The sequence below is a fragment of the Schistocerca americana genome, chromosome 5, assembly GCF_021461395.2.
Source record: "Schistocerca americana isolate TAMUIC-IGC-003095 chromosome 5, iqSchAmer2.1, whole genome shotgun sequence".
NCBI classification, from domain to species: Eukaryota; Metazoa; Arthropoda; class Insecta; order Orthoptera; family Acrididae; genus Schistocerca; species Schistocerca americana.
The window spans coordinates 405838055-405910143 of NC_060123.1; positions in this window are offsets into that span (position 1 = coordinate 405838055).

The window sequence follows — 72089 nt, forward strand, 5'->3', positions numbered from 1 at the left end:
ATCACTTTCACTATTCGCATACCCTTGACAGTGTACCGTCCTATAATAACCCAGCAATCAACGTGGCTGCAATTCATCTTATTGCCTAAAACGAAAACCACAGTGCCTCTAGCCTTTTGTGAGAGTAACGTAGTTAATTGAGGATGCCACGATGTGGGCGCTGAGAGCTTCGAGCCCCCCACCAAGCAGGTTCTGTCACCCTGCCAAGCCCGTGTTTCTTTCGAGTACACCGTGCGGCCGCTGTAAACACCGCTCACGTTGGCAGACTGGGTGAGTTGTAGCCACAAGCTTGCTTCTGGTCTGAGTGTTTTCTAAACCCGAACAATTCGAAGGGAGGAGCGGAGGTTAAATGCTTAATTGACGTCGAGGCCGTTATCAACATACGGCTAACAACTCAGTTCGAGAAGAATTTAGCAAGTTCTTGCGTTTAGAAATTATCCACAGCATTACTAATATCTAAGGGAAGTCTGAACCACCTGTTATTCGTAAGGAGATAGAAAGATCTGTAGTGGATAACTTCAACGCATTATCAATCTAAGCAGCAAATTTCATCATCACTTTTGAGTACGATATAACATCTAATTTTCCTGCTCACGATACCAAGTTTATTCTTTGGTGTTCTCCTTTTATATCAGGGAATGAAAGAAAATTGTAGAAATTTTGTCGAAGATATAAATGAGCTTCATCATAAAATTAAATTCTACATACAGCATAATGTAGAAGGATCGCTTCCATTTTTGGAGTTAAAGATCCCATTACAGAACTTAGTACTTGAATCTGATCTATTTAGAAAAAATACAAATTCTGGTCTTGTTATTCATACACTGCAGGCCATTAAAATTTCTACACCACGAAGATGACGTCCTACAGACGTGAAATTTAACCGACAGGAAGAAGATGCTGTGATATGCAAATTATTACCTTTTCAGAGAATTCACACAAGGTTGGCGCCGGTGACGACATCTACAATGTGCTGACATGAGGAAAGTTTCCAACCGATTTCTCATACACTAACGGCAGTTGACCGGCGTTGCCTGGTGAAACGTTGTTGTGATGCGTCGTGTGAGGAGGAGAAATGCGTACTATCACGTTTCCGACTTTGATAAAGGTCGGATTGTAGCCTATCGCGATTGCGGTTTATCGTATCGCGACACTGCTGCTCGCGTTGGTCGACATACAATGACTGTTAGCAGAATATGGAATCGGTGGATTCAGGAGGGTAATACGGAACGCCGTGCTGGATCTCAGCGGCCTAGTATCACTAGCAGTCGAGATGACAGGCATCTTATCCGCATGGCTGTAACGGATCGTGCAGCCACGTCTCGATCCCTGAGTCAACAGATGGGGACGTTTGCAAGAAAACAGCCAACTGCACGAACAGTTCGACGACGTTTGCAGCAGCATGGACTATCAGCTCGGAGACCATGGCTGCGGTTACCCTTGACGCTGCATCACAGACAGGAGCGCCTACGATGGTGTACTCAACGACGAACCTGGATGCACGAATAGCAAAACGTAATTTTTTCGGATGAATCCAGGTTCTGTTTATAGCATCATGATGGTCGCATCCGTGTTTGGGGGGGGGGGGGGGGGGGTTTACGGGCGCTCAACATCGAGGTCATCAGCGCGCATCCGTGTTTGGCGACATCGAGGTGAACGTACATTGGAAGCGTGTATTCGTCATCGCCATAATGGCGTATCACCCGGCGTGATGGTATGGGGTGCCATTGGTTACACGTCTCGGTCACCTCTTGTTCGCATTGACGGTACTTTGAACAGTGGACGCTACATTTCAGATGTGTTACGACACGTGGCTCTACCCTTCATTCGATCCCTGCAAAACCCTACATTTCAGCAGGATAATGCACGACCGCGTGTTGCAGGTCCTGTACGAGCCTTTCTGGATACAGAAAATGTTCGACTGCTACCCTGGCCAGCACATTCTCCAGATTTCTCACCAACTGAAAATGTCTGGTCGATGGTGGCCGAGCAACTGGCTCGTCACAATACGCCAGTCACTACTCTTGATGAACTGTGGTATCGTGTTGGAGCTGCATTTACAGCTGTACCTTTATACGCCATCCAAGCTCTGTTTGACTCAATGCCCAGGCGTATCAAGGCCGTTATTACGGCCAGAAGTGGTTGTTCTGGGTACTGATTTCTCAGGATCTATGAACCTATATTGTCTGAAAATTTAATTACATGTCAGTTCTAGTATAATATATTTGTCCAATGAATACCTGTTTATCATCTCCATTTCTTCTTGGTGTAGCAATTTTAATGGCCAGAAGTGTAGTATTTCCAAACATCCTATGACACATAAAATGGTAGAATTCCGAACATCACTTTACAAAATCTACACGAGCTGGGGCAAATAAAAGTGGCCGTGACGAGTGGATACGGCTGGACGTGAACGTGAGGAGGAAAAGACCCACAGTTACTGCCAACAGGATGGAGCAACTGCCTATGCTGCCGGCCAAACCTTGGAGCACATTTACAAAATCTTCATTACTACCAGAGTTGTTAGCGATAGTCAGTCTGGTCGCCGCCCTAGATGGCCATCCAGGTCACCCGCTCCGCCAGTGTGCGATTACTTGTGTGGGGAGGCGTCAAGTCTAAAGGGTATTGCAGCAACCCTCACAGTCTTCAAGAAATGCAGCAGGACATTTCTAATGAGATTGCGACAATTCCAGAAGTCCAGCATCGATGCGCATTCAACAACTTGCTGACCAGGGCCCAAACGTGCCAAGAGATGAACTGTGGTCGCTTTCAACATTTGCTGTAGCCGGGTTAGCACTGTATCTCTTTTCCATTCTTGTACTCTGGAACTCTGATCTCCAGGCCACTTTTGTTTGCCCCACACTGTATAAAGAAGCTTTCGAAAAAGAGTATCGTACTATTCAGTATATTACTTACAGCAATGGATATGATTCTGGTTTCGTTAACAACGTCAACAAAAATTAGGGACGCCCTTCCACAGTAAGCGTTCTATCATAACGATAAGGATGAAGATAATGATGATGCCAGTTATTGTAGGTTTCTGTCCTCGGCAAGATTTCAGATAGGAGCGGTTCTACTTTAAAAATAAAATGTATAACCCCTGCCTTATTATTCTCAATAAGGTAGGAGACCTCTGTACACATAGGGAGACCGCCATAATTTCCAAATTTTCTACTGCTGGCGTGTGCCGAATTCACTGTGACAACTGCCCGATGCAGTAAATAGGACACACCGGCAGGAGTTTCGAGATTACATTCCGAGAACACCTAAATTTGACGAATTCCACATCGGCGTTAAGTAACCATTTACAAGAATAAAACCACATCACCACTAATTCGTCAAATAAGTTAAAAATTTTAGATAACGGAGGCCATCGTCATACTTTAAATATATTGGGAAGACTAAGATTCTCTGAAACAGGATTTGCCATACAGTATGTATACTACCTATCCAAAATTAGTTGAAGCACTGTAATATACTCGCCAATTTTCATTGTCTAGAATATAACGAATAGATACTTGTCAACAAAATTCTTCTGGGGTGTTGACCATATAGTCAATACATAAAACAGTCCGACGTTCCGGCCACTATTTGCTAGTAGCCTTCCTCAGACTTTTGTGCTGAGCCGAGAAGGCCATTTGCAATAGTGGCCGAAACGTCGGACAATTTTATGTATTGAAAATGCGGTCAACAGCCCAGAAGAATTTTATTGACACTGACAACGACCGCGGAAGCCTATGATTACATTTAATAAATCCTTGTTGTATTTTAATAGTCATTACTGTAATTTTTAAAAACATATCTCTATTGCAAGGACGCCTTCCAAAGTTCTTATTCAGATTATTTACAGTTTCACGCGCCGTCCGTCTCTTTCGGGTAAGCAGCACCTGCTATTCACTTTGCAGTTACGCACGAGCTCGGTATTTATACTGTCAGCCGCCCGTGTTGGGTCTTGTCGACGTGTATCAGATATGTTCCAGTGAGATCTGTGTTATTTGTAGTCCATCTATTCACCCTTCTTCTGTTCATTCTAATTATATTCTATGGCCCCTTTTTGTGCTTTTAACTACGTTTTGTCTTTTCATTGCGATTACTATTTAACATGGCTGTTCACTTTTAAGTCCCTTTTCCTGGTTTTACTACCTTATTTTTTGTTTTCAGAGCTGCCTTGCTTTTTCAGCCGCTTTATTTATTTCGTCTGCTTTGACTGTCGTCACTATTTCGACTTTTTTATAACCTGACTGGGAATCATGAGACGTCGAACACACTCAACGTTTTCATGTAAAAGTTCTGAAAATAAGTAAATTGACTAGTATACTTAAATTTGCTTTTGTCCGTTACGCATCGTATATCATGTTATATTTTCTTCTTCCTAGATATTCTCATATCTAACAATTTGATTATAATTTCTGAATGCCTCATTTCCTAGTCTTGTTTCTCTACACGTACCTGAAGATGCAACTCTAACGTTGTGAAACCAGTAGTACTATTAAAGGATCATACAACAGCTGTTTGCTGTTTATTTTTTTCTATAAAAATTATCTGAAGCCAGATATGAAAGCACTGCTCAATGTATTTTGCAACAGTTTCTTTGAAAAGCAGTCGGAAGCAACCGGGTATCACAGTCCATGACAGGCGTTTCATTCCACTAAGAGACGATGTTTTACTTATAATTAATTAATTACAACACTCATAAAAACTCATCAATAACTTGCAAACAGCTTTGCTGTAGAAAATTTTGATCCCATATTCATAATGTTTCATAGTGTATGAATCAGATCAAATCATTTTATATATGTCAGCAAAAGTATTTTTCACTTTTAATTTGACCCTTTTGTAGTGCTTTCGGTTTTGTACGTTTTTAGCCTTTCTATTCACGTATCAATTCAATTAAAGACAAAAGTCTTGCGATAGCGATATGTGCATTTACATATGACGGTAGTATCGCGTACACAAGGTATAAAAGGGCAGCGCACTGACGGATCTGTCATTTACAAATGATTCATGTGAAAAGGTTTCCAACGTGATTTTTAGCGCATTAACGGACATTGAACGTGGAATGGTAGTTGGAGCTAGACCTATGGCACACCCCGTTTCGGAAATCATTAGGGAGGTTAATACCCTGAGAACCACAGTGTCAAGACTTTGCCTAGAATACTAAATTTCGGGCATTACCTCTCACAACGGACAACGCAGTGACGGACAGCCTTCACTTAAAGGGACATTGTACGTGAAATTCGTTGAAATTTGACGTTTTCTGTTTTCTACTCCGTAATGTACTTTGGGCTTTCCTGAATATTTTGGTATATAACACATTAAAATCAGGTAATTGTGAGACCTTCAAACAATATATTGAATGTTGATGTGTGATGGTCAAATTTCGCGGCTACGCATATACTGCCACAATTCAGCAGTCATATCTTGGGAACTACACAATTTAGAAGGCTGTGAATTGCTTTGTTTTTTGCCTACTGCTACGTCTCAGAAGTTGGCATTACGAATAAACAACTCAGTCGTTTTTTCTGATACTAGTTTTCACTGAAAGTAGTGTGATTATCGGCTATTTTTGTAGTAAGCTATCTTCTGTAGCTTTTCATACGTAAATAAAATGACTAAGCGTAAAAGTAACTTCAACAAATTCAAATTTGCTGGTAACAGATATGTGAGACCTGCATTTTCTTCTGAAGTACTTGAAAACACGTGTGCTAGCTGTGAAGGCTCAAATGGCTCTAAGCTCTATGAGACTTAACATCTGAGGCTATCAGTCCCCTAGACTTAGAATTCTTAAACCTAAGTAACCTAAGGACTTCACAAACATCCACGCCCGAGGCAGGATTCGAACCTGCGACCGCAGCAGCAGCGTGGTTCCAGATTGAAGCGCCTAGAACCGCTCGGCCACCACGCCCGGCAGCAGTGAAGGAACCCGCGATAATGTTTCTGAAGTGACAACACCCCGTAGGGCATCGAAAAGGAAAGTAACTATAGAAACGGGTGACAGTGGTAAAAGTAATGATATTATGAAAAACGTCATTAGCGATCTGCAAATCCTTGCACAAGTTCTTTCTGAAACTGTCTCTTGCTGTCTTTGTGGTAGTGAAGTTAAACTTTATGAGGATATTGGAGGTAGAATAGGTGTTGTGTCTAAATTAATTATTAAATGTCGGAAGTGCAAAAATGAAAAAGCATTTCATACTTCATCAAAGTGTTCAGGTAATGAATCGTCTGAAACTAATGTGAGACTATTCTATGGCCTTAGATGCATTGGTAAAGGTGCAAGGGCTGGTAATGTTCTTTGTACTGTGTTGAATTTGACAAAACCACCTTCTAGGTATACGAAATATGTAACAGCAGTTGGGACTCTGTAAATGCTGTGGCTGAAGATTCAATGGTTGCTGCTACACCAGAAGCTGTTGAACAAAATGAGGGTGACACAGACATCAACATTGCTGTGGATGGGTCCTGGAAAAAGCGTGGGTTTATTTCGAAAAATGGTTTTACATCTGCAATAAGTATTGACACTGGAAAAGTTTTAGATTTTTAAGTTCTCTGTAACTACTGTTAAAGTTGTACAGTGAACGAGAAGAACAGAGTACTTTACAAGCAGCAGTTTATAAAACAATTATGATGGCACAAGTGGAGGAATGGAGGTAAAAGGAGCAGTCAACATTTTCCAGAATTCGCAAGGAGAGAGGTGTCAAGTATGTGAATTACTTAGGTGATGGAGACAGCAAGGCTTTCATTGCATCACAAAACAGTAAGCCATATGATGTTCCTATACAAAAACTTGAGTACATAGGACACGTCAAGAAAAGAATGGGAACACGTCTGCGTAACCTAAAAACCAAGCTGGGTCTGATGGCAAGACAATAAAATGTGCTGGAAAACTAACGGACAAAGCAATCGATGAATTACAGGAATATTACCGGAAGTTCATTAGGGATAACTGTGAGAATTCATAGAAGATGAAAAAAGCTGTGTGGAGCACTATCTTTCATCGAATACCAACCAATGAAAAGCCATGTCATGCTTTGTGTCCACCTCCACCAAACACTTGGTGTAGATGTAGGCAAGCTGAATTTTCTGGCGCCGTGCATTAATGTACATACACACATTCTCTTCCTTTGGCAGTAATGGAGGCAGTCAAACCGTTTTACAGAGATTTGGCAAATCCTGAGCTCCTAAAGAAGTGTTTACATGGGAAGATCCAGAATGTGAATGAGTCCTTCAATAATGTTGTGCGGTGCCGTGTTCCTAAAAATGTATTTGTTGGCCTTATGACTCTAAAGTTAGCAGTGTCTGATGCTGTAATAACTTTTAATGGTGGGAACTATGAAAGACTTAAGGTTCTGGAGAAGTTAAGGGTAGGATTTGGACAGAACACAGCTAAAGGACTGCGGGAACTGGATGAGCTTCGTGTACGTGAAGCAGTTAGCTGCTCAGAAAATGACAAATGGAGAACATTCTGGACATTTCGTGCAAATAGTATGGCCACTCAGGTCGCTCGACATTAATCCCATCTAAAACTTATGGAACATAATCGGGAGGTTACTTGCTGTACAAAATCCTGCACCTGCAACACTTTCGAAATTATGGACTGCTATAGGTTCAACATGGCTCACTATTTCAGCAGGGGACTTCCAACGACTTGTTGTGTACATTCCACGTCGAATTTCTGCACTACGCTGGGCAAAAGGAGATCCAGCAATGGTACCCCATCAGTTTATCAACAACACTGAGAACCGGCAAATTGTGAAGCTCTCCGAATTTCATTTTGATCCACTGAATTTTAATGAAACTTGACTTCCAGTTTCATTTCTGTATTGTACTAATGCTAATTTGATTCGTAAGACATTTCGTAGTCCTGAAGAAAGTCTTGATGACATAGTCTGCCATGATAAAAGAAGCGTCGTCTGTTGTAACTGGGCAGTTGTGGATATTTCTGGAGAGCGTTCTGTGAGTTACACCTTTTACAAGTAGAAGGATGGTAGCAACGTTTCACATGAGTCAATTATAATCCATGGTTTGGCGGCAACATAGACGACCTCATATTGAAGTGGAACAATATTTTTATTTTGTGGCGAATAATAAACAAACAAATGTGTGTTTGTTATTTAAAATCTTAATATCTCAAAAATTTGTATTTTACGACAAAGTTTTAAGCGAAATTTTTATCTGTCATGTAGCTAATGTACTTAAACCAACTGTGTAGAAATCAGTTTAAATCAATTTTATTTAGAATTATGTACAGATGGTAGACCGAACTTCGTTTGCTCGTCCATTCCGACTTGCGTTGCAACGAAAATGTAAGAATACGGCCTACAATCTAACCAAATATACTTCGAATAGCGCATCGAGAAAGTTTATCACTCCGTGACATTTGCAAATTTACATCTCGTCCGCAGGTCGTTGAGAAGTACCTACTAGTTTTACAGTCAGGAATAGGGGCACTCGTTTCAGCGTCTAACTTAAATGAACATTCCACCAACGGAATATATATCTGAACGCAGCCAGTGATGTTCAGCGAAGTGGCGCAGTAGTTAGCGCACTGGACTCGCCGACGGTTCAGACCCGCGTCCGGCCATCCTCATTTACGTTTTCCGTGATTTCTCTAAAACACTTCAACCAAATTCCGGGATGGTTCCTTTGAAAGGGCACAGCCAACTCCCCACCCCATCATTTTCTAATGCGATGGGACCGATAACCTTGTTGCTTGGTCCCCTCTCCCAAATCAACCAACAAACCAACAGCTTGGTGCACTCGCTTCTAAAACTTAGGAAATTTGTAGTTTCCTAGATAAAATTTATATAAATTATTTCAGTTGATTTAAACAAATTTGGTTTAAATACGTATGCTATGGCATAGTTGTCCGTTGACCGGAATGCCATCTTCCCTGCAGACCACGAGCTTCTGGTTGACAGTTTGTATGATATCGTGAATCAGACACAGGACGGGGAAATAGCGGTTTGTTGCTTTAATTTTGGACACCAGTGTAATTTGCAGGGTCCTGTAACTGATTTTCCCTCTGAACCCTTTAACCCACCCTGACTGTAGCTTTTAAGTTTACGTGCAGATGCCATTCCCAGAAAAGCGAATGTGACATCAATAAACTGTTCAACGTTACACGAGTGTATGTAAACAGCTGGATGGCTGCCACGCATTTGGCTTATTAAATACGGGCTCCATTCTGAACTTATGCGCGTCTTACATTACGGCTTTCATTTAGGGCAGGGCCGAAGATAATGTGTCCCGAAAGTACGGACGGTCTTTCCTTACAAGACACCCCGTGGGCTTAAACACAGCCCAATCGTCTGCCGTACGTCAGCTCAAACTCTGCACGACAGCAGAAAGCCCTGGCGACATAATCTTTCAAGTTCCCAGTTCCTAAAATAACCTCGTCGTTGACACTGGAATAGCGCTTAATTTAAAACACTAGCCTTCGTTCCAGAACTGGAAACTTGCAACTATTAAAGCTTTGAAATATTCATGCGGCGCGCGTGTAACAGTGTCCCGCTAATTTGCATATTCGGGCGCCGTCGCCACAACTTGGAATTATAATTGCCACGATGTTCGCGATTAATGAACTTCGTTCGAGAGGTGGGTACCTCAATGTTTTTAGTGTCGGATAAGATCGGAAGACCTTGGTATTTCGAGTGACCAATTTATGGAGACAAGACCTCAAGTAGCATGTTACACGCAGAAAATTCCCTTGTAAACTGAGACTCGGAGAAATTAGTCTTCTCACATTCGCTGTTACCTTGTTAATGTTGTTGCTGGTCTTAGCTATGTTATGTCCGCCTAAGATGTAGGCGGGTGTACCGCAACGACTGTTAGTGTCATTTCGCACTACGATTGTAAACTTAAGGAAGATTAATATTCATTGAGATAGAGCACCGCACACACACACACACACACACACACACACACAAACAAACAAAAAAACACACACACACACACACAACGTGCACGAGCGCCATAATAACAAATTTATATTCATAAATTATACACTGCAGTTTACATCGTTACAGTTCGAAAGTTGAGGTTACACATAATTTATTAAGGCATTCATTTCTGAGGGAAGCAGAACGTTATTGTTGCCATAGTTATCCCACAAGACAAAAAATTATTCACCCCTAGCGAAATAATTACAAGCATAATTTTAACATACTGTTATTTCCTTCTTTGACTTGATAATTGCCTGAATTTAGTTAGGAAGTGAGTCCACGAAGCAGTGCTGATTCGTCGGATCCCTTTTACGTAAGCCGCTGAGAATTTGATTGCGCAGTTCCACCAAATTGCGGGAAAATAGATGTTAGCGTTTTACCTACCCGCTATCGGTTTCAAGTCATGTGATTTTGCAGGACAGTCGAGATGTTCCAGGGTTGGGTAGTATTTATAAAACTAGTCACATATTCTTTCAGCCCGGTTAACTTTGCTCTTCTCGACTTTAAAAATTGTGCTATACCGGCTTGATAATGTTGACTAAAAGGCAGCACGTGATAATTCAGAATGATTAAATAAACATGTTAGCGGTCACCTCAGTGAGCGGGCTGAATTTACGGCAAGAAAAATATCGCGAAACATCAAAGATCCACCTCCAGCTTGCTCCTAACTTCGTACACATTCAGGATGAAATGTTTCATTTGACCTTTAGTGTATTCGATGACGTGCATCATTAGGATCTCGGCAGAAACGTGATCAGACAGAGCACATTACGTTCCGCTAGTCAGCTCCTGTACATCTTCGATGATTAGCGCTGCTTGCAGTTTCCGTCTCTACATTCTCTCCCTAAGAAGTTACGATGGAACTTCATACAAAGTTTGCAGCAATTTCTGTGGAATTTGGAAGCGTTTTTGATTCACAAGCCGTGAAACGCGTCTCCGGTCCCTCTCAGTCAGCGTCTCATTCCTCCCACAACTGTGACGTCGTGTTTCGTGGCCACGTGTGTTACACTTCTGTTTGTAGCCACGTTGAACAGTCCTCCGCGAAAGAACAACAAATCTAGCAACTTCACGCACTGTATGGCCATGGGCATGGACAAAAACGATTGCCCCTTTTTGCCACTCTGTCACGTCCTTACATTTACCCATCTTTACTTGGAAGGTCCGCTTGAAACATACACCTCCCTAAGATCGTGCAGAAGTGCCGCTACACGTTGTGGCAGGAGTCGACTAATGTCTGAAGTAGTTCTGGAGAGATTTGATATCATGAATGTTGCAGGGCTGCCCATAAATCCGTAAGGTTTCTTCTGAACAGACGTTGCAAGGCGATCCTGATATGCTCAATAATGTTCATGTCTGGAGAGTTCGGTGGCCAGCAGAAGTGTTCGTACTCATAAGAGTGTTCCTAGAGCCACTCTGTAGCAATTCTGCACGAGCCCGCATCTCGTGGTCGTGCGGTAGCGTTCTCGCTTCCCACGCCCGGGTTCCCGGGTTCGATTCCCGGCGGGGTCAGGGATTTTCTCTGCCTCGTGATGGCTGGGTGTTGTGTGATGTCCTTAGGTTAGTTAGGTTTAAGTAGTTTTAAGTTCTAGGGGACTGATGACCATAGATGTTAAGTCCCATAGTGCTCAGAGCCATTTGAACTATTTTTTGAATTCTGCACGCGTGAGGTGCCGCGTTGTCTTGCTGGAATTGCCCAAGTCCCTCGGAAAACACCATGGGCAGGTGATCAGAGAGGATGCTTAAGAACGAGTCACTTGTCAGAGTGGTATCAGTCCAACTGCACACTCCCCACACTATTACAGTCTCTAACAGCTTCAACAGTCCCCTTCTGACATGCAGGGTCCGTGGATTCTTGAGGTTGTCTCACACCCGTACACATCCATACGCTCGATGCAATGTGAAACGACACTTGTCCGACCAGGCAACATGTTTCCAGTCATCAACAGTCGAATGTCGGTGCTGATGGGCCCAGGTGAGGATTGTTTGGTTGGTTGGTTGGTTTGGGGAAGGAGACCAGACAGCGTGGTCATCAGTCTCATCGGAATAGGGAAGGATGGGGAAGGAAGTCGGCCGTGCCCTTTCAGAGGAACCATCCCGGCATTTGCCTGGAGTGATTTAGGGAATCACCCAGGTGAGGAGAAAAGCTTTGTATCGTGCAGTCATCGTGGACCTTCGGCTCCGAAAGCCCATATCGATGATGTTTCGTTGAATGGTTCGTAGGCTGACACTTGTTGATGGCCCAGCATTAAAATATGCAGCGGTTTGCGGAAGGTTTTCACTTTTGTCACGTTGAACGATTCTCTTCAGTCGTCGTTGGTCCCTTTCCTGCAGGATCTTTTTCCGGCCGCAGCGATGTCGGAGATTTGATGTTTTACCCGATTCCTGATATTCACGGTACACTCGTGAAATAGTCGTACGAGAAAATCCACATTTCATCGCTAAGTAGGAGATTCTGTGGTTCAAATAGTTCAAATGGCTCTGAGCACTATGGGACTCAACTGCTGAGGTCATTAGTCCCCTAGAACTTAGAACTAGTTAAACCTAACTAACCTAAGGACATCACAAACATCCATGCCCGAGGCAGGATTCGAACCTGCGACCGTAGCGGTCTTGCGGTTCCAGACTGCAGCGCCTTTAACCGCACGGCCACTTCGGCCGGCCGAGATTCTGTGTCCCATCGCTTGTGCGCCGACTGTAACTCCACGTTCAAACTCACTTAAGTCTTGATAACCCACCACTGTAGCAGCAGTAACCGACCTGACAACTGCGCCAGACACTTGCGTCTTATATAGACCTTGCTGACCGCAGTGCCGTATTCTGCCTGTTTACAAATCTATGTATTTGAATACGCGTGCCTATACCAGTTTCTTCGGTGCCTTAGCGTAAATGTCTTCCGAGCTGTTCTAGGCGTTTCAGTCTGGAACCGCGCTGCTGCTATGATCGCAGGTTCGAATCCTGCGTCGGGTATGGATGTGAGTGATGTCCTTAGATTAGTTAGGTTTAAGTAGTTCTAAGTTTCGGGGACTGATGATCTCATATGTTAAGTCCCATAGTGCTTGGAGCCATTGTTTTTGTAAATGTCTCACTGACCGCTACTAGGTTACGTTCACTTAGTGCTCGTGCGGTTGAGCATGTGAGGCGATGGCTGCGCCATCTGTAAAGGCTTACGCTCATCTGTGCGTGCGCACTGGGTGACTAATTTTTTTGTCCATTAAACTTACTGACGTGTGACCTGGTATGTGCACAAGGAACCAAGATTTAAAAAATGCTTTCCATATCCCTTGCCATGTAGTTCTAGCCGTTCAGTTATATAACACTAAATACTGTCCTGGGAAACCCAAACGCAGTATGCTGGAAATGTTCTAAAACTACTGGTGTCCTACTCGAAACATGGTTATCAGAAGTTTGAGAGTAAGAATCTGTGTGACAGCCAGTGTGTGTCTTGTGACGTCACTCACCCAGTAGAGTTTTATAAGCATTTATCTTTTGTTAATATAAATTAGTAACACAAATGATACTAACGCATAAAACGAATAAGGCTTTTACAAGTGTCCTCCTTACTGTGTGAACTTAAGTTCCTAAGGATTCATCCGATAAATCTTAGCTTAGCATCTGCCTTCTCGCAGCTAGCTTCATGTAGCAGACTTACCTGAAATGGTTCCGGAATAATACTTAACTACACGATGATTCTTATTAACATTTAAAAACTTCGGAAGCGACATAGATGACGCTCGGACAAATAATTTAATATATATATATAAAAAAACATGAGGCCGCAGACGCCGAGAAATTCCCCAAAATTGGATGAGAAATGTTGAACATGTGGCGTCAGCAGATGACGTACAACGGGAACGCTGGCCTTAGCTGAACTCGTTTATACTGTTCACGAGGTTGAAGCCACGGCTATTCCGGGCGCAATGGAACAACAGAGGGATACGCTGCTTACTGCCCCCGACTTTCCACCGTTACCCTTGCTACCCGGCATTGAAATATGTGTTGCCAAGCCGTCAGTGTAGAGCAGTACAACATAAGAGACGTCATACGCAGCACTGTGAGAAGTCGGATATGTCTACTACTCACCTACCCCTTTCCTTAAGTAAGTTTGTCCGTTGATGTATCTTGTAGTGCTGAGTCCTTCATTCGAGATCGGGTCGACAGAACGAAAACAGCTACAACGGTCTCTAGTGTTTCTCCTAATATTCTTCCCGCGGTAGGGGTAACTACGCGGGAACCACTCAAGTGTGGGGAAGTCGTTGAACCTTCTGATGCTCCAATGATTCAATAACAACCAGTTGAGAACCTCCTAAAATTAATGGTTTCCTTGATGTCACCCATTCAGGTGACATCGGAACGATCGACTGTTGTTACTGCTGTAGAGACGATTGGGTTCAAAATGGCTCTGAGCACTATGGGGCTTAACATCTGAGGTCATCAGTCCCCTAGAACTTGTTGTTGCTGTTGTGGTCTTCAGTCCTGAGACTGGTTTGATGCAGCTCTCCATGCTACTCTATCCTGTGCAAGCTTCTTCACATCCCAGTACGTACTGCACCCTACATCCTTCTGAATCTGCTTAGTGTATTCATCTCTTGGTCTCCCTCTACGGTTTATACCCTCCACGCTGCCCTCCAATACTAAATTGGTGATCCCTTGATGCCTCAGAACATGTCCTACCAACCGATCCCTTATTCTAGTCAAGTTGTGCCACAAACTCCTCTTCTCCCCAACCCTGTTCAATACTTCCTCATTAATTATGTGATCTACCCATCTAATCTTCAGCATTCTTCTGTAGCACCACATTTCGAAAGCTTCGATACTCTTCTTGTCTAAACTATTTATCGTCCATGTTTCACTTCCATACATGGCTACACTCCATACAAATACTTTCAGAAACGACTTCAGGAGACTTAAATGTATACTCGATGTTAACAAATTTCTCTTCCCTAGAACTTAGAACTACTTAAACCTAACCAACCTAAGGACATCACACACATCCATCCCCGAGGCAGGATTCGAACCTGTGACCGTAGCAGCAGCGCGGTTCCGGCCTGAAGCACCTAGAACCGCTGGGCCACAGAGGCTGACTAAGACGATTGGGAGCCACGAAATTCTACCTATCGATCTAGATGTTGTAATGCTTGATCCCTCTCTTGTGTGTCGATCTGAATAGCAAGGATCGCATTCTACGGAGTGGGCGTCTCTGGCTCCTTGTGTGTCACCTACTTTGTATAATGTTCAAGAACCACCTAAGTCCCCGACTGTCGACTCTATATTGCCTCGTAGTCGTTGTCAACAACGTGTCCAACCTGAGCGGGCGGTGGCTCGTAAAAAGAAAAAGAGAAAGATTCTAGAAGCGGGCGTGGGGGCTATCACCCTCTAACTCGTCACTGGACTCAGCAAAGGATCCTGACACACACTGATGACGTAATTCTGTTAGGTATCAGCTCGAATATCGACTCTTTTTGTTAAAGTATGCAGACTTACACGTTTCTTTATTTGCATGTTAACATTGTGGTATCGGACCTGTAGGTCGCTTCGTTGTGCCAGTTTATCTATGACTTCTGGTGAGGATGTCGTATTTCTACAAGAAATACATCTTTCTCGCTTTTCTCTCCCCAGTTTTCGCACTGTGTTTCATGCGACTCCCGAATTTTCCGCGGGGACTGCCTTGTTTTTTAGGGAGGGCATTCCCACTGCAGGGCTTGAAGCTCTTGATAATGGTAGAGGAATGGGATGTAAGTTTCTTTACCTGACCTTGATTTTCCTTCAGGTACCATCCGTTACCAGATTCACTAGGATCCTTCCCGATTTTATAAGGAACAGATGGTGTTGTGACTTGGCAAGACAGCCAAGCCACTACGAGGTGAACCCGAAAGGCACGCGTTTAAGCTCACGCAGGATGGCGTGAGGTCTGGAACAGGACAAGTAATGAAGACTAGCAAATAAAGTACGTAGCTTCTGGAATACTTAACTTTAATCCATAATTGGTGAACATCTGTCTGACGGTACATGCATCACAAGATAAATAGCAAATGATAATGGCGCCTTGCTAGGTCGTAGCAATTGACGTAGCTGAAGGCTATGCTAAATATCGTCTCGGAAAATGAGAGCGTAATTTGTCAGTGAACCATCGCTATCAAAGTCGGCTGTACAACTGGGGCGGGTCCTAGGAAGTCTCTCTAGACCTGCCGTGTGGCGGCGCTCGGTCTGCAATCACTGATAATGGCGGCTACCACCTAGCAAGTGTGGTGTCAGGCGCTGACACCACAGATGGTTTGTTTGTTACGGAAAAGTCTGCAGAATATTTTGGTAGGTGTGTTGCGTCCTGTGGATCACCCTCCCAATTTTAATTTCTGTCGGGAATTGCAAGATCTAGTTCGCTCCCTGAAACAGCAAGATGTTTGTATCTGTAAATATCTTACTCTTGTGAAATATATCTAATTTTACTGCTGCTTCTAGCAGCAGGCTTGACAGATTTTATTTATCTGATAGGATGTGTGATAGGATTTTGGGTGTAGATGTGAACCCCGCAAGCTTCACTGACCGCTGTGCAGTGACTGTTACTTAAAATCATATGCGACAGCCAGTGAAATGGTTTCGATCGCCTTGGTTGCTGAATGAGGTGCACTTGGATGATGCGTCTCTCGATGACGTGATCCGGGAAGTGTGGCACCGTAGTTTTCGTTAAAGTGCGCGATACGCCTTTATTTCAGAATGCTGGGTTCTACTGGCAAATCCAAGGCTTATGCAAATGTTGACACGATTCTGCGCTGATGAAGCTTGGTAATTTCGAGGACGCAAGTATATTACTACTCTGTCTTCCGTGACATTAATGAAAGTGATAATCAGGTTCCGATACGGATTGCAGACGTCAGGCGTGTAAAGGCGCAATTGTTACAGCTGAATCAGCATCAAATTGAAGGGTTAAGGATGCGATTGATAACATGTTCCACAGTGGATGACCTGTGTTTTGTATGTCATCTGATTCGACATCAGACTCGTCCTCAGCGTGTATCATGTCTCTCAAGACAGAGGACGGCAATGTTTTGACGACACAAAAGCAGATACTGCATGCTCTACATCAATTATACCTTGGTACTGTATGAGATACCCTTTCCTGTCGATACGTCATCTGATTTATTTGTTCAGGCTCTGGATCGTAGACTTGCACTTGCTCATAACACTAAGTTTTTGAAGCTTTCCAAGTGCGACGATGTCTATTACCAAAACGTCTTCTCGTAAGTTTCCGGGGCTACCTGGTCTGCCAAAAGAATTTTATGTGCGTTTTTGGTCTTTGTTGGGTACCATTTGCTTTTGAACGAAGTGTTGAGAGGAGAGTTTTCGTCTGCCTCATTTAAAGTTGAGAAAATTTTGTTAATACCTAAAAGTTCCGGTCAGGCAACAACTGACAAATTTTTTACCTTATTAAATTTTGATAATGAGTTTTTGGTGACGACGATGAAATGCTGGCTCTCTACATACCTAGGGAAAGTTGTTGCTGACTATCAAAGATCATCTGATTTACGCCGGCAGTCAGGATCTTTTGTCGAGACGTGTGATGTTGGTTTGGCGAGCTCCGAGACTGTCAGTTGGCTGTAGGGAACGTGACTGGCAAGTTGTTGCTTTTGGGGGACTCCGGCTGTCCGGTACGGGCCTTGAGAAGCCGAGAATGGTTAAATCGGTTGGAGCCAAGCCTCGCCACCTTGCTTAGCGATTGGTAGCGGCGAGTTGCGGAAAGAGCAGCGGACGTCGCGTGCAACCTGGTCAAAATGTTCCTGGCCTACTCCGCAAGCTTAAATTTGACAGCACCTCGACGACAGCCTGTACGGATTGTAGGCAATAACAGCCCAGCTTGGAATCCTGGAAGTTACTGCTCCTTCACATTTGAATAGAATTAAGTGTTGTTTTCCTATTTTTTGGCACTTCATACAGCGAGGTCACGTCTGTGTTAATGTGTAATTGGACCTGTTATATCAACGCGCCTCCAAGTGATAGTGTGTATGATCATCGGTCAGTTTAACTGATTGCAATTATTTATTCCAGACCATACTCTGTGCAAATGTATGAGTATTCTCCGAGGAAATTAAATTTGTAAAATAATCTATGTGGGAGGCAAGGTACCCTTTGGAGATGAGTATACCTCAATCATTGCATCAGCAGTCGCTGATATTTCGGCTTCTAATTTACTAATAATTTTAATGAGCGTTTAGCTTGTATGTTGAGTCGATGACATGAGAAGCTGAGCTGTGATTTCCAATATCTTATGCACTCTGGACTGTAGCGTTATTTGCGCAGATTACTGTTCCTTTCAGATGTCTGTTGACAGTGTAGCTTTGGCAGCGGACGCCGCCTTTCTGTTCCCTGGGCCCGGAGCAGAGACGTGGTTGCTTTCTGCTGCACCGTCACTTCCGTCGTCGCACGACGTATTGATCGATTGGCAGTGTGGCGCCTCTATCAGCCACGTCACGGTGGTTCAAGTTAAGTAAAGTCGGTTTATTGATGGTGGCCATGACGGAGCGTCGCTGATTAATCGGGAACCAGTTGGCTGTTCTATTTGGCAAATTCAGTAAACTCGTGAGGTGTATAGCGTATTCTACAAACCAAAAGTTCCTCCTTGCTTACCTGCTCTTTAACTACTCGTCAAAACCTTGCACCCTCCTTGCTGCTTCTGCAATGCATTAAGTTTTAAGGCCTTTTACTTATCATATTAACTGCTGAACCTTTCCTTTGGTCCACAGTCATTAGCTAACGCCACTCATTGTGAAATTTGGATGCTTGTTCCTTGTTGGCTACGATACCCGTGTGCTGTAGTTCTCAGCTTACCTAGTATTTTTGGACAACTGTATTTTTATTAACGATCATTGCCAACTTTCTGCTGGTGTGTACTAGTTGGGAGTCAGATTTATATTGCATTTCCTCCCAGCTTATCTTGTATTTTGGTCAATTATATATTTATTTAAGGGTCATTATCAATGTTTCTGTTAGTGTGTACCATTTGGTAGTCACGTTTAAATCGCATGCCTTCCCAGCTTCGCCTGTATTTTGGGGGATTCCGGATTTTATTGTTTCAGAAATTTTTCTTAAGGCTTATAAACTGCGAAGGGCTTTCCGACAGTCACATCAGTGGGATGACTGGTTACACTTTCTGTATTTTGGATGGGCGTCATCCACTTGTGTAACGTCTTACCCATGCTTGGAAATTGTTAGTACATTTAGTTACTGTCATCGTAATTTATTTTACTGATAAAATTGTTGAACCTGCTTGCAGCTACACCTGGTTGGTGTGACTTCCTTCGTGTATTTGGGAACTGTGTACTCCCGATTTCAACCCCTGCTCTTAATGGTGTAATTGGTTAAAGATTGTTTTACTGAATTAAGCCCATTCAGCGTTTTTTAAACGTTGTGAGCTTCGTTATTCTTTTAACATGGTTTTTTAAATTGTAATTATAATATTGTTGCCAAGCAAGAAAGTGTATTTCAGAAAACGATAGATGACGAAATACGTGGCTACACCTTCCATGTGCTTTTTCTTAAAGTTATCCCAATCCTAGTTGTGAAGTATCAACTTGTTTCTGGTGCCCTGGAATTTTTGGATTCTGACAAGGCGTTTGACCAGGTCACCCATGGTTCCTGTTGCAGGTACTGGAAACGACTGGTTTCACAACTGACTCGCGTAGGTTCTGGAATAATTCGTTCGTGGGTATCCACGCTTCGGTGGCTGTCAATGGGTCACTGACACCCCAGATTACCACCCGTGCGTGTTTTCCTCAGGGAAGTGTGTTTTCAGTGTTTTTGTTTGTTCTACAACGTGAACACCTTCATCGAAGAATTGTCGCTCGGTTGCAAGGATGGACACTCTTGGGCGCATACGAGGATGATGTGATGGTGTTGCACCGTTCTCCCGCTGAGGTTCCATTGCTCAAGGGTACGTTGAATATTTTTTACCTTAGATCTGGTGTCTGCATCTACCAAGGGAAATGTCGGTTGATGAAACCGTGGGATTTTGATAATGCTGTCATTTGGTGGGCGACAGTGGTCGATAGACATAAATCTTTAGGAGTCATAGTTGCCCGTTCTCCACTCGAAACGGCTCTATTTAATTGAAAGTCGGTTACAGAGATGATACAACGAGCAATCCTGAAACATGAACTGCATCCCCTTAACCTGATTCAGTAAGCTCGGATTCTGCACACCTACCAGTTGTACAAAGCGTGTTACATCGAGTAGATCCTTCCCCTTACGGCTATGATGCCCAGGAGACTAAAACAACTGTCTACTCGTGTTTTTTCTGGAAGTATCGCATTTTTCGATTACAATACGAAGTGGTTGCGCGTGCGCGTTCTCTCGGGGGTCAGGGACTTCCCGATATTCAAAGGCAAGCGTCTGTGTTACTTGTTCGGCGCACCGTGCTATTTCTCACACAATCCACACGTCAACGCTTCGGTTATTTTAATGTCTGTGGCCAAACAGCCTTGAACCGCTTGTCGATGTTGGTCGAGTGAATTTCCAATTAAAACGCGTCCGTGAATTTCACATTGCTGTCAGTTATTTATGGGCTGATATGTCATTTTTGTTTACGTGCGGGAAAGGGATTGACTGTATGGCGCCCGTTGAACGGGCATCACTGCAAACTTCTTGGAAGACGGTGTGGTTTCGTCGTAGCCTCCCTGTTGTACCAATGGTGGCGGCATCCTTGCGGTATCAAGTGTACGTCGTCTATTATCCACCCATGAGCACCTTTTTCGTATCGGACTTAGCGCTACGGATCAGTGTATTCGCTGTTTCGCCACAAGACACGCCACAACATAGAGTTATTTGTCATGGTCACGAAGCGATCTGTGCTCATTACACTGTAGATGGAGGTGGCGATAGGGACCTTCTCGCCTTTCACCAATGTTGGTCACTGGATATTGGACGTGTCTGAGTCTGCTACGGTACCGCGACTTATTCGCCAATATGTTGAACCTTGTATTTTGTCGTCAAGGTGTCGGCTGAGTTAACCAGTCTTCGTGTTATTCTCGACATGCTCCCTTTTCAGGATTATTGTTACACAGTTTATTTCATTTTTGAGGTCCTGTTTGTCTTGTTTCTTATTGTTATTAAAACAAAACAAAAAAATGTTGCAGGCAATGACTGGAAATGATATGTTTTTCTTTTTTAGGCGACGGGAGTCATGCACCATTAACTCCTATTTTGTTTCGGTCCTTTTGAGTAGCAAGTTGTAAGGCGACCAAAAAAAGAAGTGGTAGCGTCTTTGAGTAGTAATCAAAATGCCATGGGTCACCGGTCCGAACGCAACTACTGCCTGAATTTTGAATGAAAATCATCACGAATGGGAGCCAAAAATGGCAGAGGAGCGGACAAAGTTTCAGGGCAATCTCTTGACCTTAAGGTGGGAAACAGCCCCTGAAAGGCAGAAGAATCAGCAATGATCAACGGCACGAAGATGTAGAAGGCAATGGAAACAACTGAGGGCACGTGATGTGTAACTGAAAACATTGTCACGATGATCACTCCATTGCCATGTAGGAGATAATGATAAAAAAATGCGGTATCCAACGAAGGGATAACATTCTTTCAGTCGGAGCATGGAATGTAATAAGTCAGAACGTATTGTGAAAGCGATAAAATCTGCAAAGAAAAAGACGAAGGCTCAATTTACGCTGCGGAAAATAATTAGAGAACCACCCCGTCAATTTCCTTCATTGTGCCCAGGAGTGTAATATTTAACTCAGATATGAATGCAACCTTCCTCTGTAATAACGCAAAAACGGGCGTCCTGTGACTTCAACATTGGATCGGTGATGCTGCAAACGGCAAGGCGTCGACGCATGTGAAAAAAGGACCAGAGCTTAGGAGCTCATATGAGGAGTCATGCTAACTAATGAAATCACATTGGCAACAAATTTCACAGAAATTCTGCCCAACATGTCACACGATCGGAATGTCGTCAACTCCCCCTTAACCACATCTCAACCCTCCTCTCGACGCCTCTGTAATGGAGCACAGAACCACAACTCCCAACACTGAAATAACACAGTTTTTGCTGGCTGAAGACAACATTTCAGACATACATCCTCTGAGAATCAACACGATGACGAGGTGACTTAAAGGGAGTCAATAACACCACCTCTTTGCTTTATGGCATTCATTTAGAGACATTTCGCGACCTAAAGCGACAGTTAGCAGTGCGATTTGCAGGAGAACGACGTTTTTGACAACCTGTGATACTGCCGACACCCTCAGCGTGATCCATCCCTTTCTCTAAGGACATCTTGGGCCTTCAGTGGCGTTGAACGTGATCTGAACTTTTTTTAGTGCAACGGCAATTTTTGCTCTCTTATACAGGGTAGAACACTAGTGACTGTTCAGAACCATTCGACGAAATTAGAACGTGGTCCAAAGCAGCAAATGGTGTTTGTGTTTTTTCAGCCCTCCTCAAATGTCAATACGCTTGTTGTAACATGCACAGTTTTCCCTTCAGAATTTCTAAGACTTGCCAGCTCAAAACAACTAATCACTCAACCTATTTTTCCCCCTCCCCCTCTATCCATAACTGCATTTCATGTCAATGTCAACAGACCACCATGGGATCAATCTTGTATTTTGCAGTTAAATATCACAATCGCCTACTGTTAAAATAAGTAAGTACACACATACATATTATCATTTACCTGGAATAAAGAGAATCTTGATATTATAGTATTCCTGATCACGTTAAAGTAAAAGTAGAAATAAGACAGCAGTTAATTTTGACATTTTGTTTTTGTTTTTAAGTGTAAAGGTCATTTATATATAAACTGCTGCAACTCTCTGCAAATATTAAAACTTCATTTTATTTTATTTTTGGGTCTTTATCTAAACGGTAGTTCTGATCAAGTATTAGCCTACACATCGATTGTATTATACTGAAACAAAAACAAATGATTTCTTTGAACGAAGTACGTTACATCTTTCAATAAAGAGCTTTGTAAAATGTATCAGTTGTACAGCACATTCTGGATGCTGGCAATTTTTCGTGACACTCGATATTAATAATGGAAATGGAAATGAGCGTTTGGCGTCATTGGCCGGGAGGCCCCTCGCGGGGCAGGTCCGGCCGCCACATCGCAGGTCTTATTACATTCGGCGCCACATTGGGCGACCTGCACGCCGGATGGGGATGAAATGATGATGAACGCAACACAACACCCAGTCCCTGAGCGGAGAAAATCTCCGACCCAGCCGGGAATCGAACCCGGGCCCAGAGGACGGCAATCCGTCACGCTGACCACTCAGCTACTGGGGCGGACGATATTAATAATGACGCACAGAGATAAGTGAGTGATCTGTAACCAGCTGCCAATAACAATGTAATCTGCTAGGTGGATAGTAAAAAAATTTACAAAGCCATCCATACTGTCGCCTTCAGTATAGAATTCATTTTTGGATGCAAATCGCCCTATACCGATTACTCATGGCGATTCATTAAAGCATTTTCTATCTTCTTGCCCTAGAGCCAGTACACGAAATTACGTTATGAAATAGTCATGTAGCTTCGATGTGAAACCATGGGGTCCCGGGTTCGATTCCCGGCCCAGTTGGGGATTTCCTCCGCTCGGGGACTGGGTATTGGTATTGTCGTCTTCGTTTCACCATCATCATCATTGATGAAACTGGCGACATTGGACTGAGTAAAGATTGGGAATTTGTACGGGCGCTGATAACCGCGCAATAGAGCGCCCCACAAACCAAACATCATCATCATCATCATCAATCTAAAACCATCTGAAGATAAGCCTGAAAAGGCTTTATTGAATAAACAAATATTAAAAAAGGAAGAGTATTTGCTGTTTTCTGTATCTATATTAGTTCGTACTATATCGATTTATTTTCTAATTAGTTACTTAAATTACAGCTTTAGAGTAAACAAGGGTCATCAAGAATTCATGTCATTAATGTCCATTGTCTTTACATTCATTTTCTCAAAAAATAGTACAGTACATGATTACAATTCTTATTACCAGGGGAAACTACAATCGTCTGGCGGCAAATGTGGGTTCTTTGATTGCTCTGGGAGATGGCTCTTTGGATCTACAACATATGAAACATTAGTTCACTTTGTTACATGAACGAATAAAATTTCTACTTAATTTAATGTAAGCCCTTGCCACAGAATGTTTGAAGATTTGCAATTGTCACTGACTATTAAAGCATCAATTGATGCACTAATTAACAAACCTTCTCTTGAAGTACAATGTTCAATGTTAGCAAATCATATTTCCATCTGGGACTTGAATAAGACTTTGGTTCTACTCTATGATGTTGATATGATGTTGACGGCTTCAGCTGAGATCACGAACTGAGGAGAGCGCTTCCATGCTCTGTTCTATATTGACCTCTGCACGAGGGTGCCGTTGTGCTGAGAGAGTGTTTCTTCTTCAGACTCTCCATTCAGTCGTAGCGGATTGCAGCGAGACATCAATAATGTCTGAGGAATCGACGCGGCCGGCCGTTGTGGCCGAGCGGTTCTAGGCGCTTCAGTCTGGAACCGAGCGACCGCTACGGTCGCAGATTCGAATCCTGCCTCGGGCATGGATGTGTGTGATGTCCTTAGATTAGTTAGGTTTAAGTAGTTCTAAGTTCTAGGGGACTGATGACCTCAGATGTTGTCCCATAGTGCTCAGAGCCATTAGAAACATTTGAATCGATGCGTGTTGCCGACTATGGTGTGGCATCATGATCTTTGGACGATACCACAATAATACCATAATTAATTACAATATCTACATAGACTTGAAGAGTCTGACATCAGTCCAGAAAGAGGGACAAATGTTTATCGCAAGAGGAACTGAGAACTTTCTCTTAGTTCACTTCTCCTTCATTAAAAAGCACTTTAACATGGTTTCCCAATATGTGTGAAAAAAGTTTTTATTGTAATGCTTTAGGCTGTAGTGATATCAGGAATAATTTTTTTTCAATAATAAATGATCTTCAGTGTCTTTTTATTATATATCAGGCACGTCTGAGAATGGCGGTAGTAGTCATGAAATCGATCATGCCACAATAAGAAAACCTGAAGATATTTTTTGTTCTCAGAGGCAAATTAGTTTCTAATCTGAACTTATCACATGACAGTGTCTTCGGATTTCATCACGCCTTTCTGCTTTAGTTTTGCAAAACCAATTACATATTCAATGTATTGCGTACAAAATGTACATTTGTCATTACTTCAAGTATCATCTCAGAGAGAGGCGTAGAATGTACACTACTACTTGTGGAAATTGCAACACCAAGAAGGAAACACATGAATTAAATTTGTACCACAGGTTAGGTTCTTGACAAGTAACAAATGATTACCTACCTTTTCAGATCTGTATATGTCCTCCGAGCCCTACTATTTAGTATGTAATGTGGCCACGATGAGCTGCAATTAAAGCTGCTATACGCCGTGGCATTGAGTCAATAAAGTTCTGAATACGTTCCTGAAGGATTTTCCTCCACGCATTTTGTATCAGAGCCCACAAATCCGTGACACCAGTTACTGGAGGACTGCGACACACCATGTGCCGACCAACCATATCCCGGACATGTTCGATGGGCGACATGTCTGCCGAACGTGCAGGCCAGGGAAGCAATGGTAAACGTCGCTCTTCGAAGAAGGCCTGTAAATTCCTCGCAATATGTGGCCGGGCATTGTCGTGTTGAAATGTGGCCGGTGGAGAGTCCTGAAGGAGGGGGGTACCTCAGGCTCCACAACTTTCGTTAGGTACTAGTTGTTGTTCAAAGCGCCCGCAATACGTACGAGGCGAGATCGGTTGTTGTAACCAATGACCATCACACCTGGTGTTTGTCCGCTATGACATTCCACAATGCAGCCCTCCAGGTTGCGCTCACCATAGTTCCGATGGACACGTATGCGGCCATCGCTGTAGGACACGATGAAGCGGGACTCACCCGAAAGATCACATGTTGCCACTCAGCACCCCAGTGACCGTATTCAAGTCATTGCGGTCGGAGGAGCTTGTGGTTTCTGGACAGTGGAAGCCGACGTAATGGCAGGAGATGACGACGAACCGTCGGTGCATACAAGTTCACACCTGTTGCCGTGCTCCAGCGACGAGCCACCACTGTGGATGACGCTGTACGGTCCGTAATCGCCATGCGGACAAGATGACGGTCATCCCGTGCTATCGTCATGTTCCGTGGTCCAGTTCCCGCTCGTCGCTGCGTACGACCTTCCTCTATCCACTGCTTCCACACACGCATCACTGTCGTAGCAGCATGTCTCGGTATGACAACTCCGTTTCCCGGAGACCGATCATTCTGCCCCGTTCGAACTGGCTCACATGCCGAAATGGCTCCCTTTGACGCCGATGAGGCATACTGGTACTGACTGTATTGTTTCCACCTTGTGTGACAGCTCTGCACCGACTACATTACGCGCAACACCGACCCTATTGGACCGACAAGAGAGGACTCAGCTCGGCCTACGTGTACCCCATCTCGCTGCAAAACTTATCACGTATTGCTTGCACACCCATAGCCACTTCCATCACGTGTGGCGCTATTCGGCTAATTCCTTCTCGGTGATGCACTTGCCACAAGCGGCAGTGTGCATGTAGCCACAACGCGTGCCATACAGCCACATTTCGAAAATAATTTTCGATTTCATCTGACATTTGTCCACAATACCGCGAAAAAGCAAGGGAGTTGGTGACGAAACCATCCATCCTTATAAATTAAGAACTATATAGACGGAACTGAGGATGGCATCTCTGCCTTATGCTACAGTGTTCTCACCAAGTGAACGGAACCAAATAGTCAAATTAAGCTACCCGAAAGTTTATTTTAAGGCATTCCTAGAATCGAAAAATTACATCCCTCATTCGAAAAATACGAAGTGCATTCAAGTTCGAAGGCCTCCGATTTTTTTTCTAATTAACGACTCACCCGAAATCGATGAAACTGGCGTTACTTCTCGACGTAATCGCCCTACAGACGTACACAGTTTTCACAACGCTGACGCCATGATTCCATGGCAGCGACGAAGGTTTCTTTAGGAGTCTGTTTTGACCACTGGAAAATCGCTGAGGCAATAGCAGCACGGCTGGTGAATGTGCGGCCACGGAGAGTGTCTTTCATTGTTGGAAAAAGCCAAAAGTCACTAGGAGCCAGGTCAGGTGAGTAGGGAGCATGAGGAATCACTTCAAAGTTGTTATCACGAAGGAACTGTTGCGTAACATTAGCTCGATGTGCGGGTGCGTTGTCTTGGTGAAACAGCACACGCGCAGCCCTTCCCAGACGTTTTTGTTGCAGTGCAGGAAGGAATTTGTTCTTCAAAACATTTTCGTAGGATGCACCTGTTACCGTAGTGCCCTTTGGAACGCAATGGGTAAGGATTACGCCCTCACTGTCGCAGAACATGGACACCATCATTTTTTCAGCACTGGCGGTTACCCGAAATTTTTTTGGTGGTGGTGAATCTGTGTGCTTCCATTGAGCTGACTGGCGCTTTGTTTCTGGATTGAAAAATGGCATCCACGTCTCATCCACTGTCACAACCGACGAAAAGGAAGACCCATTCATGCTGTCGTTGCGCGTCAACATTGCTTGGCAACATGCCACATGGGCAGCCATGTGGTCATCCGTCAGCATTCGTGGCACCCACCTGGATGACACTTTTCGCATTTTCAGGTCGTCATGCAGGATTGTGTGCACAGAACCCACAGAAATGCCAACTCTGGAGGCGATCTTTTCAACAGTCATTCGCCAATCCCCCAAAACAATTGTCTCCACTTTCTCGATAATGTCGTCAGACCGGCTTGTGCGAGCCCGAGGTTGTTTCGGTTTGTTGTCACACGATGTTCTGCCTTCATTAAACTATCGTACCCACGAACACACTTTCGACACATCCATAACTCCATCACCACATGTCTCCTTCAACTGTTGATGAATTTCAATTGGTTTCACACCACGCAAATTCAGAAAACAAATGATTGCACGCTGTTCAAGTAAGGAAAACGTCGCCATTTTAAGTATTTAAAACAGTTCTCATTCTCGCCGCTGGCGGTAAAATTCCATCTGCCATACGGTGCTGCCATCTCTGGGACATATCGACAATGAACGGGGCCTCATTTTAAAACAATGTGCATGTTTCTATCTCTTTCCAGTCCGGAGAAAAGAAATCGGAGGCCTTAGAACTTGAATACAACCCATAATACATCCAGAACGAATTTTCACACTGCAGAGAAGTCTGCTCCGATTGACACTTCTTGACAGTTTAAACCTGTGTTGCCCGACTGAGACTCATTAGCTGGAACATTTACCTCTAGCGATTAGCATTCCATCTCGAACAATACAAAAAATTGAGCTCAAATGGCAGCACATAACCACGATTGGCTAAAAAGGCCTTATAATTATTGCCCTAGAACAGTCCACCCTATCAAAGTACAGACACCTGGTCTTCACCAGCCTCAAGGGATACTGACCTGCTGCTTTGTCCTGTGTCTGTTTCCGAAACAGGTGCCACTATCTTATCTTGAAGAAGGTGTTAAATTGTTCTCATGGGGATGAGATCGTGTTTTTTAGTGTTTCCTAAAGACTATCAGAGCAATAGTGACTTTTTCTTTAGATTCAGTCTAGTAATATGGGTCGAAGCAAGTCTCACAACGTAACTCACAGAACACAGGGAGACATAAAAAAAGAAACAACAACAAGGAAATGAGAAATAAGAAAATAAATAGCGATAATAGTATACAAAGTTCACTGATTTGTGGGTCAGTCAAATATTACATTAAAAGGCTTTAAACTAGTGGGAGGAATTCCTGAACAGCACAAGGAGGCCTTTCAGCTTGCAGTGGAAAATTTGTGATTTACAACTCATAATTTTGGTTCAGCTGGAGACCTACTGAAAACAGAACATGTTGAATAGTAAACGCATTACTATGCAAGGATTGAGGAGTATTAGCAAGTAGAAGCTATTTTTGTGTTTAGTGTTCACTGAGTGAACTACAAATCTCATCGGAGTGTCTAGGTGCGAGGGTGGCTGAATAAGATCACTGGAACATTTGAACAACGACCTGCACGGATTTTGTGAAATGATACCGGAGATCGCTATGTCAGTTGATGGGCCAGTAATACTGTCATTGGTCAGCATAAGTACTGTAACGTCATTTATCAGAGACAATTAAAGTGTTTTGCAACTCAGTAACCAGGTGTGACTATAATGTAGTCATAATACAGTCGTCTCTCTCTCTCCACTTCTGATACACTTTAAATGATGTCATGACATGTTTAGACATGAAGGAACTTTACCAGCAGCTAGCATAACGTTCTACGAGACGGGGCGTATAATGTCAGAAGCTTGAACTTGGTAGGCACATAAGAACATCTGAAAAGGGAAATGCGAAGGTTCAGTCTAGATATAGTAGGGGTCTGTGAGGTGAAGTGGAAAGAAGGCAAAGATTTCTGGTCAGATGAGTATAGGGTAATATCAACAGCAGCAGAAAATTGTATAGGATACGTTATGAACAGGAACGTAGGGCTGAAAGTGTGTTACTGTGAACAGTTCAGTGATAGGGTTGTTCTTATCAGAGTCAACATCAGACCAACACCGACAAGGATAGTTCAGGTATACATGCCGACGTCGCAAGCTGAACATGCAGAGATAGAGAATGTGTATGAGGATACTGAAAGGGTAATACAGTATGTAAAGGGATATAAAAGTCTAAAAGTCAGAATGCAGTTGTAGGGGAAGCAGCAGAAGTAAAGGTTACAGGAAAATATGGGTTTGGGACAAGGAATTAGAGAGGAGAAAGACTAATTGACTTCTGTTCAAGAATCACGAGAGGAGGAGATATACTTGGGAAAGGCCGGATGATACGGGAAGATTTCAGTTAGATAACATCATGGTCAGACATAGATTCCGAAATCAGATATTGGAATGTAAGGCGTCCCAGCAGCAGATATAGACCACAATGTAGTTGTGATGAAGAGCAGGCTGAAGTTTAATACATTAGTCAGGAAGAATCAATACGCAAAGAAGTGGGATACGAGAATACTAAGGAATGACGAGATACAGTTGAAGTTCTCTAACGCTATAGATAGAGCACTAAGGAATAGCTCAGCAGGCAGTACAGTTGAAGAGGAATGGACATCTCTAAAAAGGGCCATCACAGAAGTTGGGAAGGAAAACATAGGTACAAAGAAGGTAACTGCGAAGAAACCATGCCTAACAGGAGAAATACTTCAATTGATCGATGAAAAGTGGAAGTACAAAAATGTTCCGGGAAACTCAGGAATAGAGAAACAAAAGTCACTGAGGAATGAAATAAATGGGAAGTGCAAGGAAGCTCAGACGAAATGGTTGCAGGAAAAATGTGAAGACATTGAAAAAGAAATGATTGTAGGAAGGACAGACTCGGCATACAGGAAAGTCAAAACAACCTTCGGTGACATTAAAAGCAAGGGTGATAACATTAAGAGTGCAATGGGAATTCCACTGTTAAATGCAAGGGAGAGAGCGAACTGGTGGAAAGAATACATTGAAAGCCTCTATGACGGGGAAGGTTTGTTTGATTTGATAGAAGACGAAACAGGAGTTATGCTGTGGTGTATCGAGAGGTTGTAACAAAGGAAAATTGTACTGAAATGCAGGAGGATCTGCAGCGAATTGACGCATGGTGCAGGGAATGGCAATTGAATCTTAATGTAGACAAGTGTAATGTGCTGCGAATACATAGAAAGATAGACCCCTTATCATTTAGCTACAAAATAGCAGGTCAGCAACTGGAAGCAGTTAATTCCATAAATTATCTGAGTGTACGCATTACGAGTGATTTAAAATGGAATGATCATATAAAGTTGATCATCGGTAAAGCAGATGCCAGACTGAGATTCATTGGAAGAATCCTAAGGAAATGCAATCCGAAGACAAAGGAAGTAGCTTACAGTACGCTTGTTCGCCCACTGCTTGAATACAGCTCAGCAGTGTGGGATCCGTACCAGATAGGGTTGGTAGAAGAGATAGAGAAGATCCAACGGAGAGCAGCGAGCTTCGTTACAGGATGATTTAGTAATCGCGAAAGCGCTACGGAGATGATAAACTCCAGTGGAAGACTCTGCAGGAGAGACGCTCAGTAGCTCGGTACGGGCTTTTGTTAAAGTTTCGAGAACGTACCTTCACCGAAGAGTCAAGCAGTATATTGCTCCCTCCTACGTATATCTCGCGAAGAGACCATGAGGATGAAATCAGAGAGATTAGAGCCCACAGAGAAGCATACCGACAATCCTTCTTTCCACGAACAATACGAGACTGGAATAGAAGGGAGAACCGATAGAGGTACTAAGGTACCCTCCGCCACACACCATCAGGTGGCTTGCGGATTATGGATGTAGATGTAGATGTAGATGTAGAGTGTATTTAGAAGAGAGAGAGGATCCAGTATTAGAATCAGAATTTAAAATCGCTTTGGAGGACTTAAGAACAAGTAAGGCCGAAGTGATAGATAACATTCCATCATAATTTCTATACTCATTGGGGGAAGTGGATACAAAACGACTATTCACTTTACTGTGTAGAATGTATGAATCTGTTGACTTATGATATGACTTTCGGAAAAGTATCATCCATACAATTCCAAAGACGGCAAGAGCTGAGAAGTGCGAGAATTACTGCACAATTATCTTGACAGCCCATGCATCCAAGTTGCTTACAAGAATAATATACAGAAGAATGGAAAAGAAAACTGAGCATGCGCTAGATGACGACCAGTTTGGCTTGAGGAAAAGTAAAGGCACGAGAGAGGCAATTCTGACGTTGCGGTTAATAATGGAAGCAAGACTAAAAAAAATCAAGACACGTTCATAGGATTTGTTGACAAGAAAAACCGTTCGACAATGTAAAATGGTGCAAGATGAGGGAAAAGTGGCGGTACGCTATAGGGAGAGACGGGTCATATACAATATGTACAACAGCCAAGAGGGAATAATAAGAGTGGACGAACAAGAACGAAGTGCTCATATTGAAAAGGGTCTAAGACAAGGATTTAGCCTTTCGCCCCAACTGTTGAACCTGTACAACGAAGAAGCAATGATCCAAATAAAATAAAAGTTGGGGAGTAGAATAAATATTCAAGGTGATATGAATGATATGATTCGCTGATGACATTTCTATCCTGAGTGAAAGTGAAGAATTACATTATCTGCTGAACGGGATGATCAGTCTATTGAGTAAAGAGTGCAGACTGAGAGCAAATTGAAGAAAGACGAAAGTAATGAGAAGTAGTAGTAATGAGAAACTTAACATCAGGATTGATGGTCACGAAGTAGGTGAAGTTGGTGAAGTTTTGAAATTCTGCTACCTACGCAGTAAAATAACCAATGACGGACTGAGCAAGGAGGACATCAAAAGCAGACTAGAAATGGCAAAAGAGCATTCCTATCCAAGACAAGTCTACTAATATCAAATATCTGTCTTAATTTGAGGAAGAAATTTCTAAGAATGTACGTCTTGAGTGCAGCATTGTATAGTATTGAAATATGGGCTGTGGGAAAACCGGAACAGAAGAGAATCGAAGCAATTGAGATATGGTGCAACAGACAAATGTTGAAAATTAGGTGGATTGATAAGGTATGGAACGAGGAGGTTCTGCGCGGATTCGGAGAGGGAAGCTATATGTGGAGATAAGGAGAAGTGTCAGGATCATAGGACATCTGTTAAGACATGAGGGAATGACTTCCATGGTACTAGAAGAAGCGGTGCAGGGCAAAAACTGTAGAGGAAGAGGTTGGAATGCATCCAGCAAACAATTGAGGACGTACATAGCAAGTGCTACTCTGAGATGAAGAGATTAGCACACGAGGGGAATTCGTGACGGGCCGCATCAAACCAGTCAGAGGACTGATGCCCCCCCCCCCCCCCCTGCCCCATTGAACTCTTCTCAGAGCTAAATGGGTTGACGACTTTGGCCGGAGCCTTAACAGAACATCAGAGAAGTGAAGGTCTGAATGTGACTATTCTGTCAAGACCAGTTTTATCAGTGAAAAGAAAAAAAAAAAAAAAAAAGAAAATTGTTCCGGCCACACTCTCAAATAAGAGTTCTGTTAGTGCAAGCGTACCAAACCGCTCTGCATGGGGACCGGCATTCCTAACCTCCATTTCAAAATAGCGTAGAAGACCTTCACACAGCGCTAGAACTAGGATCGTATTAAGAAGCCTGTTAGTCCCATTTAAAATCTGCAAGAAGATTTTAGTCATTTGCTTAAGTGGACTAAATATGTTGCGTCTACAAAGTTCATTAATCTTGCCATAGTAGGAGGTCGAAACTGCGAGACCACGCAGCAGAGCGAGAATGCTGCTTGCAACTCTCTAGTACATTTGGTATCAAAAAAGGATACCTGTACCTCATAAATGATTTCGCTTGAACAGAACAAAAAGTACTATTCTTTGGCCTATGCTTTCTTCAGGCAGTCCATTGGTGTACTAGAAAACACTGAGCAAGTAAGTTACGTTCTAGTTTAGCTCACAGATGATCGACGAAAAGCACCTGTCCCACAGGACCACAGTGTTCCACTCATAATCTTTAAGCATCACCCACTCTTCTCCCCGTCTAGTGCAAGGCTTCTACGCTGCGGCGCCTTGCGCCAATGGAAAACTACAATATGCTAGCGTGTCACACAAATAAGGCCATTATAACTCAAAGCGCCAAGAGTGTTTACGTGGCAGTCATACGATCGGAAACTGCAAACACATTTACTGGGTAAACACTGCGGCATAGATCACTGCCCGCATGACGCAATAGCGGCCGCGAGAGTAACAGCGCGCAGCCTAGGACGCGACAGGCACCTCCCGGCTGCGTGTTCAGGCAACCGTGCATACGACACGGCCGCGCAGCGCCGATAAACCACAGCGACTTGCCCTGTTCCGTGTTCAGCTACATAAATACAGACGCCCACTATCGCTTCGCGGGTTACGAGATCTAGCGTAGCTGCAGCTGGCCATTCCTCGCTGATCAATGAACATTTTCCGATGTCGTGTGTGTGTGTGGTTTGGGGATCTTACGGGCGCCCAACAGCCAGGTTATCAGTTCCGTAACAATGATTAAAATGAACGAATGTGGATAAGAACGAAAACTGTGGTACACGCATGCACACGAAATGACCACACAATTAATCTGTCGCACAGGCACTCCCTCATGCACTAAAACCAATGAGGAGGCAAGATAGGTAATCGAGAAATTAAAACAGAGGGAAACAAAACACAGAAGAGTTAAAAGAACAGCACAGGGAAATGTGACTGGCTGACCACTTACAAAAAACTTGAGTGGGCCAGCCACCCTGTTGACATATTGAAAACATCTCCCCAAAATCTTGTTCAAAACGTGGGACAATTCACAAAACTTTAAAATGCGAACCACATTCGGGTTACCATTTGAGATGTTCAGAAGTGCATGGATTGTTGACTGCAGTACGAGAATGAATTAAACGGTTCTGTGACAGTAAGCCTAAAATGTAAAACAAACGGATATATTAAAAGATCAAGAAATATTCTTAAAATTCACAGTAATTTAATTTTAATTTGTGGTAAGTTCCTATGGGGCCAAACTGCTGATGTCATCGGTCCCTAGGCTTAAACACTACTTAATCTAACTTAACCTAACTTACGCTAATAACAACACACACTCATGCCCGAGGAAGGACTCGAACCTCCGACGGGGGGAGCCGCGCGAACCGTGGTAAGGCGCCCTTAGACCTCGCGGCTATCCCTCGAGGCATTTACAATATTTACACTGATACCGACAATACTTTAACATCAGTCAGTGTAAGCCAATACTTTTTAATTTTCAATTCATCTTTCCTCCACTTCCGCTAACCGATGGGTAACTGCTTACAATAAGCGAGCCTAAAATCATGTAGCAGAAGAATTAAGCAACGTTGCCTCTTCGCTGATAATGATTTTCTTGGAAGACTCTAGGTAGATTTTTAACGAAGTGTTAGATTACTTTCTTTGAATATTTTCTTGTACAATTTGTTAATGCTTTGAGTACCGTTCAACTGTGAGTCAGGAAAACTCGAAAAGTTCACCCCTGTAGAGTGTACGAAAGATTTGTAAGTCATTCATTCGTAGTCAAGCTGCCTGTTTGCTCGTGTCCTAATTTCGCTTAATTTACTCGCGTCTAAGATTAAAGTGGTTATTCCCTCTGACATGCCCATGCAGTGTCTGTGTTAGATGACTGACTAGTTGTTTGCTTATAAGTTATTCAGTCAGTTGTTATTTCTTGCAGCAAGTTGAAATTTTAGCACAGCAAGTATTTACGTACCGTCCTATATCGCGTAATATTTCCTCGTCTAGCCATGCTACCAGCCAACAATTCAAAATGTTGATCAACTTTTTTCTTACTAGTGAATAATGTGGCAGTCCTATTGTGGTGTGCGTACCGCAAGACCTTCGGTACACACTCCATCAGAGTATTTGACTTGTCACTCTAACGAAGTAGGCGAGTGTCAGCAATATGTCTCGTGGTCTTATCGTGGCGTGTTTATCTTCTGCCGTTAGGTCAGACGATGGAAATGCCACTTGCACGCTTAGAGTAGCAGATTGACGGTGACCAACTTTAAACAAAACTTCATTAATTTTCACACACATTTATTAAAATAAAAAGAGAATAGACATTACGTAACTTGATTCTGGATGATGTTTACAATTGACAATCTGAAGTTCCTTTGGTCTTGGTACGTTAATCTTATTCTCACATATCTCTGATACTTGACAAAGTGTCTATACATTTCTCTTCATAGCTATGTACAGGAATATGATAATCTTATTAGGCGCAGACTGAAACTTGACTATAGACTGGTACAGACTAATGCAGACTCGTACAGACTGGTGCAGACAAATTCAGACTAATGCAGACTGACTGATCGGAAGTCTGTGCACTCGTTACAATACCTCGCGCGTTCAGGTATCACTGCGCGAGTGTGATCGGCGAGGAGAAAAAGTTCTACATTAGCAGCAATCTCATTGGCTGCGTTACATATTAATACGCGAATCGGCAGAAGCAGAATTTGGTCTGTCTCTAAGGCAGCGCCATCTCTTAGTGCGGAGACGGACGAGCGCTGCGCCTGCGCTGTTGTGCTTAGCGGGGCGCGCTCTAGTGGGATAGTTGTGTACGCGCTGACTATGCGGAACTATGTACACAACACCTATCATACTTACTTGGCAAATGTCCAGAATTAACTTCGTGATTACGTATGAGTTGGCTTACAGAGGAACGATCCGCATTCCTTCTGTTAAGAGATCTTCAATATATTCTCAAAACTATATAGCTATGAGACACTGGTGTAGGTTTTCTATATGGGTTTGCATGAAGTTGTGAATTAAACAATTTTTATGAAGCTTAAAAGTTCCAAATCTGCCTTGTTATCAACATCACTAAATTAACCCGCAGTTTAGGAAGAAAAAAGCATACTAGGAAGATATCAGCCCCAGAATCGATTCCACGGATAAAATTTGGGCCATAATTCTGATAGTACGTGGTTACGACGTTCTGAATATACAACTTTTAAACATTCGCGCGGACCGGTTGTCACTCCCTCCGCCCCTCTGCAGTTGCGTAACGCCAGAGCACGAAGTAATTGTACAGCAGAGTGACAACAGGAGCTCTCCTATCCACGAAATAGTGAAACCGAGGAGAGATTAGGGAGTAATTGGTCAGCTCTGCTCATCATGTTTTGCAACTTTGTTTGAGAACGAGTGCTGTTTTACCCAAAGCCGAGGTAAGCAATATGTCAGCCTCACGCAAACATGTTTAGTATTAACAATATTCTCGTATTGATACCAGGCACCCCCTTATATTCAAAAGCAATTGAAGAATTATTCTGAAACGAAGTTAATGATTTTCGATTTACAATTTAACCATGACAGTATCCATGACTAATCTAACACTGTGGGAAGCAATACATCTACATCCACGTGGATACTCTGCAAATCACATTTAAGTGCCTGGCAGAGGGTTCATCGAACCACCTTCACAATTCTCTATTATTCCAATCTCGCGTAGCGCGCGGAAAGAATGAATACCCATATCTTTCCGCTCGAGTTCTGATTTCCTTTATTTTATCGTGGTGATCGTTCCTCCCTATGTAGGTCGGTGTCAACAAAATATTTTCGCATTCGGAGGAGAAAGCTGGTGATTGGAATTTCGTGACAAGATTCCGTCGCAACGAAAAGCGTCTTTCTTTAAATGATTTCCAGCCCAAATCCAGTATCATTAATGTGACTCTGTCTCCATATTTCACGATAATACAAAACGTGCTGCCTTTCTTTGAACTTTGTCAATGTACTCCGTCAGTCCTATCTGGTAAGTATCCCACACCGCGCAGCAGTACTCTAAAAGAGGACGGACAAGCGTCGTGTAGGCAGTCACCTTAGTAGGTCTGTTACATTTTCTAAGTGTCCTGTCAATAAAACGCAGTCTTTGGTTAGCATTACCCACAACATTACCTATGTGTTCCTTCCAATTTAAGTTGCTCGTAACTGTAATACCTAGGTATTTAGTTCAATTTACGGCTTTTAGATTAGACTGATTTATCGTGTAACTGAAGTTTAACGAGTTCCTTTTAGCACTCGTGTGGATGACCTCACACTTTTCGTTATTTAGGGTCAACTGCCATTCGGATATCTTTTCTAGATCGTTTTGCAGCTTGTTTTGATCTTCTGATGACTGTATTAGTCGATAAACGACAGCTTTATTTGCAAACAACCGAAGACGGCTGCTCGGATTGTCTCCCAAATCGTTTATATAGATAAGGAACAGCAAAGGGCCTCTAACAATACATTGGGGAACGCTAGAAATCACTTCTGTTTTACTCGATTACTTTCCGTCAATTACTACGTAAAGATGACTAACAATTTAACCATGCCAGTATGCCAATAACGTTGAACAACAGCGCTACTCCTACTAATGTGCAACACTTTAATAGTGTCAGTTTTTCAATCCAAAGAAAACGCTGCAAAACAGCGACGTTATTCATTAAATAGTGCTACGTTAAATCTGTAGTAACACACTCATTTCATTAATTTACACTGCATTTGTGACTGGCTACATAATAGTTTTCAAAGCAAAGAGGTATCCGGCACCAACCACAGGTTAGAAACCACGCACTTTAACATCGCTTGTTGGTTCAACGACATAATGAGCACGACCATCTACCGCTGTACAGTACTTAGCGCTCTGACATTAGAAGGCTGAAAATAACAACCTGTGCTCGCGAATGTTTAATCGCTGTACATTCAGACGCCTTAACTTTTTACAATCGGTATTATGCCCCAAATTTTATCCGTGAAATGGATTGCTGGACCTGGTAACTTCCTGGTGCGCTTTTTCCTTCTTAAAATATGACGTTAAGCTAATGACGTTTCCTTGTTAGTGTATGATGTGTGTAGAGCACGGCTTACAACGTACAATTGTTTTTAAACAGTCGCTGTGAACATACGAAAATGTTTTTGAAAGAGTTACCATTTTAAGTATTTCGTCACGGTACGTATCATTCGCATGCCATGTGAGATAGTGCGTACCTGCTATGAGAATCGTGTTTTGACCTTGGATTATTTTTCAGTTAAGTTTTACTTGAACGAAGTCAAAAGAAGCAAATTACATTTTCACTGTGCCAATAATGCACCACGATGCCTCATCAATTCTTTCGCATTAAACATGTAGCTCATTTTAAAGTGTCATGTCCGTAATTATCGAAATCGAATTATCGAATCTCAGGTAGCGATCAATGATTGCAGCACTAGTTGCACAACATTTGGCACTAGGTTGTCAGTAAGGAATCCTCTTAATGCATGGTTTTATCACGAGGAAGTCCAGAAGAGGCCATAAAACATTCGCCACATCTGGAGCATTTGTGCATGGTTTCGCATACTTGTGCATATCTGTGTACTTTTAAACATCTTTTCCTGTTATCGAGGTTCCCTCATAACCACCTAATGCCTTCTTTTGCCTTTTTCCTATGTCATTTTCCACTTCTTCATGCAACTCCTGCCACACTGAACCCCTGATACATCTTTGTGCACCAATTCAGAAACTTATCCCTTTACCTGGCTAAAATCCAGTCCCACATCCTCCTATTCTTAAATATTGCCTGAACTGTGGAATCGCTGAATGGCATAATTATACCAATTTCTTTTCTCGATATGACAACTCATTTAACAATGACCATCATCATTTCCGATTCCACCAGCCCCTAACAAACCTTGTACTGCAGAAACACAGCTCCATGGCACAGACATTCCAGAACCACCTCTGCTCCCTCTGCAAGATATGCTACTGTGCAGTCTCTACTGCATACATCACATCTCTGAAACAAATCCCTTGCTGGAGCACTTGGGAGAGAATTCTGGACATTACCTTCATAAGTTAGCCAATCTACTGACACTCTACTGCCACCTTTGGGCACCACTATCTAACCCCTATCCTATCCACAGTGATCCTCCTCACCAACGCCTCATAGCACCCAGACCCTACCAAGCTGAACTTTTCAGAACAACTCCAGAACACTTAACGTTTCGACTAAGATCCTCAGCCCCACAATAAGTTCGGTCCTATGTAAAGGCCTCATCTTTAGCCCTACACCCAAGTTGAACTATGCTGGACTTGTCAATGATCTACTCTCCTCCTCCTGATCCCTGCAATGGGAACACTTCTTTGACACCAATCTCTCGAACCATAGTCAATCTAATCGCAACATTGAACCCTGACTCTCCTAGTTCATACCCCCTCCCTTCCACCTAAACACCCCCTGGTGACCTTCCAGGAATTCCTTACTTCCAACTTGCCCCCACCACCCTTCTTCAGATCCCTTCCCTAGATCACCAGCGTTTCAGTAGAAGGACAGCCATACATAGCCTCAAAACAAATACTGACCTAATCATCCTACTTGCAGGCAGTGGTTCTACCACTGTTGTTATGAATGCCCAGAAGTACAACATAACCTCCAATGCCTTAGGCCCTTCCCAGAACCTACCCCTTCAATCCATTTCCCTCCTCACCCCTAAAACAACTCACACACTCACCTTCTCATGCTCCCCAAATCCACAAACCCAACAATTCTGGACACCCCATTGTAGCTGGTAATTGTGCTCCCACTGAAAGAATTTCAGCCCTCACTGGCCAACACCTCCACCTATTGCCTGGGATCTAACTTCCCATATTAAAGACATAAACCATTTCCTTCACCAACTCAACCATCTCTACCCCTTTTCCCCCTAGATCCCTACCCATCCATCCCTTTGTCAGTGTTGGTGTAGGACACGAAGCGTCCCCTGTAACCAGTGCTACGTTTTACAATTTTTATTAGATCACACAGCTAATCATCTTTACTGCTTCCCACATTGTCAGTGTGACTGGTCATTGGTACCTTAGGATAATAATGACAAATCCGCAGGCCTATTTCTTTAATCCGTCTATGTTATAACTTTCACTTTCTGATAGGGCTTACTTCAAACAAACATCACAAAGTTTGTGAACGTTTCACTGAGACAGCTATTGTGTTTGCACTATACGGAGGGTCTTATGTCATTTTGTGAGGTATTGCATATCACAGTATTCTGTTCCCCTGCAACAGTCTACTGGAGAAGAAACACGGGGTGTTCATGAAAGTATGTCCCAGTATCAATGGTATATACAACTCATACATCAAAATGAAAGTAAACTAACGTAGTTTTTCTTACAAATCTCCAACATGTGCACCTTCAGTTATATACGGTGGTGACAGAATTCATGGGATAGCGATATGCACATATATAGATGGCCCTAGTATCGCGCACGCAAGGTATGAAAAGGCAGTCCGTTGGTGGAGCAGTCATTTGCACTCAGGTGATTCATGTGAAAAGATTTCCAATGTGATTATGCTCCCATGTGGGAATTAACAGAGTCTGAGTGCGAAATGATAGTTGGAGCTAGTTCTTGGGACATTCCATTTAGGAAATCGTTAGGAAAGTGAGTATTCCTAGATCCACAGTGTCAAGAGTGTGCCGAGAATACCTCTCATGTCGTACAACGCAGTGGCCGACGGCGTTCACTTAACGACCGTGAGCAGCGGCGTTTTCGTAGTGTTGTCAACGATAACAGACAAGCAACACTGCTTGAAATAACCGTAGAAATAAATGTGGGACGTACGGCGAATATATCCGTTATGTCAGGGCGGCAAATTTTGGCGTTAATGGGCTACGGCAGCAGGCGAACGACGCGAGTGCCTTTGCAAACAGTATGACATCGCCTGCAGCGCCTCTTCTGAGTTCGTGACCGTATCTGTTGGACCCTAAACAACCGGAAAATCGTGGCCTAGTCAGATGAGACAATTTTTTACTCGGTGAGAGCTGATGGTAGGATTCGAGTGTTGACATAGACCCCAGTTCCACGTTGTCAAGGAACTGTGCAAGCTGGCGGTGGCTCCCTAAGGTGTGGGCGGTGTTTACACTGAATCGACTGGGTCGTTTGGTCCAGGTGAACGGTCCATTGACTGGAAATGGTTACGTTCGGCTGCTTGAAGGCCATTTGCTACTATTCAAGGACTTCATGTTCCCAAAAATGTCACCGGGCCACAACTGTCCCCAACTGGTTTGACGAGCATCCTGGATAATTCAAGGGAATTACTTGGCCACCCAGGTCGCAAAACATGAATCCATCGAGTATTTATGAGATGTAATCTAGAGGCCACTCTGTGTACAAAATCGTACACCGGCAACACTTTTGCGATTGTGGACTATTACAGACGCAGCATGACTCAACATTTCTGCAGGAGATTTCCAATGACTGTTTAATCCATGTCACATCAAGTTGTTACACTACGCTGGACAAAAGGTGGTCTGACCCGATATTAGGAGGTATTCCACGAATTTTGTCACCTCAATGTGTGTCACACAGCCAACCTAAAAAGCAGTTCTTCCAACACTTTGGTTAACAAATCCGGAATTTTGGAAAAAATAGCCTCTTCAATTCTGCGTCTCAGCTCTGGTAAATTATTAGGTAATGCCGGAATGTAGACTTGATCTGTTATAAAGTCCCAATCAGATGAATAGTTAACTCATTATTCACCACCACAGGATCAAGAAAGTCATCTTCGCACTGCAATGCCTCACGTGTAATGTTACACAATTTCATCCAGCTTTAAAGCATGTAGCTGTTGTAACCTGTATGGCTGTGTTGTCTTTGGCAACAGAAGTCAAGATTTAATTTCCAAACAGACTTCTTAGGACTACAAAGGTAATATGCCCTGACACAGTCATCATCCTCTTCTGACTCTTCTGGTCGTCCTGTGCTTTATCTTTTGTACACAGGCTATATCTTGTAGTATCAAATTGGCTATACTGCCGGCAAACGTTTTGCCACATGGGGGATCACAAATTTTAAACGAAACGCACATTGAACTGAAATTAGAGAGTCACTCTTAGCAAACTGCAGGACACAAAACGCTTTACGCCCAGACGTCGCCTTTTGCGTATGTGGCGGTGAAGCGGGAAAACAACAAAGCAATAATTGCGCATGTTCTTATCGAAAACTGTCTGAGCTACTCTTTAACCGCGAGCTTGAAAAAACAATTTACAACTGTTAGAGTTCATACTATTAAAACTGATAAATGTAACAGTCTTTTATGAACAACCTGTACTTTAATGCAACACTGCATTCACACGTCTTGTGCCCCTTTTACTCTACAATTCCCAAAAGACTGCGTCTCGAGAGTGACGAATTAGCAGAGAATCTTTGTTTTTCGGGAGACGGTAAGTGTGCGGAACGAAGCGCTACGTACTGAAATTCTCTCGAAAATTAACATTGGATTCGATGTTGCATTGCCGTGTTGCACCAAAGTAAAATGCAATGTTCCTTCCAACATGCATGATCGTCGGAAGGAACAAGCACTGCGGCGACTACAGGCGTTGTCAAATAGACGAAATGTGTTCGTAGTCGCGAATATGGATGACCCAGCTCATGACTGTCCGTGTAACTTTGGATTCTAACAGTAAAAAATCTGCTGGAAGTGATGTGACACTGAATACCGCATATTTAACGCTTTTTAGAGAGACTACATATAGATATATTTTACCACAATTATCGGCAATTATTAACAGTTAATAGTTGTGTATGTAGTGATGCTGGAATTGAGAGCTACGTTAAGTGAGCAAGAAGATAATATTGTCATTAGGTTTTCTCAAGGATTTTCTCTCGATATCTGCATATGGTAAGATTGCATCTCGTACTTTATTGCCTTGCGGGCTAGCCAGTAATACCTGTTCACTACGAACAATAGTTGTGTGATCATCATTGGTAACAAATAAACATTTTGTGGTGGACTGTCAACCGAACACAGTTATCAATGTTTCGCGGACGACAATCTTCCGCCCGCATCTCGTGGTCGTGCGGTAGCGTTCTCGCTTCCCACGCCCGGGTTCCCGGGTTCGATTCCCGGCGGGGTCTGGGATTTTCCCTTCCTCGTGATGGCTGGGTGTTGTGTGATGTCCTTCGGTTAGTTAGGTTTAAGTAGTTCTAAGTTCTAGGGGACTGATGACCATAGATGTTAAGTCCCATAGTGCTCAGAGCCATTTGAACCAATTTGACAATCTTCCGATGTAGCTTAAGTTCATCTTGACACAAATGATGAATATAGTACACACTCCACAAAAGGAAATGGATTTTATTCTTATTTGAGGCCTGACTAGCTAACATTTACACAGTGTCTTCTAGGAGGATTAGTCAAGATTCAGGGATATGTCAGGGATGATCAAATGGCTCAAATGGCTCTAAGCACTATGGGACTTAACATCTGAGGTCATCAGTCCCCTAGACTTGTAACTACTTAAATCTAACTAACCTAATAACATCACACACATCCATGCCCGAGGCAAGATACGAACCCGCGACCGTAGTAGCAGCGCCAGGGATGATCATTCGAAGTAAAAGCCTAATGAAAATGGGCTCTAAAATGCATACCTTAAGACCTCTGAGCACTTCTTCAGCAGAAGAGATGTGTTTCACAGCAGTGAAGGTGAACATGCTCTCATAACTCTTTAGAGGCCATGTTTACTAGACTTCTTTTCTTGTTTTGGCGTATACATCTCGAAATATGGAAAGCAAAGAGTTTGAAGTGTTTCACAGTATCGAAGATGAATACGTACTCACAGCTCTAGAGGCATGCATTTTAGAGCCCGCTTTTACCAGACTTTTTGCTTCAAATGATCGTTCCTGTCGTATCAGTGAATGCTGACCATGCCGGCAGGGACGGATTGTATTAAAAAAAAAAAAAAAAATGTGGGGAGCGCAATATGAATGTGAACAGTTCAATAATTGGATTGTTCACATCACATTCAGAATAACATCTCAGATGAGGATTTACGGGTCGGCCGGCCGGGGTGGCCGAGCGGTTGTAGGCGCTACAGTCTGGAACCGCGTGACCGCTACGGTCGCAGGTTCGAATCCTGCCTCGGCCATGGATGTGTGTGATGTCCTAGGGTTAGTTAGGTTTAAGTAGTTCTAACTTCTAGGGGACTGATCACCTCAGCAGTTAAGTCCCATGGTACGCAGAGCCATTTGAACTATTTTGAACCATTTACGATTAATGATAAAGACGTGTCACTTCATGGCACTGTTTGAGGTGAAACGGAACTGTAGTACACTACTAGCCATTAACATTGCTACACCACGAAGATGACGTGCTACAGACGCGAAATTTAACCGACGGGAAGAAGATGCTGTAATATGCAAATTATTAGCGTTTCAGAGCATTCATACAAGTTTGGCGCCGCTGGCGACACCTACAACGTGCTAACATGAGGTAAATGGCTCTGAGCACTATGCGACTTAACTTCTGAGGTCATCAGTCGCCTAGAACTTAGAACTAATTAAACCTAACTAACCTAAGGACATCACACACATCCATTCCCGAGGCAGGATTCGAACCTGCGACCATAGCGATCGCTCGGTGCCTAACTGTAGCGCCTAGAACCGCACGGCCAATCCGACCGGCGTAACATGAGGAAAGTTTCCAACCGATTTCTCATACACTAACGGCAGTTGACCGGCGTTGGCTGGTGAAACGTTGTTGTGATGCCTCGTGTAAGGAGGAGAAATGCATACCATCACGTTTCCGACTTTGATAAAGGTCGGATTGTAGCCTATCACAATTGCAGTTTATCGTATCGCGACAATGCTGCTCGAGTTGGTCGAGATCCAATGACTGTTAGCAGAATATTGAATCGGTGGCTTCAGGATGTTAATACGGAACGCGGTGCTGGATCCCAACGGCGTCGTATCACTAGCAGTCGAGATAACAGGCATCTTATTCGCATGGCAGTATGGATCGTGCAGCCACGTCTCGATCCCTGAGTCAACAGATGGGGACGTTTGCAAGACAACAACCATCTGCACGAACAGTTCGACGACGTTTGTAACAGCATGGACTATCAGCTCCGAGACCATGGCTGCGGTTACCCTTAACGGTGCATCACAGACAGGAGCGCCTGCGATGGTCTACTCAACGACGAACCTGGGTGCACCAATGGCAAAACGTCATTTTTTCGCATGAATCCAGGTTCTGTTTACAGTATCATGATGGTCACATACGTGTTTGGCGACATCGCGGTGAACGCACGTTGGAAGCGTGTATTCGTCATCGCCATGCCGGCGTATCACACGCCGTGATGGTATGGGGTACCATTGGTTACACGTCTCGGTCACCTCTTGTTCGCATTGACGGCACTTTGAACAGTGGACGTTACATTTCAGATGTGCTACGACCCGTGGCTCTACCCTTCCTTCGAGCCCTGCGAAATCCTGCATTTCAGCAGGATAATGCACGACCTCATGTTGTAGGTCCTGTACGGGCCTTTCTGGATACAGAAAATGTTCGACTGCTGCCCTGGCCAGCACATTCTCCAGATCTCTCACCAATTGAAAACGTCTGGTCAATGGTGGCCGAGCAACTGGCTCGTCACAATACGCCAGTCACTACTCTTCATGAACTGTGGTATCGTGTTGATGCTGCATGGGCAGCTATACCTGTACACGCCATCCAAGCTCTGTTTGACTCAATTCCCAGGCGTATCAAGGCCGTTATTACGGCGAGAGGCGGTTGTTCTGGGTACTGATTTCTCAGGATCTATGCACCCAAATTGCGTAAAAATGTAGTCTCATGTTAGTTCTAGTATAATATATTTATCCAATGAATACCCGTTTATCATCTGCATCTTCTTGGTGTAGCAATTTTAATGGCCTGTAGTGTATATCCTGCATTCACTTAGTGGGATGTCTATTCTTGGGGTTATAATGGGACAAAAGTGATGTTTAAATTGAACGTATATGATCCCACTCCGGCACCTGTACTTAAGCAGTAATTTCCTGCATCCAAAATCTCTATGAAAACACATAGCGATGACACTGCTTTGGTCATCTGTATATCCTCGATTATAGTAACAGTGGATCGCTAGGCGAGCAGATGTGCGTCGAATGTAGTGGACGTCGACAAGATGAGTTGGGGAGGTAGATAAAAATGTGTGAAGATTTGTGGTAGACCATGTGACTAGTTGATAAAGGTGGGTGCAAGCATGGGACAAGTGATGGTCAAGGACGGTTAGGGCATCCCGCAGGCTGGAAGATGAAAGTAAAACTGACGTGAGAGGGCGAGAGGAGCGAGCGAGAGTGCGAAAGCTCAGCGGCAGCGCCAGGTGCGTGGGTTGGCTCCAGGTCACTCACCGGCGCGGTGTTGCGTCGCGAACTTGTCGCTGGGAGACGCGGCGCGGCTGAGGAGTCGCAGAGGTGTCGTGTGTTGTTTGGCGAGCTGCAGTGGCCACACTGCTGCCAGGCTCCGCCCACCACAGCTGGCCCAGCCGCGTCACGCACGGGCCGCGCGTGGGCGCGCCGCGCTCACTGCCTTGAAGCTGTCTCTCACTGTTTGTCAACACAGCACACACTCGGCATCTTGGCGTTACACTTCTGTACTCGTATATACACTCTCTGTCACAAGCGTGTACTTGTGGTCTCCACTTTTGTGTGGTCGATCGCTTCTTCTCCAGCTTGTTGCCATGAAGCTAATCAAATAGTTCAAATGGCTCTGAGCACTATGGGACTTAACATCTCAGGTCATCAGTCCCCTAGAACTTAGAACTACTTAAACCTAACTAACCTAAGGACATCACACACATCCATGCCCGAGGCAGGATTCGAACCTGCGACCGTAGCGATCGCGCGGTTCCAGACTGAAGCGCCTAGAACCGCTCGGCCACCACGGCCGGCTGAAGCTAGTCGCCCGGGATCTGAGTCTTCTTCAATCCTCGCCTTCTTTTCCTCTTTATATGTTATTCTTTAACGGTATTAAACATTGTGTCCTACTTCCGGGATAGACACCCACTCGGATTCCTTTATCTACATTAAATAATTGAAGTTTCCTCACAGTCTCTTCTGTTTCTTTACCGCTTCACCCTTTTCATTTTTTCCGTTGGCTCCATGTGTGCGTTACGAAAACTTCCAACCGTTCTCTGCCTTCCTTTTCGTGGTCAAGGTTTCGGCTCTGTACACAAGGACAATATTCCAAGAACGGTAGAAAATCATGCAACGGGAATAGGATAACATTATGAACGGGAAGGCTGCGCGATGAGTGAATATAAACAATGAAATTAGGATGAAATACAGATCTTGATAAATATCAACTATGCGGAAGCACTCACATTGCCCGAACTCTTACGGGAATCGGTAGATTGACTGCCGCTGGTAAAGAGTATAGTGGGCAGGGGCATTACAAAAAAAAAAAAAAAAAAAAGGTTCAAATGGCTCTGAGCACTATGGGACTTAACATCTATGTCATCAGTCCCCTAGAACTTAGAACTACTTAAACCTAGCTAACCTAAGGACATCACACAACACCCAGTCATCACGAGGCAGAGAAAATCCCTGACCTCACCGGGAATCGAACCCGGAAACCCGGGCGCGGGAAGCGAGAACGCTACCGCACGACCACGAACTGCGGACAGGGGCATTACAAGTGTAGTGTATGGACAGTAAGTTGGGAATTTGGGTCTTAGAGGGAGCGTGCCAGAGATAAGTCCTTGCAGTCGCACTATCCTCTGTCCTCAGTGGCTCAGTGGCTCAGACGATTCCGGACAGGGTAAGGGATTTTCACCTGCCTCGAGATGACTGGGTGTTTGTGTTGTTCTCATCATTTCATCATCATTCATGAAAGTGGCGAGATTGGACTGAGCAAAGGTTGGGAATTTGTAAGGGCGCTGATAACCGCGCAGTTGAGCTCCCCATAAACCAAACATCTTCAACGTCATCATTACTTAACTTAGAAAAGGAGTGAATTATTAATTGTGTACTTCTGAGTGAGCCACTACAATTTCGTGTCAGCAGAGGCACTTTTCAAAGTCCGCTACAACACTCTAACAATGCCTCCTCCAATGGTGGCCTCGGACTCGTCAATGTGCGGGCACGATCTTCTGCACTCTTTGTCAAAACTATGTTGCGGCACTGGCGGGGTCCCATTCTAAAACACAGTCTCTTAGATATTCTCCGACCAGCTTCTCTCGATCCACCGATCAATGTGGCTCATATTTCTCCATTATTGTACCATGTCGCCAATTGTTTCATAGAACTCAGCTACATTCAGACCTATCTTCCAGACACCCGTCCTCCCCGTACAAAAGACTATTATCGTTTATTTATGCTGTCCAACCCTTGCGATGCCATGGTGCTATAGCACCCTGACATTAGCTGGGGAACGGTTTGGGGGTGTGTGCAAGCACCCTTTTCACCGTCGTCTGTGTCTGCACTCTGGTATGTTTTAGTCTATGGCAAATTCCCGACTAATAGTCGACTTTATCGCATACGACTGGCCACCTCCCCACTCTGCCCTGACTGTCAGTTCGAAGACAACGACGAGCACCGTCTTCCTGCCCCCTAAAACGAAACGCTTGGCTCCATCCAACGAATCGTTGGCTTTTACCTCTGTGCCCCGCCAACGACGGTAACCCCAGAGTTCTTGTTGTTGGCTCAGACATTTCACTACCATCTTGCTAAGCACCATACACTCATCTGGTTTCGAGTACAGGCTTTAGAATATCTTTTTCAGAGTGGTCCACATACAGTCCTCTACTTCTGGTACAAAGTTATGACCACGCATAGCACCCTCACCCGAAAACCGTCTTACCGACAAACTTTTGCCGGTTATCTCCGCAGCGTCTTCCTCGATCCCCCTCAAAGTTGGGGTGTGCCATGCCTACCCGTCACATCATGATGCAACAGCCTTATCGACGTTCTCATGATCGACCAAAAAAAAAAAAAAAAAAAAAAAAAACTAAATTTTATATTATGTTGTATTTAATGTTTTTCTAATATTTTTCTTAAATTAAAAAAAATAATTTGTATATGTTTAAATTGTATCTTGGAGAACAGTTGCATTGTGTGTATGTATGTACTGTTAGTTTGTTCAATAAAGATTATTGCATCTTCAAAAAAAGATGGATACAGGGTCTGCATTTAAGCAGAAGATCGCGGGTCCGAGTCCCGGTGGGAGCACACATTTCCAACTGTCCCCGTTGGCATTTGTCAACGCCTGTAAGCAGCTAAAGGTCTGGGTTTCAACGTAATTACATTCTTTGAAAGCTGCAAGATCACCAGTGGTATCTGTTCTTTCGGATACGATCTTCACACGAATATGAACAGTTCAGTGACTGGATTGTTCACATCACGTTCAAACCTTACAATAATATCTCAACTATATACAAGGTGAGTCACAAACTATTGCCACCTAGAATAACTCTGAAAGTATGATAGTAGCTGAAAAGTTGGTGGGACAAAACTTGTATGGGTCAACGGGGGCCATAATATGGCCTTCGTATTTTTTTTTGTTTTTTTTTGATACTGTAGTTTGGAACTTATTTTCTGACAGCGGCTATCGAGACGAATCCAATGATGTGTAAAAGTGAGGTCTTTGAAGGTCAACGAAGGTCACAAAGGTGGCATGAGCGTCCATTTACAGAAGGTGTCCGAAGTGATGACCATTGATATCAATGCAGTGCTGCAATCTTCTTATCATGGATTGAATGGTATTCCTTATCACATCAGCACTTATCGAAGCACATGCTCTGACAATTCTCTCTCGTATATCGTGCAGATAGTACATATTCGCTGAATACGGCGTATCCATCTTACGTGCCATTGACATGTAAACACGATTCGATGGTTTTGCAAAACAACACTAATGGGAACGGTAAGACTAGCATCGTCGAATCAAGCGAATGTGAAAGATGTATACCTTCGAAGAACAAGTCGATACGCTTCTTATTTACGGAGAATGCCAACGAAATTCAGTGAGAGCTAGAGACTTATACGCTGAAAGATATCCTCAACGTACTCGCCCTACACGTCGTACATTTAAATATGTGATAATAAATTGAGAACAATGGATCTTTAACGCATCGGAAACTTATCCGGCAAAGGAAAGTTACTAACGAGGAAACGGAAGTTGGTACTCTTGCCACTGTGGTTCGAGATCCCTGTGTTAGTTCGCGTCAAATCGCAAGGGTATCTGGCAGGAGCATGAGTAATGTTGTTCGTGTTCTGCATCGCCATAAATATCATTAATACCATATCAGTTTCCACCTAGAATTAACTGGTACGGAATGTATACGTCACATTGATTTCTGCCGATGGGCTCAACTTCAGATTCAGAGAGATGAGACATTTATTAATTTGATTTTATTTACTAACGAGGCTACATTCACGAACTATGGAAATGTTAATCTACATAACATGCATTATTGGGCAACAGTAAATCCATGTTGGCTGCGCCAAGTTGAACGCCAAAAACTGAGGTCGGTGAATGTATGGTGAGGTATTCTGGAGGACAGAATTATAGGCCCCTATTTCATCGAAGGAAATCTTAATGGTAGGAAGAAACATTAGGTCTTTTATTGGAAGAAATACGTTTAGAAACAAGGAACAGACTGTGGTATCAACAAGGTGGGTGTCCGGCACATTTTTCGCTGATGGCTAGAAATGAGCTGCAGATACAATTCCCAAATCGTTGGATTGGACGCGGAGGAGATGTGACGTGGCCGGCTCATTCGACAGATTTGACGCCTCTGGATTTTTTCTTGTGGGTATTGGTAAAAGACTTTGTTTATAAAGACGTTCCAACTACATGTGAAGATGTGCGAGAGAAATGTCAGAGCATGTGCCTCGAAAAGTGCCGATGTGACAAGGAATACCACTCAATCCTCGATAAGGAGATTGCAGCACTGCATTGATATCAATGGTCATCACTTCGAACACCTTCTGTAAATGGACGCTCATGCCATCTTTGTGACCTTCGTTGACCTTCAAAGACCTCACTTTTCCACATCATTGGATTCGTCTCGATAGCCGCTGTCAGAAAATAAGTACGAGTACCAAACTATAGCATCCCATTTTAAAAAAAACGTTGACCTTCATATCTCTGAAGCGACTCCAACCAGCAACAAAAAACCAACGTCATATTATGGCCTCCGTTGGCCACACAAACCGCAGTCGGTCTTTGGCCTCACCAATCAGGCTCCTCCTGCGTCCTCGGTCCATGTATTCTTCTTCAGTCAGCCCCAGCGCACTCATATCCTCTCTGACCTGATCAGTCCATCGGAGTCGTGATCCTCCCCGTGGTCTTTTGCCTCTAATATCTTCCTTCTCAACTTGTCTAATGATCTGGCCTTCTCGACGCGTTACATGTCCATACTACTTCAGCCTCCTTTCTTTGATCACTGCCACTATGTCCATTGACTTGTATAGCTCCTGCAATTCATAATTCTTTCTTTTCCTCCATTCATCTCAGTCCTTCACTGGCCCAAAAATCTGTCTGAGGATGGAATTCTCAAATGTTAGGATTTTTCTTTCTATCTTTCGGGTGATGGTCCAGGTCTCTGCTCCATATAACCCTACAGGTTGTATTATTGTCTTGTAGATGTTGGCCTTTGAGGATCTCGATAGAAGATGGGACTTTAACAGCTTTCCCAGAGCAAACCTACACCTGTTTCCTGCTTGTATTCCTGCGGTAATTTCCTGGTCTATCTCTCTCTTTCACTGAGTATAGCACCAAGGTACTTAAAGTCTTTTACCCTTTCAAAGACTTTGTGCTCCACCTTCAGGGGTCTGTCATTATTTTCTCTACTAATTACGAGGTATTTTGTCTTATCCATATTCACCTTCAGGCCTGCTCTCATTGCCTCTTCCATTAATGTTCTTCTCATCTGAACCAGGTCTTGCTCTTTCTCTGCTATTAAAACTACATCATCCGCATAGGCCAGGACGTTGATCCTTCTTCCCAGCTGTATTTTTGTCTCTGGGCTTCCTACCTCTCTCAGGGCTCTCTCAAGTGCCGGCTTAAACAGAAGAGGGGAGAGGCAGTCTCCTTGTCGCACTCCAGTCCTCACCTTGAACTTTTTTGATGTTTCCATTTACTTTCACCATGCAGTCCTGGGTGCATATCTGCGTCAGTTTTATGAGTTTTCTGGGAACTTAAGCCCTTTCCAGTTCTTGCCATATTGCTTGTCTATTCACTCTATTATATGCTTTTCGGAAGTCCACAAAAAGGCAGTGAACATTTTTGCGGAATTCCTAGCTATTTTCTAGCACATTCCGTATTGTATGTAAATGGTCTACAGATGACTTTCCCTTCCTGAAACCTGCTTTTTGGAATCCCAGTACTTTCTCTATACGTGGTGTTAGTCGCTTCAGTAACAACATGCTCAAGACCTTGTAAACTTTGCTTAGTTGTGTGATTCCTCTATAGTTTGTACATCTCATTGAATATCTTTCTTTAGTATAGGGCAGATGACAGACTCCTTCCACTCTTCTGGGATACTTCCCTTCTTCCAAATTAAGCAGATTAAGTGGTATAGTCTCGCTTGTAGAGTAGCTCTTCCCTACTTCAGTGTCTGGAGATATTTAATCTATTACTGGTGCCTTCCCGCTCTTCAGCAGGTTTATGGTCGCTCTTACCTCTTCCATGCTTGATAGTACTCCCCCAATGGTACAGTATCTCTGTTTTCTCTGTATGATTCTTCTTCTTCATTATCTGTTGTAGCACTTATGGTGTTTACATCCACATTCAAGAGGTTTTCGGAGTAGTTTTTCCATTCCTCCATAGCTTTCATTTCATCTGTGATTATCTCTCCTTGTTGACCTCTGATCACGTCAATCCTTGGATTGTATCCTTTCTTGAAGAAACTGACTGTCCTATAAAAGTCTCTTGTATTTCCTACTGTCCAGTCTTCTTTGGCCAGTTTAATTTTACTGTTTATGAACTCTAGCTGTTCTGTTCGAAGGACTTGTCTTGCTTCTCTAGCTGCTTCCATGTATCCCAACCTTGTTCTTTCATCCTTTTCGTTTGTCAGCCGCAACAGTTTCGCTGCTTTTCTCTTGGTGACTGCATCTCTACACCTGTCATTAAATCATCCCCTGCTCTTCTTCCGTTTTTACATTGGTTTCAGCACATAACTTGCAGCATCTTTTAAACCTGTCTTGATTTTCGAGCAAAACTTTTCAATATCATCTTCGTCTTCTTCTTCTATGAAAGCAAACCTGTTTCCAATTTCAAGTGTATATCTTTCCTTAATGTGGTCCTCTTTCAGTAGGTCTGCATTTATTTTCTGGTCTGCTTCTCTTCTCCTGCTGTTACGGCTTTCTATCCTCTTCTGTATGGTTGTCACCACAAGGTAATGGTCTGGTCCTATTTCTGCACCTCTTTGAGATTTTACATTCTGGATAGCACTTCTGTGTCTGGCATCCACAAGTATGTGATCTATTTGGTTCTGAGTCTCCTGATCAGGTGTCTCCCATGTTATCTTATGGATGTCTATGCGAGGAAAGTAGGTACTCACAATTCTTAAGTTTTTTTAAGCTCCCAGATTGACTAATCTCATTCCATTGTTGTTAGAGGAATAATGCAGACTGTGAAGGGCAGCGTAAGGTCTCAAAATATCTTCTCTTCCTACTTTAGCATTGGCATCACCAAGGAAAACCTTCACATCGTATAATGGTGCATCTTCATACACTGATTCTAGGTCTTCATAGAAACTCTTTTTCACTGTCATGTTTCTCTTCTGTAGATGCATGGAGTGAAACCAGAGCTACGTTGCAGAATTTTCCTTTTATTTTTATCCAGCATATTCTTTCATTAACAGCATTGAAGTCCATGATATTTTACCTTACTCTGTTGGCTACTGCAAAGTTCACTCCAAACAGATGTTTACCTTCTTTATTTCCACTGTAGAAGTAGCTATAGCACTTTTCTTTATGCATTCCTTCTCCAGGCCATCTCATTTCTTTCAGTGTCACTATGTCTAGCCTGTACCTATTCAGTTCTTCATCAACGACCTTCACCTCCCCAGGTGAGAATAGTGTCTTTACATTCCCAGTGCACACTTCACTCTTTATTTGTTCCGTGATCTCCTGGCATTAACTTTATGGGGTCGTTTCCATTGTTCCGTACCGAATCTGAGGCTATGTCGCGGTGATTCGTAACGATCATCTTTTTTTACGGTGTGGAGGTTTCGCCTCAAGGCCAACCACCAACCTGGAGGACCAGGGTTTTCCATTTAGTCTGTACATTCACCTTTGACGCATCTGGTATGGAAGACCCTACTAGTAGCAAAGCTACCCCCAGCCTAGCTCTCAGGATCATTTTACCGCCCAAGCCCCACCACCATGACGAGGTAAGGACACCATGGGGGGTGGGGGTGGGGGGGGGGTGCTGTCGATACTATCTCTTTGAAATCATTCCACGTCTTTTCTACGCTTACATGATCAGATCGGAAGGAGTGAATACCGCCTCTTAAAAAGGCGTAAGAGAATTTTTATCAGCTTTTTTAAATAGACGTACTTTGCGTTTCTTTTTGATGGTTGTAGGTATTACGGTATTCAGCCTAGCAGCAACTGCCTCGTGGTCGCTGATCCCTGTATTCGTCACGATACTTACTATTTGTCCAGTATTATTTGTTGCTAAGAGGTCAAGTATGCTTTCGCAACCATTTACGCTTCGAGTGGGCTCATGAATTAACTGGTCAAAATAATTTTGTGAGAAAGCATTCAGTAAAATTTCGAATGACGTTTTATGCCTGCCGCCGGCTTTAAACTATAATTTTTACAGCATATAATTGTATGAGGAACTGCTTGATCATTGTACCTCCTACTTTTCAATTCCGTACGCATAGTCATTGTGCTAGTTGGTCTTCTGGTTGCACTTTGAATTTCTGCTGATTTCATCCGAATTTTTACAGCTAGACTCTGTAATGCTCGACGGTCTTTGTCCGCCAGTACATGAGACCTGCCCGGGTTTAGTTTAGCTGTGGGTGTTACTTCGCGTTTCCTCTCCACAGTGACGTCACCAATAGTCGACTTGAATAGCGTTAGAAGGGTTGGAATGTCTCTGATTGTGGGTCCTCCTCTTGGGACGTCTAGTGCTCAACCCCGTATTACATACGGGTGTCTGGCTGTTCTTGATGAGATCTATTGTTTTCAACTGACTTTGTACGTATTTACAAGCGTATTTTTCGTTTTATTCATGAATTTTATTTCTCTGAGAGCCGAACAGCGAATTATGAAACTTACCATGACGATTATGCGGCTACTCATCTGAGAATCACGAAGGAAGAGATTAGAGCCTCTGCTGCCACGGAGAGAGATAAGCTCTGTTCTGTTTCAATTACAATGCATTTCTATCCTTCGTTTTGATAATTCCATGACTGCTTCAGTGAGTCTCATGTGGTCATCAAGCTCGCCATCTACAGCTGGTAAACGAAGCTTCAGTGGAAAATCGACGTCCAGTTTGTACTGCCTACGTTAGCCCAAAGCCTCATAGAAAAATTGTCTTTTAAGGTATTCAAATTTCATTGTTTTCCCAGTGCTTGTCACACGGACTCACTTTGAGAGACTAAAAATGTCGTTTAGTATATCATGTTTAGTAATGCTCTCTTTTCAGAGGAATGAAGTGTAGAGAATGTGTCTTTCAGACAAGGAGTTTTAGAGTCTTAAGACCTCCCAATGTGAACCAGTATGGCTAACGAAGTAGCCTGTGGACTACTGCAGAGCTAGGAACCTAAAGAAAGTCTGAATCAAGATGGCATAATTTGTGTTTCAGAAACACCGCTATCGACAACCATGTCTGAGTCTTAATGTGTATTGCCTTACTCAGTAAACGAAGTATCTCTTATCGAATTTAAAAGTCTTAACGGAAATATAAACAAAGGGTGATGGTGAAACTGACGACTTGCAACATTTAGAACGACACAGAAGTGGAAGAGGCGAAAGATTTCTCCTGCATAGGAAGCAAGATTACGTAAGATGAGAAATCCAAGGAGGATATCAGAATTACATTGGCACAGGCGAAGAAAGTTGCAATCAGAAGATAGTGCTGCTGGCACCAGATAGTGATATGGAACACTGGAAGTTCCTGAAAGCGAACATCTGGTACACAGCTCTATATCGAAGCGATACGTGAACTGCGGAAATCCCTGAGTCGAACGATGAAAATTAGAAGCGCGAGAAACGGACGGTTGGGGAAAGAATTCTGCGTTAGGTTCTCTCCAGAAGAAGTGACTAGTGGGACATCTATAGCAACCAGGAGTAGGATAGCAAGTATCACTAAAAGCAAATATAGTAAGGGTAGGGAAGGACTAGAATATACTAAAGAACCTATACGGAACTTTCTGTAGTAGTCTAAGATGAAAAGAATGGCAGAAAATAGGAAAATATGGAGGACTGAACAAGGAAGTAGGAAGGACATTCTAGTAGAGCTACAGAAAGGTGACACAGCGGATTTGGGTAGCATGATCCCACGTCTCTCTTTGTTGAGGACTTCATAATGCCTTGGCGAACCGACATTAACAGTTGGGCATCTGAATTCGACTGTGCTGGAGCTCTCGGCGGACATCGCAGTGTCCAATGTAAGCCAGAGAAAAACACCAATAAGGTTGTTCAATTTGAAGACCCTGCACGTGGACCACGAATCATCGTTTACTATTCACGAGAGAAAGAAGATTAGGGTTTAACGCCCAGTGATGATTAGAAACAGAGCACCAGCTCAGATTGTTTCAAGGATTGGTAAGAAATCGGCTGTGCTGTTACAGAGGAACCCTCCCTCCATTTGCGTGAAACGATTTAGGAAAAGCATGGTAAACCTAAGTCTTGATGGCCGTGCGCGGATCTGAACCTTCAGCCTCCCGATTGCGAGTCCTGTGTACTTTCCATTGCAGCACTTTGTTTGGTACAAGAGTCAGTAGAGCCTCGAAAATCAATCACGAAAATGTCCATTAAAGACTTCCTGATGGCTGACAAAGAGGAATCCATACGTGTGGTTAGAAATTGAAGTCAGTCTAAGCATGATTTCTCTAAATTAAGGTGAATAACGGAATGACACTTACGAAGATACAGCCCCTTTACTTTCTCAGTCCGAATATGTGTTCAGTCCCTAACGAACTAGTCATCAACGGGACGTTGAAACTAAGCTTCCTTTCTTCCAGGCAAGGGCATTTTGGCTGCGACCTGGTTAACTCCAGAAGTGTACACCAGCGTCACTCTGACCCTATGTTTTTCTATTAGATGATGGACGTTCGAAGTTGTGGGACAGTATTGTTTGATTAGTTTGATAGAAATATTTTTAAGGGTCACTGTGACCCTGGAGTACACGTCGTGTAATTGTTCTGTAGCTGGGTGAAAAGTTCATTTATGTGAAAATGGCACGTAGGAATAACAATTTACTGACGGGAGATACTATGCGGGAATCATTGTTAAAAGACCTCGATCGTGAAAGTGACGTAAGCGAGTTTCGTGATGGACGTGATTCTGTAGCTGGTGCTCCTGCAGAATTTGTGGATCAGTCTTCATAATTTTCAGACAGCGATGAAGAAATTACAGTCGTCCAGGGTAAGAGTGGTTATTGTTGGAACACATCTGTCCCTTATAGTTAAGGCCTGCCAACTGCCGGCAACATTGTAGTCTATATTCCACGAGTGTGGAAATAATAAATGAACGGATTTGTGAATGATGGAGAACATCCCTAAATATTCACGTAATGTTTTCAATTCATTAAATGAATAGCAACTTCAACTAATTAAACTGCAAATAAATTCCTTCGATTCCCATCACGGTCAGATTTCTTCACTGAAAATATTCCATGATAGTTTTCACTTAGTCTCGAATTTCGGATTTATTAGTACTAATGTTGATTGAAAAAGTATATGAGATGAGTGAAATAATATGAGTTTAGTAAATGAGAGTGCAGTTTCGTTATAGAATATTCTACACTGAAGAAACTACCTAATATCGTATAGGACCCCCCGTGAGCACGCAGAAGTGCCGCAACACGACGTGGCATGGACTCGACTAGTGTCTGAAGTAGTGGGGAGGGAAATGACACCATGAATCCTGCAGGGCTATCCATAAATCCGTAAGAGTACGGGGGGGTGGAGATCCCTTGTTAACAGAACTTGCAAGGTACCCCAGATATGCTCAATAATGGTTATGTCTGGGGAGTTTGATGGCCAGCGGAAGTGTTTAAACTCAGGAGAGTGCTCCTGGAGCCACTCTGTAGCAATTCTGGACATGTGGGGTGTCGCATTGCCCTTCTGAAATTGCCAAAGTCCGTCAGAATGCACAACGGACATGAATGGATGCAGGTGATCAGACACGTTGCTTACGTACATATCACCTGTGAGACTTGTCAGGGATCCGATATCACACCAACTGCATACGCGCCACACTATTACAGAGCCTCCACCAGCTCGAACAGTCCCCCGCTGACATGAAGGGTCCCTGTATTCACGAGGTTGTCTCCATGCCCGTACATGTCCATCCGCTCAAAACAATTAGAAACGACACACGTCTGACCAGGCAACAGTCAGATGTCGGTGTTGACGGTGCCAGGCGAGGCGTTAAGCTTCATATCGTGTAGTCATCAAGGGTACACAGATGGGCCTTCAGCTCCGAAAACCCTTATCGATGATGTTTCGTTGAATGGTTCACACGGTGCACCTGTTGATGACCCAGCATTGAAATCTGCAGAAATTTGAGGAAGGACTGCACTTCTGTCACATTGAACGATTCTCTTCAGTGGTCAATTGGTCCCGTTCTTGTAGTATCTTTTTCCGCCCACAGTGACTTCCGAGATTTGATGTTTTACCGGATTCCGGATATTCAGGGTACACTCGTGAAAAGGTCATACGGTAAAATCCCCAATTTATCGCTACCTCGAAGATGCTGTGTCCTATCGCTCGTACGGCGACTATAACACCAGGTTCAAACTCGTTTGAATCTTGATAACCTTCCATTGTAGCAGGAGTGAGCGATCTAACAACTGCGCCAGACACTTGTTGTCTAATATAGGCATTGTCAATCGCAGAGCCGTATTCTATTTATATAGTCTTGTATTTGAACACGCATGCCTATACCAGTTTCTCTGATGCTTCAGTCTCTTATCAGGCAATTTCTCCAGAAAACAGCTGAGGGTCACTGTGACCCTCGTGTACACTACTAGGTTTAAAGATACCGTTCTGGCATCATCCTGAAGTGATTTAAAACTATACCGAGGTAGTCCCTAATATTGAAACGCTTAATAATTGCCCCACCCCCCTCCACACCCCCTTTCCCCTTCCCCGTCGCTCACCGATGTGTCATCTTCGAGTCACGTTTCCAGTCCGCTCTTCCCTTTGACGACTCTTTGCTTAAACCCACGTTTACCATTATGGCAGCGACGCTAGAAAGGAGGAAAGATTCACGACTTCCCGTAACGTATGCTGGCAACACGCAAATAAATTCTGAGCGCGTGCTTGACAAGTAGCTCAGTTAAAAAAGGAGAAAGACAATTAACTGAAGGCTTTCAACGCCTCCTCACACCAATTTGTTTTGCTGTTGCGTAGCTGCGTCATTTTTAAGTAAGATCCGCAATTTTGGGCGAAACATGAGTGTACCCGAAATAATGGAGTGAAATACTCACGTGTAATATATTTATTACACTGGTCAACACTCATTTTCTTGCCAAGGATATTTGAGTGGCTTTAGGATGGGTTAGTGGTGCTGAGGACGAATATAGCAACCATTTATGCAGTTTGGCTCTAGTTTTTGAGATAATGCATGATTTATTCAAAAAATTAGAAAAAATTGCTAATACTGAACTCGAGCGCTACAAACTACAATGAAAAAAGAAAATAATCTTTATAAATAGCTTCTATGAAAACCTGATAGGCATTTGTCCACGTATAAAACATAATTGAAAAGTTTCTCTATAAGTATATCATTTTCCGTCCATGACGAACCGCTTCCTGCACGCTTTCCTTTTATAGGTCTCTTCAGAACAGTCACGTTGCAGATTCCAGCAATAATCTGCCATCATATGTCTGTCCCATCTTCCTTTATATCTTTCCTCTATTCCTTTCATATCTTGATGGAACCGCTCTCCTTGTTCCTCACTGAAATCACCTAGATTACGAGGAAATCGATCCAAGTGGCTGTGAAGGAAGTGCAATTTTATGCTCATGTTAGCTCCTAAGTTTTGAAAGTTAGTGAGCATGTTTTTGACCAGTTCCTCGTAATTGGGAGCTTTATGATTGGCCAAAAAACATTTTACAAGAGCGACAAAACTGTTCCAGGCCGATGATTCAGTGACAGTCATGACCCTTGTAAAATTGGTATCGTTGATGAGCCTGCGAATTTGAGGACCATCAAATATCCCTGCCTTAAGTTTTTTACTACTGAGTCCAGGGAACGTATTGCAGATGTATGTGAAGCAATTACCATTTCTGTCTAAAGCTTTGGTGAATTGCTTCATTAGTCTTAACTTAATATGTAATGGTGGAAGAACAATCTTGTCCCTACTAACCAGAGGTTCATTAATGATGTTTGCTTCACCAACAGCCATATGTTCCCTTGGAGGCCATGTTTTCTGCTTCCAATGTTCATGCTTTGCCCTACTATCCCACATGTAGATAAAACATGGGTGCTTTGTGTATCCACTTTGTTGTCCAAGCAAGAAGTTCACCATTTTCAAATCAACACAAATCAACCACTGGTGCTGCATATACTGAATTTTCTGCAGAACCATCTTGATGTTAGCATATGCTTCACAAAGTTTTGTTGAGTGGGCAATTGGAATAGATGCGTAACGATTGCCATTGTGTAGGAGAACACATTTTAAACTTCTAGTGGAACTGTCTATGAAGAGACGCCAGTCCTCTGGTCTATATTCCGGCAGCCCCAATTCAAGTAAAAGTCCAGGTATATTACTGCAATACACTATAACCTCTTCTTGGTTGAAGTATGGAAGAAGGTTTTCTTCTCTCGTCCGGTAAGCTGTTATTTTAACACTTGGATGAAGACAGTTCTTTTCCTTAAGCCTGGATGCTAAGAGCTCTGATGCTTGCTTTGAAAGATTGAGTTCTCGTATCAAGTCACTGAGCTCCTTCTGGTCGAACTGCTGGGGTTGTGTCTCACGTCCTTCGTATTCCGAACCACTACTTGTACATTCCTCGCCGTGCACATCGTCATCTGATGATGTTAGCGTGGGTAATGTTGTGAAGGTTGGTACAGGAACATCGTAGCTGTGCACTACCGGTCTTCTTGCTGACTCCAAATCGGGATATTCCCACTTTCGTTTCTTGAACCTATTAAAACCTTTCACATTAACAATGCAAAAATAGCAATCATCTGTATGGTTCTTCTGCTCTCGCCATACCATAGGCACTCCGAAGTTTAAGCTTTTCCTTTTTCGTTTTGTCCACTGCCGTAAGCACTCCACACAGCATTTACAAACTTTATGGGGTGCCCACGCCTTGTCTTGATCTCCAAGTTTAATTCCGAAATATGCCAGATACGCTTCCTTCACAAAAGGAGTGATATTCTTCCTGTTCTTTTGAAGAACGTATTCACCACAAATGTAGCAGAACTCATCTGGATGGTTCACGCAAAGACGGCGTGAAGAACTTATGTTTTCCTAAAACAAAATTGCACAAATACTACATATTATGCAGAACTTTCTTGTATTTGCATGTCAATCACATCCAACAAACATCATTAATTGTTTTGTGTGAAATGAATACTCACCTCTTATTTGCTACGTCACGATGAAAAGGTTCTATCTCCTTGAAGCTGCACTGCACATGTGTGTGACTTTCGACCATCGCCATTTTTCTTGTTTACACTGAACGCTACCTATCGGCTGTTGTGGGGATTACCTCGGCCAACAAATAAATGTCGAGTACCGCCGAATTCAAATCTGCACAACCCTCAATATCTTCAACACACGCACCGCACAACAGGACTGAACACATGCTGACAGTGTGATGTTTGCATGATGTAATCCTCAATCACACAGATGCACTCCCTGAGCACAGTTGTTTAATAAAGATAGTACAATATCACTAATTAAAAAACAGGTAGCAAATACATTACACCATATATGGACTCTGCAGTCGATATTATCCACATGAAACTCTCATTTCCACAAATAACCTATATCTCAAAAACCAGAGCCAATTTGGAAAAAGTACAAATATACTCGGAATGAGTATCATAACAATATCCCATTTTCGTTCAAACTTCCCTGGCAACGAAAAAAAAATTTTATTTTGTAGAGCTGTGTTATCTACGTAATATAACGTATGTGTAGTTTACAACATCGGCACAATGAATCAGAAGGTTAAAAAAGAAAATAACACGAACTTCTCTTACGTAAATGGAGGACTGATTCGAATGGTGGTCTCCACTATTTAAACGCCGCGGTGTATGTATGAAATTTTGTTACAGATCTGTGACTGACCAGACATATTAAGAAAGTTAGCAAGAGCATAAATTTTTACCAATATTTGGTCATATTGAGCCCACAGTTGATAAATTTTAATGACTAATGAAAACTGTCTCAGCAGTATGATTACACATTTATTATAGTACGACAGATATAGTTCTTAAAATCAAATGACTCCAAGCACTATGGGACTTAACATCTGAGGTCATCAGTCCCCTAGACTTAGAACTACTTAAACCTAACTAACCTCAGGACATCATACACATCCATGCCCGAGGTCCTGCGACCGTAGCAGCAGCGCGGTTCCGGACTGAAGCGCCTAGAACTCGGCCACAGAGACCGGTGATTTAGTTCTTAGAACATCTTGATATTGCCAAGTTGCACTAAAGTCATAAATGGTCTGTTTGTCGTATGTAATGTTAAAGGCCAAATCGAGAAACAGTGACCACAAATATTCTGCCGACCATTGGCGACAGTGTCTCGAGGAGGCGCGGCATGTTGCGTGCAGTAGTCGCAGTACTGACCATTTATATCATGACATTAGCACAACTCGGCGATATGAAGATGTTGTAAGAACGCAACCCGCCGTAGCACAATAATGTGTAATTATACAGCTGAGGTGATTGTCATTAATCACTAAGGTTTTCCCAAAAATAACGTGGTATAAGTATAGAACGCTTGGAACACAACTAATAACATACATTATGTCTCACTACACTACAGAATAATCCAACGAAATTATTGAATTGGTAAAGTCAATGATAAATACGTACTAAAAGAGACAGACGAAGAAAGAATGCAATGAAAAATCGTTCACTGAAGAACGAACGTGTTTGTAATTCATGCCTTATTAAAAAAAAGTCAAGGGGAAGCAGAGAGAACAAATTGCAGAGTTTGTAAGGAATACAACTATCAACAATGGTATGATGTAGCCAACAGTATCTCTTGCGCATAGCTGATTGTGTGAAATATTCCGAGCTAACCGCCATCCTTATTTAGGAAGCATTGTCTTGCTGTGCCCACTGTTATTGTTCACACACATTTATGCGAAGCCTTTCAGTCTTCAAATGGGAAGGTTGTATTAAGTCGAGTCGTACCAAAAATGTATGAACTATTGGCAGATGCTGATAAATATGAGTTTAGAAAATTTTCTGTCGAATGGTAAGGTAACAGTGAGAGATTAAATGGTTTATTCGTGGGGGGAGGGCATAATTACACACAATATAAGTGACTAAATCAGTATTGTCATTCTCAGTCAGTAGCATCGTTTGGTGAGTTAAATCATTATCTGAACAGATATTAAGGGTACCATGAAGTGATATAGCGTGACGCGCGGGGTAGCCGTGCGGTCTGGGCGCCTTGCCACGGTTCGCGCGGTTCCCCTCGTCGGAGGTTCGTGTTCTCCCTTGGGCACCGATAGATGAAGTAGTGTGTAAGCCTAGGGAACGATGATCCTAGCAGTTTGGTCCCATAGAACTTACCACAAATTTCCATGTTTGTTATAGCGTGATATTTTAATTCGGATAAATAGTACCTGGACTGACAAACATCAGTGTGAAAGTGGACTTTGACTTAACAGCTAATATCAGCGTGGTTCTGCCTACTCATTGTCAGGAAGAGTGTTACTTAAGAACTAAGTAAATAATATGAACTGTTATCCTTTCTAAGAAACCTCTTTCGCTTGAAACTGAATAACTTCAATATTTGCAAAGAAAAGAGACACTTACACGTTTTATGCAACACGGTTTGGTTTGTTACGGTGCGTGTTCTCTGTGTTAACCATCCGTTAGCTGTGTACGATCGCCGCAAAGAAGGCTGTCTCAGTTAAAAGTCAGCAATATAAAGCGACTGGGAGGTTACAAGTAACAATACATGAAACAAGGGCTCTGACATAGTAGACATGCTGAAATGAAAAATTATCGCAGAGTAGGAAGAGATGAAGGACAGCATCCAAGCAGTCGAGAAACAGCTGGAAAGACAGGCTGCTCGACGTAAAATGGAAACTCCAAATATTTCAGGTATGGGTCAAGTTGCGAACATCGGATTTCGCGTCAGCATTTCATGAACAAAATGCTTTCGGTTTTCTTACCGCATTATGTTCAAAAGATATCTCAAGGTTTCGATGACTTTCTCCTTCGTCATCATTAGCAGCTAATTATTGCACTGATATAGAAATTAATGGGTGCTATACTTTCAACTAGCCACTTTCAAAGTCAGTCAGACAATATTACACTAACATTTGACACACACACACACACACACACACACACACACACACACACACACACATAGAAATCTGTCCAATTTGTGCCTAAAACATGACTGCAAACTCTAAAGTAGGCCCCCCAATGCTCTTCTCGTGTCTAAACATGAAGCTAATAATGAACATGCTAATCAGGCAGGTAAACCTCCTACGGAATGTTAGAAAGAGTGTAAAACATACTCTCTGTAAATAAATAAAAGACAGTGAACTCACATGAAATGCAATTAACGTAATAGAAACACGTGGCTGCTGAAGAGGAGTTTTGCTTCAACTAGTATTCCGCAAAACTTCAAAATGCAAAATAAAAACAACTGTTTTATATTCTGTTGTTATTTCTTGTCAACAACAGATCGCAGTACTTGCAAATGTTGATACTTTAATTTGTTAAATACGCTTTGTATAAGGCGCAACAAACTGTTGTTTTCCACATCGAAATTGTCTTTTGACGCTTGTCAGGTCCCACTGTGTTCTTTCCGCGTATAAAACATGCAGAATTACCTCAGAAACCCAAAAATGAAATTTTTATGTCAGCCGTCATATTGCTAGTTTCCGCAACATTAAACCGCACTTTGCAAGTACAACGGCCCCACAAATTTAAATGTGGGAATAACACTCTCTAAAACCGATATGAAAGTCAAACATATTAACTATCCGCGCTTGAGTATTAACTTAATGTTTGACTGGCTTTGAAAGTGGGTAGATGGAGCATTGCAACCCTTATTTTTTTAGCTACCTACTTGAATGTGTATATTACTACTGTATTGTAATGTTAACCATTATCAGCAAAAGACAGCAAACATTTCTGCACTGCAAGGTAGCTTTAATACCCTAGTATAAAATCGATATAATGTATGGGTGATTCTGAAAGCACAAAAAAATAGTTTCTTACGTATACCAGTGTGTAACGACGGTGGTCCAGCTGAGGTCTTCAGGTTTCTGTGGTGGGAGACAGTACAAAATGACCCGGGTGTCAGGCTAAGGAGGTATGATGTTACTATGGAAATGAGACTCAGTGTTGGCTTTTGGTCACTTTTACACACGCGTTCACATGAACGTGGCAGAGACACGGACTCTCGTTTATAGCTTGAGTCCTGGGACTCAACGTAAGTGTAATACACAGTTGAGGTTTGTAACTTGATGCTATTACTAGATGTTCGAACCAGTTAGCAGAAAAAACAACACCGCCCTTTACACAGTGGAATTCGAGCCATGTATCACGAAACGAGCCGGTTACCTATTGCTGTAATCCAGTGCATTCCAGGCCAAGATAAGACAACTAGTATGAAACGTAGACCTTAATTTGAGGAATCGATTTCTAAGAATGTATGTTTGTAGCACAGAATTCTGTGGTAGTGAAACACGGACAGTGGGAAAACCAAAACAGAAGAAAATCGAAGACTTTAAGATGTGATTCAAAATGGCTCTGAGCACTATGGGACTTAACAGCTATGGTCATCAGTCCCCTAGAACTTAGAACTACTTAAACCTAACTAACCCAAGGACATCACACAATACCCAGTCATCACGAGGCAGAGAAAATCCCTGACCCCGCCGGGAATCGAACCCGGGAACCCGGGCGCGGGAAGCGAGAACGCTACCGCACGACCACGAGCTGCGGACTAAGATGTTGTGCTACAAGTCTTGTCATTCACAATGTTTTCGCTGTTGGCTGGTAGTCAGCTTAAAATTAATGTTTTCGATGTTAGAATACCTTCCTTCGATAGCTCAAAGTGTTCCCCTTGCAGAATGATAACTGCCAGAATTTTACTTCTCTCTTATTGTATAATTTGTAACATTACCAGGCCCTACTTTTCCTCGAACTTTTCGCGTCTTTTTGGACTCTTCCACCGATCCAGAAAGAAAATTTTACTCAGGATACTGTTCGTATCCATTCAAAAGGCCGACCATTGTGGCCGAGCGGTTCTAGGCGCTTCAGTCTGGAACCGCGCGACTGCTACGGTCGCAGGTTCGAATCCTGCCTCGGGTAATGATGTATATGATGTCCTTAGGTTTAAGTAGTTCTAAGTTCTAGGGGACTGATGACCTCAGATTTTAAGTCCCATAGTGCTCAGAGCCATTTGAACCATTCGCCAGCCTTCGAACGTTCCAAACACCGTGGCTTCACCATTGTCCTGATGACTTGCGTTACCTCGGCCAACACCGCCCCACTCAACGACTATGGCGGTGCCCACTCACTTCTGTCACTCGTGAATTTCGAGCGATCAGCTGAATTAAAACTTGAATACCTAGTCTTTCGCTATGCGGACCAAGTTGCGCTTTTCATCACAATTTCTCTAATAACGTTCTTTATACGCTAAGTACACCTATAATTGCTCAACCCTTCCATCGATTATTTTAATTTATCAAACTTTCGACGAGGAATTCAATGAGCTAGGGCAGTGGACAGACAATACACTTTTAATATAGCAGAATCCAATATGAACCTCTCATCCAAATAGATTTAGAAAGTCGACACCAATAAAGTACTGTTCATGAGCATATTTACGTTATTGAGATTTACGATCGGATTCTCGTGTTTTCTTGATGCAGTGGATCTGCTATGCCATGCCACTAATAATGCCGTGGGACTTCATCTCCAACTGCAGAAGGTCGATGGCTGTAAGGGAGCTCATATCTATGCCAACTCACTACGAAATGATGTAACTGCCCTTTTAAAGAATTCTTATGTATTCAGTTGTTCTCACATTTATCATTTACAACGTTAGGTGACAGATCTCTTATTACTCAGAACAACAAATCTAAAGTTAATCTCAGACTAGCACGTAAGAAAATGACATTTATCCCTAGCTTCTGTCTACTGTCACTGCTGGCGTTTACATTGCCAGCAGTGGTGCTTGCTCCGTGGCTTCTAAAACACTCCCAAGCCGCGAAGCCAAAGTATAAACGCAACCTCCACAGCACGTAGAGACTCTTTACAGCATTGCAGCTTACCAATGTAATGTGCTCACGCTTCTCGCATCGTCTCTACATATACCAAAATCGAAACGCGCAATAGTAACTCTCTCGATACTAATTACCAAAACAAAGCTTTTACACTCATAAGAGCATCTTTCTTTGGCCTAGGAATCTCATATTACACTACAGCTTAGACTGAGTTTAGAAACGGTCAGAAATGGCTGTGCTCTACAACACCTTTGAATTCCTCTGGCAGGATGAGTTCATGATGTAATGATTTGGACATCTTCCCTATAGTTCCATAAATTTTAACATTCGAGACAGGAAACGCATGTTCATTTTGTTTGGTAACGCTGCGTAATATTCTTGCGAAATCGCTGAAACTTCCGAGCCACTATCTATTAACAACTCACTGTCCAAACCCATAACTATTTTTACAATAGTGTTTACCTCAGCTGATACGAGCAGGCCTACTGGCTATTTTTCGGCTTATTCATGGCTTTCCTATCAAACTCTTGTATTCCAACCAGCTTCTCTTCTTTTATTCTTCCTATAAGCAGACAGTTTAAACTTTCGAAGCATTCTACTGTAAAGCGACACGTCACACATGCACTAGGCTTCTCCGCACTCGGCAGAATCGTTATTTATTCTTAAGGGCAGGTCGTACTCTGTTACCTTCATCTAATATGAATTTCTACATAACGCGGCTTTCCTCTAAAGGCCCCCTTGCGCTTTTTAATTCGGCTGCTTGTTCAAGCTCTCTAGCTTGCATCTAAGTATTTCTAAGCATTTGAAATCTTATGTTCTTTAAGCTGCCGTCCAAAGTTCCCACACTTGCCAGCTCAGTGAATTGTTACACGTCATTGTTTCTATTACAGGCAGTTCTGGTCCTCCAAGCAGCCACGCGATTGCTCTCCTATCTGCAGTGCTGAATTTGCCAAGAATGTCATTGGCTCTGGAACTTCTGTTGCATAAAACACTCTCGTACTTCTTGCCACGTCAGCTTAACGTAAGACATCGAGCGCAGGACGATTATCTCCATCGTCGGCATCAGGAGCAACTGACAGTGGAAACTGCTGCTAACGTGGTCTGATATAACCCACAGAACAGACGACTTCTGACTGTACGGTAATTACGGGAAGCTGTCGCAGATGTTGTCAACTCCTGCACTGGTATCACCACCCGTCCCGCCGTAGCGTAAACATTGTGACGCATATCTCTGGATCTTCTCTAGGTCGAGAGCTCGCTTTCATGCACCGCTGTCTTGGTTGAAAATTTCTCATAAATTCTTATTTCTACAGCCTCTGTAAATACAGAATCCCAGTATGTAGGAGCCTGGGACAAAACTTTTATTTCGTCAAACGATATTACATGTTTGCTTGTGAGGCTGTGCTCAGGAATTGCAGATTTCTCCAGTGCTTGATTGTTAATATATTGTTGATATTCCGCACAGCGCTCGGAGAAGGTGCGAATGGAGTAGCCGATGTAATTGCTTCCGGAATCTCAAGGCATATTGTAAACCCCAGGGATCCTGAGGCCAAAATTGTCCTTAACAGGGCGTAGCATCTCCTATATCTTCTTAGGAGGTCGGAAAATACGAAGGTCGGTCAAAAAGTAATGCCTCCCATTTTTTTTCTACTTAAAGAAATTAAGTTAAGTGAAAAATTTGAATTTGGCGCCATTCCTCAAACCTTCTTCTGCAATCCACTGCAGTAGTAACTTTCTGTGTCAACAGGTGGCAGCACAGCAGAAGTTTGTAAGATGGCCGACATCGATGTTCGTTTGAGACAGCGTTGTGTGATTGAATTCTTGAATGCAGAAGGTGAAACGCCCATACGCATTCATGAAAGACTGAAGAAGGTGTATGGTGTTGTGACAGTGGATGTCAGCACTGTTAGACGATGGGTTCGTCGTTGTAAGGAAGCTGAAGGGCAAACACCGTTGACTGACGAAAAGCGGAGCGGCAGGCCGGTGAGTGCAGTGACTCCACACAACATTCAGCAAGTTGATGACATCATTCGTGGTGACCGTCGGGTGACTGCAGATGAAGTGTGTCGCATTATTTCTCTTAGTAAAGGCAGTGTGATCACGATTATTAAACAATTGGGGTACTCAAAAGTTTGTGCACGGTGGGTTCCAAGAATGTTAACCGATCAGAATAAAGAGGCAAGGAAAACAATAGCCTCCCAACACTTGCAGCGCTTCCGTTTGGAGGGAGATGAGTTTCTGAAAAAAATTGTGACCGGGGACGAAACATGGGTGCATTTTTTTGAACCCGAATCAAAGAGGCAGTCAATGGAGTGGCGTCACACAAGCTCGCCGAGGAAGAAAAAATTCAAAACTGTGCGATCGGCAGGGAAAGTTATGGCAACAGTTTTCTGGGATACAGAGGGTGTGATTCTGGTTGATTTTTTGGAGCAGGGATGCACAATAAATTCTGTTCAATACGTCACAACCCTCAACAAACTTAAAGCACGTCTTCAGCGAGTTCGCCCAACAAAATCAATGGCAGATGTTCTTCTTTTGCATGACAATGCAAGACCACACACCAGTCGTCACACCTCTGACGAGATTGTCAAAATTGGATGGGAAGTTTTGTCTCATCCCCCATACAGCCCTGACCTGGCACCATCAGACTTCCATCTGTTCGGGCCACTAAAAGAAGCTCATCGTGGGATTCATTTTGAAGATGAGGAGGCCGTCAAAACATCCGTGCGTCAATGGCTTAGGAAGCAGAGCTGTGATTTTTACCGTGCTGGGATACATGCCCTTGTTCAAAGATGGACCAAAACTGTAGAGATGGGCGGAGATTACATTGAAAAATGACAAAATGATCCTCAACGTTGTGGTTTTCAACCTATGTAATTGCATTTAAATTTCCTGACAATTAAACGTAGAAAAAAAAATAGGAGGCATTACTTTTTGACTGACCCTCGTAGATCTTATGCCTCGTCTTCTCAGGCCTCTGCCTATTTTGTTGCACATAGCGCCGCAGAAAGGAATGAATGCAAACTGTGCTTCATCACGTGAATGTCCAACTTTTTCACATTCCTTTTTCTTGGAGAACGCGGACTTCATATCACATTATCGTAGCCGTTTTACTTCATCTGATTAATTTCGGAATCCAGGTGGTCCTCATCAGAAATAGTTTTTGATCTGTGTACTAGGAAATTTAAACTGCTCGCTTCTAGAATGGATGATCAAAATTCTGTGGGCTAGGATATAAACTGGGACTCTTTAATTAAAGAGACCGTAGAAATACGAATATGTGAGAAAATATTCAATCGCGACAGCGGATTCAACCCTAGGAAGCGAGCTCTCGATGCAGAGAAGAGCCAAAGATATTCAGCAATGTTCACACTACAGTGGGAGTGGTGGCGCCAGCAGCGTAGGCGTTGACACCATCTGTGACAGCTGTGCATAATTACCGACCATCAGAAGCCGTATATGGGCTATATAAGCCCACGACTACAGCATTTTTCACAGTCAGTTGCTCCTGAAGAAGACGATGCAGGTAACTGTCGGAAGCTTGATGTTTTACCTTGAACTGATGTGGCAAGAAGTCTGAGACTCTTTTATACGACAGTGCAGTTACGAAAGACTTTGTTCTCTGGAACTCCTACGAACAGACCTCCTCTCATACCAATACTGTTCTTTGGTTGAGTCTCTCCCTCGGCTACCAAGATTGCTAGAACGTTCCAGGCGAGGCGATGCTTGGGCATGCTCGTCAGCGATCCTCCGTACCACCACACCAAGGTCTTCCGCTGTCTGCACGTTGTCTGCCCTCTCTTTTCGACCATTACCTATCAGTTTCCCCCCTTAAACTTTGGACGTCGACCTCATTGTCTCTGGTCTATCCCACACCGAGAAGCTATATGGTTTATCGAATCATGTGGGATACGCCCTTTGCCATGTTCCATATTGTCATTACTATAGCTCCTACGGGGTCGTCTGTTTGCCCATCGTAATTTCCACTTTTTTCAACTTTTCATCAATATTCGCTCTAATTCTAATTGGCGTTACGTATACTGTTTTACCTTGTCACGCCTTATGTACCATTTTAACTTCGTTATTGCTGCAGACACACGAGACTTCTGTCTTGAGAACGGTTTACAATTCCATCTTGGGATTGCTTACTGCTGCAGTCAGTGACAACAGCACAACAATTTGTCCATTTG